This window comes from Podarcis pityusensis (assembly GCF_964106645.2).
Source record: "Podarcis pityusensis genome assembly, chromosome: 8".
NCBI lineage: Eukaryota > Metazoa > Chordata > Lepidosauria > Squamata > Lacertidae > Podarcis > Podarcis pityusensis.
Genome location: NC_138033.1, coordinates 19,068,199 through 19,125,812, shown reverse-complemented (window position 1 = coordinate 19,125,812; position 57,614 = coordinate 19,068,199). Strand labels below are relative to the sequence as shown.

At 44.9% G+C, this 57,614-nt stretch overlaps 3 protein-coding genes across 5 annotated transcripts in view; all 3 read right to left on the bottom strand.

Moving 5' to 3' along the window:
• The window catches only part of LOC308484376 (trypsin-3-like), a 13,268-nt gene extending 2,961 nt beyond the window's left edge, over positions 1-10,307 (bottom strand). Inside the window, exons 1-3 of one of the 2 annotated variants that reach the window (XM_081019282.1) lie at positions 10,142-10,307; positions 6,499-6,585; positions 139-319 (exon numbers count right to left, since the gene is read on the bottom strand). In XM_081019282.1, coding sequence (XP_080875408.1) covers positions 139-319; positions 6,499-6,541 — 224 coding nt within the window. In that variant the 5' untranslated portion in view covers positions 6,542-6,585; positions 10,142-10,307. Of the gene's footprint in view, positions 1-138; positions 320-6,498; positions 6,586-9,599; positions 9,621-10,141 lie in introns of those variants that run through there. The other variant, XM_081019283.1, reaches the window with a different exon arrangement.
• A 13,075-nt stretch (positions 10,308-23,382) lies between these two features.
• LOC308483177 (trypsin-like) lies at positions 23,383-31,329 on the bottom strand (the record flags this gene model as incomplete). The annotated part of the gene is made up of 5 exons (XM_081016763.1): positions 23,383-23,535; positions 23,962-24,098; positions 26,371-26,624; positions 30,160-30,319; positions 31,290-31,329. 5 exons carry the CDS (start codon positions 31,327-31,329, stop codon positions 23,383-23,385), a joined length of 744 nt encoding a protein of 247 aa, XP_080872889.1.
• A 7,396-nt stretch (positions 31,330-38,725) lies between these two features.
• Positions 38,726-50,437, bottom strand: LOC308484380 (trypsin-like). Of its 2 annotated transcripts, none has more exons than XM_081019288.1 (6): positions 50,216-50,437; positions 46,964-47,062; positions 44,173-44,332; positions 42,308-42,561; positions 40,732-40,868; positions 38,726-39,230 (listed from the first exon to the last, which is right to left on the bottom strand). In XM_081019288.1, the coding sequence occupies exons 2-6, from the start codon at positions 47,016-47,018 to the stop codon at positions 39,078-39,080; spliced, it is 759 nt and encodes a 252-aa protein (XP_080875414.1). In that variant the 5' UTR covers positions 47,019-47,062; positions 50,216-50,437; the 3' UTR covers positions 38,726-39,077. The 2 variants fall into 2 exon arrangements, with proteins under 2 accessions (XP_080875414.1, XP_080875415.1); XM_081019289.1 differs by lacking the exon at positions 50,216-50,437 and adding an exon at positions 49,799-50,083.
• Between the last annotated feature and the right edge of the window lie 7,177 nt (positions 50,438-57,614).

Here is a 57,614-nt window from a genome sequence, read left to right as displayed (position 1 = left end):
TGAATGCTGATCACAGATCAATCCAGTTTATGCCTCTTTGTCAGATTGCCAGGCTGTTAAAGTAAGGCTGTTGCTTGTCCCAGAGGAAGCATTCTTTCCCCCTCCGTGTCGCTGCATCTTGCTACAGCCTTCACTTACCCGGGTCTGGGTCTGCAATGGGCTGCTGAGAGCACCCAACATGGATGCACTAAGCTTCCTCCACAATAAATGTTCCAGTTGCCTCTGCGTCCAGTTACAATGGCCGCCTGGTAAGGTCTGGACTGTTGTGGACAAACGTACCCTCCAATTATTCGATCAGCTGTGCCTGGCTGGGCAAAAGCTGCAACAAAACAAAACAAAAACTTTGTGGTTATTTCCGTCATGTTTTTTATACCAATGGTTTGTTTCAGGAACTCGATTTCATGTAAGCTTAATGTGGGCAAGATTTTAAAAATTGTGAAATAATGAGAGATCCTGAGTATGTAATCTTGCCTTAACACAGATTGGTGGACCACAGGATTTCTGCTAAAAGAAGGAACAGAAGAAGCTGCCTCAAAGCAAGTAAGACCATTGGTCCATCTAGCTCAGTATTGTCTACACAGATCGGCAGCATCTCTCTAGGATTTAAGGTGGGGAACATTCCCAGCCCTACCTGGAGATGCTGGGGTTTGAACTTGGGATTTTTTACATACAAAGAAGATGCTCCATCACTGACCTGTGGCCCTTCCACATTCAATGACCATTCAGGACCCACACAAAAAGTTGTTTTCCCAACCTGTGCTTCACAGTTCACTCATCGACATGGTTTGCCAGTGGCACCAATGCTCTTCAGAGTCTTGTGAAGGCTAGGCACATAGAAAAAATGCCTTGTACCAGGGCAGACTATTTGTCCATCTAAGCACAGCATTGCCTACTAGGACAGGCAGTGGATCTCTCAGGTCTCAAGCAGAGTTCTATCACATCACATGACATCTGCCTTTTAGTAAGAGAAGCAAGGGATCAAAGCCAGGACATTCTGCATGCAAGTCTGTGCTCTGCATGCTCTACTACCACTGAGTTATGGCCCCTCCATTATCTCCCTTCAGAAATTTCAGATGCCCCATATGTGTATGTGTGCAAATTCTGACCTATAGCAGATGAGAAGGGAGGCTGAGTGATGGGACTTGGCAACCTTCCCTGCTTCAGTAGTACCTCTAAAGATAAAGGCAGGCTCTTCAGTTGCAACCTGGTAGCTACTAACATGAGTCTGACCAAATTGCGGGAGGCAGTGGAAGACAGGAGTGCCTGGCGTGCTCTGGTCCATGGGGTCACGAAGAGTCGGATACAGCTAAACGACTACAACAACAAAAAGCCAACCTTTTCTCCAAGAAACTCTCCTTTCCCTTATAACAGGGACAGCCAATATGGTGCCCTCCACATGAGCTTGGACTACAGCGCCCATCAGCCATAGACATCAGCCTTGCCAACTGTGACTTATGGGAGTCCTATAAAACCTGGAGGGCATCGTGTTGGCTACCCCTACATTACAGTATCATAGCTTCTTCCTATACAGTGCCGTGGGATCCAAGTATGGAGGAAATAATACACATGGAGCATATCATTCTTACAACAAGAGCAAACAATTCTTGTGGGACATTATTGCAGTCAAACCAACAGCTCATGGTTTACCGGCAAATTTGGGTTTGCGCAATGAAAGCAAAAACATAAGAAGAGCCTGCTGGATCAAGCCAGTGGCCTGTCTAGCCTAACATCCTGTTGTCACATTGGCCAACCAGATGCCGGCAAGCAGAAGAACAGCCTTCTCCCTGTTTGTGATTCCCAGCAACTGACATTCAGAGGCATATTGGCTCCAACAGTGGGGACAGAACACAGCACAGGAACACAGGAAGTTGCCTTATAGCGAGACAGACCATTGACCCATCTATCTCAGTATTGTCTACACTGGCAGGCAGTGGCTCTCCAGGGTTTCAGGAAAGAGCCTCTCCCATCTGGAGGTGCTGGGAGTTGAACCCAGGATCTTCCCCATGCAAAACAGAAGCTCTACCACTGAGCTGCAGCCCTTCAGAACAAACGCCCAGTAAAGCAGGTACGTAATATGGAACCGTTCCAGGATCAGGACTGTCCATTGGTTAAGTAGGGATGTTGGGACAAGATGTCTACTGCTGTTTGACGTTAGGTATCTTTATAATTGCTGTCTGGTAGGCAGCATGTTAACAACCTTGTTTATCGTTCCATCAACTTGTCTGGTAGGTCCTTATTTCTTCCAGGTGAGAAATTGAGAGAGCGTGCCAGCACATTGCTGCCTCAGAACCCAGTTTGCCCAGTGCTCTTTGACTACCTGTAAGTCTCTCCATTTAAAATCCACATAAATGGTTAAAACTTTTTAAAAAAATAAAAATCACACTGGTTGGAATGTGGGAAGTTTCAACCAGAGAGGAAACAACCTCCCAGATACCAAATACTGTACATATTATTTTTACCTGAGGCAAAGGCGGATGACCCTCCACTTTCATGAATATTACTTCATCACTGAGGTAGAAAGAGTCTCTTAAGGTTTCTGCCAGCTGCCATTTTATTTGCCCAATACTAATACTAATACTAATTATTATTATTATTATTGTTATTGTTGTTATTATTATTAACCACCTTTCACCCTAAGGTCCAGGGTAGGTTACAACATTAAAACACAATATTAAAAACAGTTTAAAACAACTTACAATCACAGAAAGGGGGGGGAGGTGTCCTAAAAATATTCACCTAGAGCAGGCATAGGCAAACTCGGCCCTCCAGATGTTCTGGGACTACAAGTCCCATCATCCCTAGCTAACAGAACCAGTGGTCAGGGATGATGGGAGTTGTAGTCCCAAAACATCTGAGGGGCTGAGTTTGCCTATGCCTGACCTAGAGTGTCAAATACCAGGATGGAGAGATTCATCTACAGTATTTGCTAGAAGCTTTAGAGAAGGAGTTACACGACTTAGGGGCTGTCACAGAGAACGCCCTCTGCTGGGCCACCACCACCTTGTGTGTCTTGGGGGCCAAAGGAACTTCCAAGAGGTCCCCACCTTGCCAATCTAAGCACCTGAGAGGGTCTGTATGGAAGAAGGCGGTCTTCCAGATATTTGGGGGGGCTGAATCCTTTAAGGCTTTAAACATAAAATGAGCACTCTGCAGTGGGCTCAGAAACCAGTGAAGCTGTTTTAAAACAGAGGTCAGACCTGGCCTAAAGATGAGGCAGGGGGAAGCACCAGCCTCACATGGTGGAAGCACGAAAGGTGCTGTCCTGCCCACCCCATTGCTTCCACCACTAGCAGAACGCCAACTCTCTCATGAGAGGAGAGGCATTCCAGCACACCCTGTTGCCACTCATCCTCCCAGCCCTGGGGTGGAGAAGGTGAGCAGAAACAGTTTGCAGAACGCCCCTTCTCTGGGAAAGTTTGGCAAGAGAAGGGGCGTTGTGAAGGACAAGCAGGAGCCCGAAGGGGGGGGCAGAGGAGGGGGGCAGGCATGAGGTAATCTAGGGGAAGGGGCCAGTGATTTGTGGGGTTCTGTGCCACCTGTGAAGCAGGGGGGAAAGGAAGAGGCCAGGTAGCCAGAGATGGGAAGAGAGGTAAGGCAGGCGATAGAGTTGCAAGAAGGCACAGAGGTGGGAGTGCCTAGCCATTAGAATCTGCTGAAGCTGCCATGCAGGAGAAGCGGCTGGCTGCTTGCATGCGCCATGTCAGAAGAAGGCGTTTAATGTGCTGGTGGAGATGAGGTCACACTGCTGCTCCAACTGTCTGGGTTGGAGCACAGGTCTGGAGACACAGACGCCCAGCTAGCTATTTAGCAGAAGCAGTGCATGTGATTATTTCGTCCTAGAAGCTGATGTAACCAAGTGCTTTGCCAATAAAGAACTAGACCAGGGGTCAGCAACCTAAGGCCCATGGGCCACAAGTGGCCCACGGGGGTCGTTTAACCAGTCCACGAGCCACCCCCAAACCGAGCCGCTCGCTCGGTGAGTCCCTGTGCGCTGTGCTAAACCGGCGCAGAGCGGCACGGGGACTCACTTCCATGGTGCCAAAAATTGCATCTGCGCAGATGCAGATGCTGGAAATCGCAGCTGCAATCTGGCCCACAGAGGGATTTCCGCTGCAGTGAACCAGCCCAGGCAAAATAAACCTTACCGACCCCTGAACTAAACTTTCAATTGTGCGTCCTCATTAGGGGGGCTGGTGTGCTCAGGACAGGCATTCTGGAGTCCTGCATTGCCAGTGATCTTCCTGCCTCTGGGCTGGAGAAGGCAAGTGAGAGCACCTTGCAGAACATCCCTCCCCTTGCTGAGTTTGGTGAGGTGGGGTGTTCTGATATCAGTGGAGGTAAGGGGTTGGAGCATGGCAGGGGGGCAGGGCAGGAGGCAGCTCTTCCCATCTCACCTCAGGTGGCAAAATGGGACAGTTATTTGAGATCTAAACAGAACCGCAGTCAGTAATCTGGCTGCTGCATTTTGGACCAATTGAAGTTTCCAAGTCATCTTCAAGGACAGCTCCAGGTAACAGTGTATTGCTATACGCCAGTATGGAAGTTACCAGAGCATGGAGGACAGCGAACATGTCATCTCTTGCTCATCAAAGAATGTAGCCAGCAAATCAACTAGAGCTGGGGGGAAGGTACTGCTACCACTAAGGCCACCTGAGCCTACAGACAACAGTTTTGAAGCCAGGGGTACCCGCAAACTGTGAACCTGCTCTTTCCAGGGAAGTGCCACCCCATTCAGGGCAGGTCACCTCCTGTATGTGAAGACTTGAGACACATATCACCTCCATCTTTTTGGGATTCACCTTCAGCTTATTGGTCCACATGCAGCCCATCACCGCCTCCAGCACAGGCCTAGAACATCAAAGACCTCTTCTGGTTCAGTCAGAACAGAGTTGATATATAACATCGTTTGGAGGTGGGGGGAGCCTCTGCAGGTGGCTCCAACCAGAAGGAAAACCACTCAGCGCCTCCCAATACATTATGCTGCCTGAGGCAAAAGATAAGATGGCACCCTTCCTCCACATCTTACCTCCTTCAACTGACAGGACTGGCAATGGAATCTTACTTCAGCACTGGGTTAAGAGAGGCCCTTAAGGTCACTCCTGGCTGCCATCTTATTCCCCCCCCCCCCCAAGATGCTGTGAATGTAGTAACATCATCCTGGGTGGGGAAAGGGCAGTCTTTACTGAGGGTGAGTGAGTGAGTTAGTAAGTAAGTAAGTAAGTAAGTAAGTAAGTAAGTAAGTAAGTAAATTTCAGCACCCAGTGGTGGAGGAAAACAGATAAGGCTCAAATTACCACAGGTAAGCCCCTCAAACCCTCAAGAAATTTCACAGCTCCCCTTCTAAGAAACTGAATATGGGGCAGAGAATTATGGGGGTGCACTCTGCGACCACTCAAACAGCCATGAATGTCAGGGGCTGGCTGGCTGAGGAAGAGTGGTGGAAACCACCCAACCAAGAGCCGCCACCCCAGGGAAGGCACAGAGGAAGAGGAGCCTGGGGACTGGTGGTGGGACACTGGCCACACCTCAGAGGAGGGGATGAGCTGGGAAGTGCTCGAAGCAGGGCACTTGAGGGGAAGCGAAGAGACAGAAACTGGCAGAAACTGCCCCAGCATAGGACACAGCAAGGAGGCTTCCAGTTTGGATGCAGGCACCGGCAGTGATGACAGAGGGGAGGTAGACCCAGCAGTTCTACCTCAGGGCCACTCTGACAGCTTCTCTGCTGACAGCTTGCTGCTCCGCCATTCCTAGAATGAGGTGTTTGTTGCTTGTTGCCGAGCAGTGAGTCAGGAAGACACAGAGGGAGTCCCCTGGAGCTCACTGGAGCAAAAGATCACAGAGGGAGCAGCCTGATGCAGAGGGCTAGAGAGTGAAGAAGGGGCTACACACCAGTTTCGAACAACTGCTTCATTAGGCAGCTTTACCTTTTAGAAGTCTCTGTTTGTTCTTTGTTTTGCAAGTCAGCCAAGCATCTCCCTCTCTCTCTCTCTCTCTCTCTCTCTCTCTCTCTCTCCATGGCCGTTGGCTAATGCGAATAAAGTTTATCTTATCTTATCTTACCTTATCTTATCTTATCTTATCTTATCTTATCTTATCTTATCTTATCTTATCCTATCCTATCCTATCCTCTCTTCTCTTCTCTTCTCTCCTCTGTCTCTCTCTCTCTCTCTCCTGTGAATGACCTGCTCTGCCTGTTGGCTCCCTGACACTGGAGGGATACACATTTCCAAAATCAACAAATAACAACTTAGGAACATAACAAAGAGAGCTTCTATTCCAGCATCCTGTTCTCACAGTGGCCAACCAGAGGTCTATGGGAAACCTGAAAGAAGGATCTGAGCAGAAGACCACTACTCTCCCCATTTGCGATTCCTAGCAACTATTCTCATTGCTCCCAACACTATAGGCACAACAAGGAAAAAAAGGGGGGGGGGGGAGAAAGAAAACAGTGAGCATGGAGCCATTGCTGCCCCCATGTCACTTTGCTTATTTCCTTACCTCCAGAGCTCATCAGGAGCAGCCCAAACGCCAACAGCTTCATCCTTGCACTGGCAGATCAAGGGACCAGTCTTCCCAAGGAACTTGCTGCAGGGTAAAACATTTACGGTGAACAATTGTGATGGATGGATGTCAGATTGAGTCACTGATACCGGTACCACAGCACACACCCAAATGACGATAATGAACAACATTATCATCAGTAATTGTTTATGTAAACAACTCACCAGTAGTTATTATTCATGATACATTATTGTTAGCGCTTATGCTGAAGCAAACATCAAGGTAAATGCTTCCTGTTTGGTTGAGGACACGTGTGACCCCCCCACAGGGTGAGGGCTGAATGGAAAAGAGGATGAGATTTCTTTCCTATCAGCCTAACAACAACACTAATAAAATAAATGAAGGAGGAAAGCAATGATAATAACAGAATAGAAGAATTACTATGTTGGTTTAACTGGTTGTTAGCTGCTTTGGGGACTGAAGAGCAGAATGAAAAGTTATGATATGAATAGCAAACGCAAGACAAAGCTTTTAAAGCATTTTGAAAATCGGATGTGTTGTCCCTTAGGGTGGTGCATTATTACAAACCAATGCTAGTTCCACTCAGACCAGACCTATTGAAATTAATGGACATGACTAACTTAGGTCAATTGATGTCATTGGGTCTACTCTAGGTGGAACTTAGTTGGATGCAACCCCAGGGCAGAGACATTGAAATTAGTGGACCCAAGTTAACCATGTCAATTAATTTCAATGGGTGTACTCTGATGATGGTCAACACTAGACGCAACCGCAGGAATCCAAGTGAGAAAAAAGAGGGGCAGTGTGAAGTGATGAGAGAAAGATTGGGCAACTTGGGGCCCTCCAGGTGTCATTGGACTACACCTCTCATCATCCCTGATGAGATGGCAGTAGGATAGACAGCAGACACATTCTGTCTACAGGCAGATGCAAATTCCAGCGGAGTATCATTGCAATCAGGTTGTAATCAGAGAGTATTTTTCATTCAACATCCCTGGTAATTGGGGGAGTAATTTTATGAGAGACAGAGCACTCTAGATTTACCTTGAAGCAGTCACATGGTGAAGAGGCTGCATGTTTATTTACATTATGCTGTTGAAGTGAATTCCCTCCTGTCCTTTAATCTTACCTGATTAGTGTATTTAGAAGCTCTTTAATCTTATTGTTATTTTATTGATGTTTAATTATATATTGAGTGTGATCTTGCAGCTGGAGTCCAGCAACATCTGGAGGACCAGATGTTGTTGTCCATCTCTGTGTTAAAAGCCCTGGATTGGGGCAAGCCTGGGGACCCTGTGACCCTCTCATTGGTGTTCATCTGGTAGGTTGGGACCTACTGCTGGGTTGCAGCTTAATCTAAGGCAATCTGAGACACAACAGCAGTACTACCACCATACAAATACAAGGGGGAATTATGGAGATGGGGATCCCCCAATGCATGTTTGGACTAAAGGTGGGTCTCAGATCTGAAAAAGTTAGGGAAATCCCTAACTCACCGAGGCTTCGACTACCCTCACATGATTTAGTCGGCCAGTTGAAGCCATTCCCAGCGTGTGGTCGCTGTTGCATCCGGACAGCTTCTAGAAGCCACAGGTGAAAGCTAAGCACAGAGTGGGGACCTAAGGTGGACAAGCTACCGCAGAAGGAGCACGACATGTCCCCCACCAGAGGAACTACCTCTCCCCTAACCCTTCATACACCCCTGCTTATATAACTCCTGCGTATTTATAGGTGCTCTCTGTATCTAACAGAAATTCACTTGTACTAAAAGCAAGCTAAATTCTAACAAAGGCCCACGGTATAATTCTGAAGCATAATTCCAATAATTAGACAACTTCTTATCCAGGTGTCCATCAATACAACTGGCAATGCTGAGCAGAAATGTAATTCTAGTGAACTGAAGGGAAAGCCTGTAGTAAACACTACTGTGGGAATATGGTATTATTTTAAAAGCCACTTGGCGGGAGAGAAAGGGGTGGGGAGAGAGAAAATCTTTCAAAGTGACTGTGTCTTTTACCCTTTGCCTTCTGCAATAGGGGCCAAGGTTGCTTTTACTAATAGATAGATAGATAGATAGATAGATAGATAGATAGATAGATAGATATAGATGATAGATAGATAGATAGATAGATAGATAGATGATAGATGATAGATGATAGATGATAGATAGATAGATAGATAGATAGATAGATAGATAGATAGACAGACTGCCATTTGTGGTAGCCACACAGCTTGGCATTCATCAGGCCAGCCAAAAGTTTCAATCAATGATTACGATCACAGATCAGCCATACACATGACATATTTGAAACCTTGTCACACCACTTTAACATTCATGGCTTCCTCCCCAAAGAATCCAATGGAATCGTGGTTTGTTAAGGGTTCTGTAGCTCTGTGAGGGGTAAACTATAGTTCCAATGATTCTTTGGGGGAAGCCATGATGGTTAAAGTGGTATAAATGTGTTTCAAATATAAGGTCTGGAAGTCACTGCAGCCAACTGTGAAAGTTCAGACTCATCTGAATTTTGTGATGCAAGTCTCCAAATCATGTGTTTGAAAATTCACAGGCAAGATGGGCATAAATGCATATATTTGGATTCCAGAATTTCACATTTTGGGTTACACATTCCAACAGAACAATCCAGCAGGTGCCTACTCAGAAGTAGGTTCCATTCAGTTCATTAGGGCCTATTCTAAGGGATAGCATGTCTAAATCAATGTTCTTATTTTGGAGTAGAATGAACACACACACAGGGAGAGACTACACATATTTTTGTGCCAAGACTTGAGCCCCAACAACAACAAGAGTAGCAGTGAACAAAACAACCAAACTTCACGAAAATTCCCAGTATTCTGATACTCTTAAGAAATTCTGAAATCTCATTGGGATGCTGTAGTCATCTGAGTCATCCTTCAGAAAGGAACTCTGAAAACAATGGTGTTTGGGTAGTATTCTCAAGTATCATGTTCATTTCAACTCTGAACTCTGAACTTCAAATTGGAAACATTCACCAGACTCACACACAATGTCGCTTCAACTCTTTGAATCCAACTACCCTTCGTTAAGATCAACCCACCTGTAAGATCAACCCCCTGTAGCTCCATGTTGCATTTCTATCATCCAACTGTATAATCCACTTAGAAGCCAGCTGTGGCATTAAGCAGTATATAAAATAAATAAATAACTACCAGATTTATTTATTTTTTAAAGCAACGAAACACACAGGGATTTCCCCTTGCAAAATTGCCTTCCAACATCCTGAGAAAACAGTAGCCAAGAATGACTCCCAATCTCTCCTATTGTTTGACTGCCAAGGCTGCAAGAGAAGGAAAACATAGGCATGGATGGCGTGATGGATGCCTTTGCAGCTTAGCTCCTTGACAGCCGTGATGACGGATGGGTGTTTTAATTATTTATTTGAGGCTCTCCATCGAATAGCTCCCCAACGGCAGCCAGCAATATGCCGTTTCATGTTTTAAATAGCACTCCCGACGACACACACAGATAACCGGAAATAGCTGAAACAAGAATTGCCTGCTGATTAATAAGCACAGTTTCTTTACCTCCTGGATAACATTCTAAACATAATCCTAAGAGCGAATCTATATGTAGGCTTACCTGCCGTTCCTGACGGAGAAGCTCTGGGTGGAAGGAGCTTCAACAGTGATGTCTGGTAGGAGAGCAGGTGAATAACTAGTGGAGAAGTTAGCATTTAAATGCCAGGGCAGCAGGGCGGCCTTGATGGATTCCCTTCCTGGTGCATCACAGCTTTGAAGGCTCTCGCTGTGACTCAAAGCCGCGGCTGTCTATCTTCTGATCTCTGAATTTCAGCAAGAAAACCTACGTTAAGAGCTGAACGGGCCAGGCTGCTGATGGGTCCACCCTCCACCTCTTCATATGATTGCTCTTGCAGCCTTGCCAAGGGGCATTTGCAGGCAGGGCTCATCCCAGGATATTTATGGCACTATATGCAATGCATACCCAAGAGAACAGTGGTACCTCCACTGTACCTTTTTCCAGGGAAGGGTGGCGGAGGAAAGGGAAATATGAAAACCATCCTTTGCGCTCCTGAAAAGATTGGCACTCGAGAAACCTGAAAGGCAGGCTCTCCTTCACCTCCAAAGGAAAATCTAGATCTCTTGCATGCCCATCGATGTCAGGTATACAATCCACCCTTGTTAGAAGTTTCTATTACGCATGTCTGTTTTTCATTTTCTGCACAGAGCAATGCTTCAGAAGAGACCTGGGCTTTTATCAATGTTCCAGCTAGACTCTTAGTGCAGTTGGATGAACAGTGATTAGCAGGTGACCATCTATTGGAGCATCATGCCTTCAGGTTAAGACTTACAAGATGATTTCTGCATGTCAAGCTTCTGTTCACAGCAGGCATGGTGGGACCTGCACAGTTTTGCTTATCACCTGTGAGCACTAGCCATGCTGGCTAAGGAAGGGAGAGAACTGTGATTCAGTTCCCATTCAGAGGTATATTGCGTATTGCCACCATAACTTGTTGCAATTCATAAGACTCACCCTCTGTGGTTTTGCCTAATCCGCTTTGAAAGCTATTGTTTTGCCTAATCCGCTTTGAATGCTATCAACACATCTTGCAGAAGCAAATTCCATAATATTGAACCCATAAAATAATGATACATTGTGTGAAGTTCCGTCTATCCTGAGTCTTTTGCCAGCCAGTTTCATTGGATGGTCCCGAGGTCTTCTTTCGTAAGTGTCTAACGAGAAGCCCTTCAAATTGAAGCAGCTGAGTGGTGAAATGGAAGTTGTGATGAGCTGAGTCAACAACCCTGGGCAAAATCAGGAGCTGCTGACACATCCATGCCAGGATGAGAGATGGAGAAGAAAAAGCTGGTGGCTGTCTTTGGTGAGCAGCGTCATTCAAAATACCTTAGAGAAATGTGGTTAGGACAGCCAAGCCAGGACTGATAATCAAAACGTATTGCTCATGTAGGAACAATCCCTGTGATAACCACCTTGAGACAGTTATAGTGCAGCCAGCATATGTTTGTATGTGTGAAGAGGCAGAACCCTCTCTTATGCAATATGGTAAGGGAGGCAGTAGTCTCCAATAATGAGGAATCAACAGTTCTGTGACAGCAAGTGTGTGGTTGAGCACACTGGTCTTTAGATGGTGGGTTAGGACCCACTAATGGGTCATGACTTGTTCTAAGGTGGTTGCTACAATGCACAACTACCAGACGAATATACGGTTTTTTAAAAAATCAAGAAATGAGCCAATGCATGTTTGAGTTCAAGGTTGTTCCCAGGTCAGGAAAGGTTGAAGATTACAAGTCTATCTCATCCCTGTTCCTGGTACATCAATCTAACCCCTCTTGATGACTTACCATTAATTAGAAAATTGTCTTTTATGAAAGTTATTATGACCGTTGTGCAAATCATGAATACCAATTGTTTCATAAATGAGGTCACTTCCAGTGACTATCTAGATCAGTGGTTCTCAACCTTTGTTGGCCATACCTCACCTAAGCATCTCTAAAATCCTGGTGTCCCACCCCCCATGACATATAATTCTTATTATTCAAAAAGTGAACTCCTATTCATGTGGAGGAAGCCTAAAAGGCCATTCACTGTTAAAAACTCATTCTTGAATTGCCCCCTTAAAAATCAAATTGCCCCCCTGTGGGGCGTGTGCCCTACATTGGGAACCACGGATTAGATGAACATACCCAGCACAATACATGCTAGTGTGTGAGGCAAACCATAAAATGGGGGCCTCTCCCTGCCAGAGAAGAAGTGGAGAGTGAGGACCTACATCAGGAACCCAGGGGTGAATAAAGATCTACATCAGGATCTGTGTTCCCAATGGATCCTGCCACCTGAGGTAGTTGCCTCACTCTGCCCCATGGGTGAGCTGGCCTGGAACATACCCAAGCTATGATCAGCATCTGAGACCCTGCTTTCTGGATTAGGGTTAGGGACAGGGCCTTTTTAGTGGTGGTACTGCTTTTGTAGATTTCCCTCCCTGGGGCGCTTTGCCAAGCCCTCACTCCCTATCCTTAGATAGTTTTTGAAAACTCATTTTTATCCAGGCTTTGTGGATTTTTACTGTTCATGATATTAATTTATTTTTATTGTTGATTTATCATCCATATCAGGGTAGGGAACCTGTGGCTTTCAAGGTGTTGGTGGACTGCAACTCTCATCATCCCTGACCATTGGCTAAACTAACGGGAGTTGGAGTCCAGCAACATTTGGGAAGTCATGGGTTCTCAAGCCCTCCTCTAGAATGATATCCTATATATATGTTAGGGGTGAACAAATATATCAATTTCAGTTTCTCTCTATTTCTCCTTTTTCCAATCTTAAATTCAGTTAACCACATTTCCACATCAGTTGGCGATTTCATTTTAGAGCAAATTCCCCCACAAACACATCTCTACAAAGCAAGTTCCCCTAATGTAATGCACATTTGTTTGTTATTTTCACTATTTTTTTTATGTCCCAATATATGAATTTTTGTGCCTTCTATTCGGCTGAAGAACTGCACTGCAAAATTCAGAAAACTGCAAATTTCAAAGGATGGCTGTGATTCGGTTTGCATGTTGTTACAGAAAGTAACAAAGCATTTGTATCAAAATGTGTTTTGGAAGCTGAGATCAGTGAGATTACTGTTCAAATGACTTTGGTTCTATTAAATATGCTTTTGGATAGAAATTTAGATCTTGATCATAAAGAGCTGTTGAACTATTGGCTGCACAAGCAGCGGCAACTCAGAACTGGAAGTCATTGGAGAACATAAACCAGAGGTATCAAAAAGTACAACAATGTGCTCTTTTAGAGAAATTGACACAGAAAATAAAAGCAACCAAGGGGCAAAAGATAAAGAAAATGAGGAGCTTTTGAGTTATCTCTTCACCCCAAAACCCTGCAAACAAAAATTCTGTAAAGAAAATATGAAGAAGAAAGAAAGTATGGAGATTATCAGTATATATAGTCATTGATCAGTCTTAAGCCTGTTGTGGTAATAACTCACCCACTGCACCTATTTTGTTCGTTTCATTTTTAATTTGTATCTTCCATAAAGTTTAATAAAGAATTTTGAAAAGTGTGCATGTGGTAACTTTGCCTTTACATGCAAGCTGAATTTAATTTGTCTTTCCTCCCTAGTAGCTGCACTGATTTACAATTTTACTGGTCCATCCCATCGTGGACCAATATTCAATACAGTATATGCTGTGCCATTTAACATGGCTTGTGTGGTGCCCTTCCGGCCAACCAGAAAACATGTTGCTAGTCATTGCTGTGACTATTTCAGTAATAGCACAAGAGTGCAGATAATAACTATGGTTGCAATCGAGGGGAGGGACTGGGTTATAGGTTACAGAAACACACCCAGGGGCCAGACTGATACTTCGAAATCCCAGCTGACGTGTTCCAGGGAATCTCTGTGAATGGAGAAGCAGCCTTAATTGGGGTGTTTCTTTGGGCTGTTCCTTGGTGCAGATGAAGATGGAATAGTATGAAACTCACCAAATTCCTGGAGAGGATGCACCTCCCCAGGTACATACCTTCACATGTGGTGGGAATGTCCCCAAATCCAACTCTTCTGGACATCAATCATACAAGAAATATGCAAAATAACTAAGCGAGTATTAGAAGTCACCCCAGAACTGGCGCTACTAAACATCTTCCAAGATAATAATGCCCACTCACATCATAAAGAGCTCATAACCCACCTACTCTCAGCAGCCAGAAGCATCATAGCCAGACACTGGAGAGACCTGTCAGGAGTAAGCATGGACCAATGGTATCAAATCGTATGGAAAACAGCCTTATTATAAAAACTAACCAATAAACTGAAACTGAAATAGAAGACGCCTTTATCAAGTACACAGCCCAACAAGATAACAAGAAGAATCCGCCAACAGCATACAAATCAATCTGGCTAACCTAATACAAAAGCACGTGCGCGCACACACACACTCCTCACACACAAAAACAAATCTTACTACAGCCAACCAAAGACAACCAACCAAACCCTAGGCCACCCCCAACCTCTCTCACCACCAAGGAAATACAACAAGCCAATAGTAAGAGAACCCACACAAGTGACGCTGACACAAAACCCCACACATAAAGTAGAAGAATAGAAGCATTGGCACCCGACCCCACCCCATTCACCATTCCCCTCCCCCTCCTTTCTTCCTAACCTAACAATGTATGCAACACTAATGTCTCACAACAAATGAAACTGATCTGTAGAAAACCCAACTTGAAGAAAGGGACAATGCATGTATTTTTGTAAACTAAGAAATCTTTAATAAAAATATATATTTAAAACAACTAGGAGGAGATTGCTATTGCCTTCTGTGCATTGAGTATCAGTGAGGCAAAAAGATTCCTGCATTGCAGGGGGTGGACCCCCAGGATCACTTCCAACTCTACAATTCTATGGTTCTATGTTTAGTAGAACATAGTGCTGGAGGAGACTCTTGAGAGTCCCATGGACTGCAAGAAGATCAAACCTATCCATTCTTAAGGAAATCAGCCCTGAGTGCTCACTGGAAGGACAGATCCTGAAGCTGAGGCTCCAATACTTTGGCCACCGCATGAGAAGAGAAGACTCCCAGGAAAAGACCCTGATGTTGGGAAAAATTGAGGGCACAAGGAGAAGGGGACGACAGAGGACGAGATGGTTGGACAGTGTTCTCGAAGCTACAAACATGAGTTTGACCAAACTGCGGGAGGCAGTGGAAGACAGGAGTGCCTGGTGTGCTCTGGTCCATGGGGTCACGAAGAGTCGGACACAACGAAACAACTAAACAACAACAATGTTTAGTAGACTGAAAACCACAACAGCAGAGAATATGGATAGTATTTTCTGGATTGGTTCCCATTCAGGATGTGGAACGAATAAGCAGACACTATCAATTTCCATTTCCTTTGGAATCCTCTGACATCAATATTGAGAATACAGCAAAAGTTCTTTGTTTTGTCTTTTGCGGATGGGATTATCTTCATCACCCGTCTCCGACCGGATGAGGAGGCTAGAGAAAGAATCAAATGGGAGCAGGAAGTGTGCTGCTGTTGCAAACTTATCTTAAAGATACTTGTTTCATCAGATGATCTGCTAAGTGCATCTAAGAAAGGATTCTAGGAAGATAAAGACGGGGTTGGGGGCATGGAAGACAATCAGCACAACATCAAGGTTGACTAAGGTCAGTCAGGGATAGGGGATCCGTCTGTCTGTTTTGTCCAAGAAGTCTGACAATGCAGGAAAGATGTAGATGTCTCTAACTGTTGCCAGCCTCAAGGCCCTGTTGCCACATGAGCAGGTACAGAGATAATAAGGCAAACACTTGGCCGGGAGGGTGTGGGCAAAGTACATAATTTCTGGGTGTGGTTGTGACAGGTGTTGACGATGGCGACAGATGTCAGGAAAATGGGAAGCATGAATATGGAAAGTAGCAATTGCAAGTATGCAGGCTGGACGGAGTGTCCTGGCAATGGAGCAATTACTGCCAGGGACGCCTGAATGATCACAGGAAACCTCTGAACTGCACCAGAAAGTTGTTCCCAGAATTCCTGGGTGAACGGAATGTGAATTAAGTTCATTATGGTGTAGAACTCTGAACAATTTCCAGTTCCTCTTCCAAGTTCATTTTCTTACAGATTTTTTTTTTTTTACTCTTTAGGCTTACTCCTGGGCCTTTAAACTTAAAGATCATATTAGTTGGGGAAAATAAATTAAGCAATTGACATCCTACTGTGTTTTTGAAAAAGAAGTTTTCTTGGTCTTCTTATTTTATACTTTAGCACATCAGCTTGCAGCATCCCAAGTTATTGATTGATTGATTGATTGATTGATTGCTGAGGAACATTTGGGCAAACCAGAATTGAACCTTGAACTTAATGTTCAACTAGTCCATTTGATAAAGGGGAAAAACGTGATCCTGAATTAAATCCGTTTTGAGGCCCACCAAGTGATTCTGAGAAGCACACAAGATGGATATACTGAGTGGATTGAGCAGTGGCATCAGCCCCTAGTAAGAACATCATGATGTTTTTGCACATAACATACAAGCAGAGAGCGAGAGAGTAAGAAACTGAGCATCCCCACCACTGCTGGAAGATACACTGCTCAGTGCTCACAGGTGATACCAGGGATGTCAAAAGAAGCATGCCGGGCCAAAAGTGATGTCTAGACTTGCAAACTCTATTGGCAATCCACCTACGCTCAGAAATCTATGGAGCTGTAGTCTGGCTCAGTTGCCGCCACCGCCGCCACCGCAATCCCACATCCTTCCTCCGCCATTTGAACCCAGACAAACAGCACACACTGTGAAGGCAGGATGGAGAAGAGATGCAGCTGTGGTGGTGGAAGAAAGCTCATATTCCTGGCATCTTCATCACTACCCAGTGAGGGGAAAGCCAACCTGGGAGTGTTCCTTGGCTGCTCTCATGTCCTTTCTCCCCACGCACCTACTCACAGGTACTTCCAGGAAATGATGCGGTTGCATTGCTCTGACACGGCTAATAATAATAATAATAATAATAATAATAATAATAATAAATAATTTTATTTATACCCCGCCCTCCCCAGCCAAGACCGGGCTCAGGGCGGCTAACACCAGGTATAAAAACAAATTGATTAAATACAACTTAAAAACAAGATTAAAATACAACATTAAAATGCAGCCTCATTTCAGTAGAAACTCAAATCAAATCGCTTATGTGATGATGCCAACTGCTTTGGAGCAGCGATGCATCTGGTTTGTGGTTCTAAGGCAGGGGTAGCCGATGGGGGTGCCCTCCAGACGCTGTTGAACTACAACTCCCACCAGCCTCAAGGAGCAGGGCCAATGGGCAGGAATGATGGGAGCTGTAGTCCAACAATATCTGGAATGGCATCACATTGGCTACCCCTTCTTTTAAGATATGTGGTTTTTTCTGGGAGGCGTGGTCTTCAGCGCTAGTGCTACTCAGAGTAGACCCATTGAAGTCAGTGGGCATAGCTAACTTAGGTTTGTTACTTTTAACTGGTCTACTCTGAGTTGGACTTAGCCGAATACAACCCTCTAGATTGTTAGATATTTACGTATTTCATTTTTGCTATCCGTGGTTTATCTATCTATCTATCTATCATCTATCTATCTATCTCTATATGTATCTATCTTCAGAAAGGGCTGTATGTAGCGGAATTCTCCTGAGAGTAGATCCATTGCAATTAATGGGGCTAACTGTGTCATGCCCATAAATTTCAATGGGCCTATGCTGAGTTGGAAAAGCATTAGCTACAACCCTAAGTCTTTAAAGAAATAAAGGCTGAGGTGTAGAGGAGACAGACAGACAGACAGACATTCCTGGGAGGGGGGGTCTTCCACTTGGAAGTGTGTCCCAAATTGTGTCCCAAATTGACATCTAACCATTCTGTAAATTGTGTACACATCTTACGGTAGGGTGAGGCCATAAGAGAATTGCGTAGTGCTGCCTTCCAGCTGTTCTCTGGGGCCACATTCTGCCCATCCACTGAATTTATTTTATTTTTATTTATTAAATTTATATGCCACCCTTCATCAAGAGATCTCAGGGTGGTTCACAGAATAAAATACAAAATAAAACACAATCTGTCCAGATGTTCATGCATTGGCCATTGCTTGGCCACAAGGTTGCTGTCTCTGATCAATTCAACAGTTCTGTGTACAATAACACATCCCTTACACCAGAGTAGGTAACTGTTGGCCCTTTAGATTTTGCTGGGCTACAGCTCCCATCATGCCTGGCCATTGGGCGTGCTTCCTGGGGCTGATGGGAGTTTTAGTTTGGCAACACCTGAAGAGCCAAATATTCCCCACACCTGCCTTACACGTTCATTTTCCTAATAGAATGGATTCCCCTTGATCCTCATCACGCATAACAATGAAGCCATCTGAGAATTCGGGAGCTGGTGATGTAGTCCTGGGTGTGTGAACATGAGGAGAACGAAATGAAACTATTTGATCAGGTGTCACAGCAAAAAAAAAGGATGTAGGCTTTTAATCTTATTTATTTATGCAAATATTTAAATCCCGCCCTTCGGCTGCGAAAGCACCACTTGGGGCTGCTTGCAACATTTAAAATTGCAGTTTGAACCACAGTGTGAAACAATGAACCAGGTGTAAAAACACCTGCCACATGCAAGAAAAGCCAGCCAAAATAAAATGGCCATTGGGTATCAAGGCCGAAGGGTGAGTTTTGCAACTCTATTCCTCCTGCTTCTTTAAATTGACATCATAACTTGAAATTGTCCCGGAAAAACTGGAACAACCCATTTCCCCCCCACAAGTGCACTGAGGCCATCACATGAGATCTCACCCTGAAAAAAAAACTTTTGGGGGGCTGTTCAGTACTCCAAAACACATGTTTTGGGGTGTCATGAGGGCACAGCCCCCCAAAAGCATGTATTTGGGGCTCCATGTTCTCACACAGGTTATGTGAGAAGACTTGTGTCCTGGTTCTGGGACTCAACATGTTGCGGAGTATGTGATGTTATTCTCTTATTGCAACAGGCCTCTGTGATCTACCAGCTGCGACAGCTGCCTTAGGAAACCACTCTCTCACAGGCCCCCTTCTGTGTCAGTGAGGTGGCTGCGGGTTGCCATTTTATATTTCCCTTAATGTCCCTTAGGGGCATTGTGGGAAATTTAAAATGGCCGCTTAGAGACCTAGCCACCTGGCGTAAAGGACTCAGGGCAGGTGTGAGGTGGCCAAGTGTCTTACGTTACAGTCCTCTGCTTTGAAAGGCTTTCATAGGACAGGACTGGTTTTGAAATAATCCTGTTTTAAGAAGAAGAAGAAACCCGAAAGAAGGGAGAGCAGGAAGGACCTTGGAGTTGCCTGCCAAGAGTTTGGACCTGAGAAACAAACGGAGCAGGCAAACAGGTCACTCACTCATAGTTTTCTCAACCACGGTGAGATGTCTTGCATTTCCATCTAAATTGTAGTAATTCTGTCTACATTTTCATCGCTACATTTACATAAGCATATGCAAAAAAAAAAATTAGCGCGTATGTGCCTTCATTTCTGGTGATGTATTTCCTTTTCTGTGGTGATGCATATGTTGCCAACTGAGCTGTGGTTGCTAAGATAGGGGTGGGGAACCCTTTTCTCCCCAAGGGCCGCATTCCCTTCTGAGCAACCTTCTGAGGGCCACATGCAAGTGGTGGGCAGGACTAGAGGCAAAGCAGGTGGAGCAATGAATGCAAATTTTACCTTTATACAGCAGGCTAGCTTCTGCACTCACACCTACCTCTCCACCCTCCATCCAGACAAGCAAGAGACATGATGAGCCTTCAAGGACACATTTGAGCCAAGCAGAAAGCTTGGGGTGCGAAGTAGGGCCAGCGAGGGATGTTGCCTGGTGGCGGGGAGTTCCGAGGGCCAAAGAGAAAGGCCTGGTGGGCAACATTTGGCTCCTGAGCCTTAGGTCCCCCATCCCTCCAACTAATGGACAAGGCAATCACGTCACCAGAGACACTGAAAATGTGCAGCTACCAGGCCAAGTGTATGGCAACAAGGAGCAGAGGGAATCTTCCAGGCAAGGGCTGTTGTTCTTGGCAAGTCTCGACAGGTGGTTAAATGAATGGAGCTGCAAAATAATTGGCCAGTGATGAGCTGCGACACCATTCCTCACCTGCAGCTCTTCTTGAGGCTGGACCTTTCCTGTTTGGGGCGGGCTAGGAAAGCTGACTATGAAGAGCATTGTCCAATGGGGATAAGCATCCTATTAAGTATCTGTGCCCCTCAGGAATACCCTAGTGTGCATTAGCTGAGTTAATTATAATGCCTGCAACACAGCAAGCAACGCCTCTGCTCTGCTGGTGGGTGTGCAATTCCAGCGCTGCCTCTGCGTCAACAAGACGATAATTATGCCAACCCGGCGACAACTGCTCACTCAGCAAATCCACACTTCCTGTGCTGGAACATCCTCTCATTCTTACTAAAGCACCTTTGAAAGATGGAAGCCAGACGCTGTGCCAAAGCTATCATTAAGATTCCACCTTGGCTTGGCATCCCTTTGCTCCGAGACTCAGGAAGCTGGATCGCGTCCTCAAATATATATATATTTGAGGGTTATATATATATATGTATGTGTATATATATATATATATATATATATATATATATATATTTAGCATACAAAATTTTAAAGACATACCACACAAATTATTACACCCATATCTTTGTTTGGACTTCCTTCAGCACCTCTGATAATCCTCCGTCTTAATTACTCCTCCTGCAATTCTTAACTTAATATTGCCTTTACATTTTCTAACAAATCACCTCTCCCTTTCCATTTTTACAATATTTCTTAAATTATTCCTCACAGAGCTTCTTGCAAACCTACAAACGTAATCTGGTCATCGCAAATACTTTTCAAATACTCCATAAATTTAGTCCAGTCTTCAGTGAACCTCTGGTCCCGCCGGTCTCGGATCCTTCCTGTTAGTTTATCTAATTCTGCGTAGTCCATTACTTTCACCCTCCATTCTTCTAATGTTGGCAATTCTTCTCGCTTCCATTTTTGTTCCAATAATATTCTTGCTGCTGTTACCGCAAATTTAGCTGGTTTAAATGCCTCCTGGTTTGTACTCATGCTTCCAAACCTGCTCCCTCCTCTCACTTGACTGAGTGCAAATGTTACAAGATGTATCCTTTTCCCCTGATATACGTATAGAGGCGAGAAGCAGCTTCCGAACAAAAACCCACACACCATGCAATCTGCATCAGGCAAGTTTTTTTCCAGTTACATTCTGTGCCTCTAGGATGGGTGGCTAGGTCAGTTTTGGTTACTCACAGTTTCTCACTTAGGTTCAATTCTTCTCATTGTCATATCCATTTGCGTTTTTTAAAAAAAGTTCTCAGGGAAATCCATCAGCCTTTTGGTACTTTTCTCTCCTAATATACACATCTTAAGGCAATTTTGCCCAGTGTATGCATTTTTGCAAAGTTTTTTTCCCCCCTTAACACAATGCATGCTGTACGTTAATTGCACTAATATAGGCATTTTTATGCACACTTTACCTTACAGTAGGCATTCTTGCGCACATAACTTGGCTTGCAAAATTCAGAGAATTGCAAATTTCAGGGGATGGCTGTGTTTGGGTTCACGTATTGTTTCGAAAAGTGTGAATGAAGCATGTTCGCCTATAAGTGCGAATGGAATAAAATTCCCTCCTGTCCCTGTATGCCATTTAAAGTTGCCACTCTTCTTTTTGCCTAACCTCGTCTCCTGTGTTTCCAACAACAGCCTGACAGGTGTCTGTATGGCAGATGATGCTTTCCCCTTGTAAATGAAGTCATTCAAAAAGTCATGTCCTAAATTATTCAGGGTTGTGCTGCTGTGAAAGGCACAAGAGGAAGGCAACTAAAACAACACGACATCCCTAGTGTTATTCAAAAGCTGGCTTTCTAAACAGTGTCCTGGGAACTTTGCTGTTTCTTTGCCAGAGATTCCACAATGAAGTCAGCGATGACAGACAAGCGTCTGCAACATTAACAATCTTTCCTTCACAGTAGGGCAAGGGTGGAGAAGTGTATGTTTTTTCCAGCCCAGGGCTGGATTCCCTCAAGGGTCATGGGTCAGGGGCTGCATATTGGCAGTGGGTGAGATCAGAGCCAGCAATAGGTGGCACTACTGCCACTCACCACCCAAGGCTCCTCCAGAAGAGCTGTTTATTGAATATTCATTCTGATTTGCTTGCACAAAGCTTACACCCAGCCAGGGCTGGATTTACGTTTGATGAGGCCCTAAGCTACTGAAGGTAATGGGGCCCATTATAGGTCCAGGTGTCCTTTGTCAACAACAAATGGTCGCTGTTTTTTGTGTTGAATATATGCTGTATGGTAATTTATGGACCTAATATTTATTTAAAGCATTTGCACATGTTGCCATGAAACCAGTCCATGCAGAATGTAGGCACCCTATATACAGAAACGAGCAAACCAGTGATATTTTAGGGAGCAGGCTAGCAGGCAGGGCCCATTACTTACATCATAGGAGCCTACACAATACAAAACACTGTTGCTGTATGTAGGTTTTATTTTATTTGTTTTTTGATCTTATATTTTGGAAATGAACATCCAGGTTTTTTCCCTTTAAATTTTTTTTGGGGGGGGCCAAGAAAGTGGGGCCCAAATCTATAGATTGTTTAGCTTATACATAAATCCGGCACTGCACACAGCTTAGATTATTTTATGCTTTTATTCAGCATTTCTTTGTGGGGGAGATTATACAAGAATGGGCATTCATCCTGATTTGTTTTCAAGATGATTATACACCTTCCTGTTCATCATTCATTCAACACACACCTTTCTGTACAATTTCTGTGTACTTTCCCAACTGAGAACAGACAGTTGTTTTTAAAAATTGATTTTTTTTACACAATAGACACAGAGCACGTCAATTCACTTTAACTGCAAAACTGCAAAGCCTGCAAAGCTTCTCCATCACATCATGAATATTTTCACCTGGAACACAGCAAACCTCCCAGGACATCCTGTTACCTCCACACACTGCCCCATCCTCCTCTCTGCTGAATTCCACAATGGCAATGCTGAGAATAAGAAGGAAGAAGAGGACAGGCAATGCCACCTCCTGGACTGGAAGTAAATAAAAGGGCAAGCAGATGGTAGCTGGCTGAGGGCAACCTGAGGTCAGTGATGTGGTGTCCCTCTCACCCTAATGAACCAGCCTCCACCAATTTATAGCAGGGGTGCCACTGGCACAACCAACTTCTGGAAGGACACAAAAGGCAAAGAGACAATACTCAAGACATATTTCAAGAGCCTTTATTTTGCAACCTGAGGACGGGAGGGATACTAGGTTGTATTCCTCAGAGATGTTAAGCCAAAGCCATTGTCTCCCGCAGCCAATTAACGTAGTTGCAGACCTTGACAAAGACGCTGGGGCTTTCTACCTCAGAGCATTTTTCAAAGCCCCAGGATGTGATGCCTTGCAGTGTGTTACGACAGATGAGGGGTGAGCCAGGGTCTCCCTGCGGAGGCAATGAAGAAATGCTGTTATGAAGTAAAAAAAATCCATCAATTCAAGGTGCCAGTACTGGGATATAAAGCCTGGGACCTGCAGCGACTAAAGGATGGCCTCACCTCTCTTTTCAGGGGTGGAGGCCAGCTCTTAATCTCCTCACCCATGTTCCTGGGAAATCCTGGGAACTGTAGTTTGTTAAGATTGCTGGAAACGGTTGGTTTTTGAGGGGAAACTACAGTTTCCAGGATTCTTTGGCGGAAGCTATGTGTTTTAAAAGTATTTTTGTGTAAACAGCCCTAGGCTCCATGCTTCCTGTCGTCAGCCATGTGCAAGTAAGTATCAAAGACTCTAGGAATAAATCAGGAGACACAAACATTAGGATGGCAGTGGTGTTTTATGGTTGGGAGAGGGTGGTAGGAATGGCCATGCTCACCTGGCAGGAATCTGATCCACCCATCTTGACAGTAGCACATAGCATGTGCCCCAAGTGGATAGCAGGATAGGCAGCCAAACATTCCTGGTCAGTCAAGGTGGTGATATTTCCGCAGTAGAGGATGTCTGGTGGGTACTCTAGTGGGGATGAGCAGGGGTAAGTGAGAGAGGAATGGATGAAGTAGATATTTAACATGCTGCAAGAAAATCTCACTCTCTAATTATTTGCTGGATTCCCCACCACTGCCAACACACTTTCGCTTTTCTCATGGGGCTGATTCACACAGAGTTTGTGGCGGGTTCCTAGGTGTAAGAAGGCATCATTTTCCACCCCAAACCCATGCCTAGTCGCATGCAGTGCTGTTTCCATTCCACTGCAATGCAGCTTTCAACAACAACAAAAATGTTATTCATCTCAGTATTCACTGCAGCAGAATTTCATGGAATAAACTACACAGGTGCGAATCCAACTAAGTTTCACTCAGAGTAGACCCCTTGAAATCAATGGTCCTTCATTATATCCCTTAAATTCAGTGGATCTCCTCTGAGCAGGACTAGCATTGGAGACAATCCATAATTAATCCTGTATTTATCACGGTATTCCACACCATTCATTTCAATGCAAAGGAAACACAATGCAAATGTGAGGGGGAAGTAATCAATTGTGTGTCATTTGTGGACTGAAAACAACTACAGCAGCAAATACCGATTGTATTTGCTGGATTGAGTTTTGGGCTGTATGTGGGATGACTCAGCAAACATTGGCTATTTCCATTTCCATTTCCATTTGAATCCTCTGACATCTGTAGACCTCAAGCTAAATGCCTTCAGTCACTGTCACTACTGCCCATTTTCATGACCTTCTGCTCTGGGGCCAATGTCAGATTCCTGCACCCTCTTTCTCAGCCAGCTAGGGAGTGTTAGGACATTAATCCTTACAGAAAACCTAACCTATAACTGCTGTTTATAGATGCTTAATGGATTTTGGCAAAGTAGAAGTTGAGGAACTTAGAGAAGTGAGGAACAGGGAATTATAAGACATTATACAGCCTAAACAATGGGAAATCGCTATAGGATCTGTACGAAATATTTCCTTGGACCTGAAATTTGAGATTGATGCGGCAAGTATGAATATTTCAAGTATAAGAGGGCACTGTTTAATGTAGGAGGTGTAAAGCTGGGAATGTCTATTTGATGCATATGGAGTGGGTTTGTACAGTGATATATTTTCCTTTTGGTCTGAAGTTGTTAGTCACATCAATTTAGTATTGGCAAAATCCTTGAAATTTGCGGGTGTTCATGTACTTTCAAACTGTATCCCTGTAGTATGGGGATTAATAGTAGTAAAACAAGTGGGGTTTTTGTGAGCCCTTATGATGACTAATAAACTTATATTTGAAACCTGGAATAATACATACCCACTGTCTATTGCACAACGGTCTGAGCACCCTCACTGTCCTGGCTGCATGTGACCATATTGCATACAGGCATCAGCAGTGCTATTTTTCTAGAAACTTTTCTAGAGGAACTCACCATGAACGCCTCACTCTTTTTCTTATAATCGCAATGACACACACCTGCGAGGTGCCAGAACTCACTTGAGAGGTTCCGGAACCCACCCGAGAGGTGCCAAAACCGAGTTTCGGCAAGTTCCCTCTGAAAAAAAGCCCTGGGCATCAGTGATGTGTGGCTACCTATCAGGACATCTGGAGGGCTTATATTAAATTATATGTTTAATTTAAGATACCTATACTGATGCTCACTGTGTCCACAATGTGAACTGATCATGGTCTAGTATTATTTGTATATTAATCATCGTCGTCGTCGTCGTCGTCATCATCATCTCTTTCTTCTTTAATTTTATTTGACTTTTTCTCTTTTTCTGTTCCTTCTTAAGTTTTCAAATAAAAAATGAATAAGAAGGATGTTAATTCTGCCACATAGTGCATCAGGAAAATGGTGATCAGTGGAACTTGGAAGATAAGAAAGTGCAGTGATAGAGGCTTCTCCCACTTCATCAGCAATGGGGATTCAACCCCACCACAATTTTAGTACACATTTTTTCCTAATGAGCACATTTTGTATGCAATTTTGCCAAATGTACACATTTTTACAAAATAAACTCCCATTATGCAATGCATTTTTGTGTGCTATTTCCCCTAATATCTGCATTTTCATGCAGACTTTCTCCTAATATACACATTTTTGCACCCATTTACTTGGCTGAAGAACCGTATTGCAAAATTCAGAGAATTGCGAAAGACGGCCACGTTTTGGTTTGTGTGCTGTTTCAGAAAATCTGAATCAGGTAGGTCCGCCCTTAAAAGCAAATTGAGTCAGAGTTCTCCCCCATCCCTGTTCACATCCTAGGTTCCTTCCAGCTCCCCACCCCCACCCCCACCCCCACTACCTTTCTGCAGAATGGGGGTGCCCCATCCAGCGACGACACAGTAGCTGCCAGGATCAACACAGCTGCTGGGCAAGGCAAGTGGCTGGACGCTGTCAGTCAACCTGATGGGGGTCAGGAGTTTGACCAACATGATGTCGTTATCCTTGTTGAAGCTGTTGTAAAAGGGGTGGCGGATTGCCTTGATTCCGATCTTCAGCTGTTCTGTCCCTTCAAAGCTCAGCAGGCTGTTTTCTCCAAGAGCCACATAGAAGAAACTGTGGTACAAGGAGCAGGTGTAAAGGACAAAGAGGCACCCAAAGGCATTGGAGCAGGTATGTGGCCCTCCAGGTCTCTCTCTCTGGCCCTTGGGAGTCTCCCTAGACCACACCCTCTCTCCAGCCACGCCCATCTTCCCAGGCCACTCCCCCTCACCAGCCCTGCTTTGTACCCTCTTGAGTGCTTTGGCATGGCTAGAATGTGTCCTGAATGCTGATAATGCTTTTGGCTTGCCTGGATGAAGCACAGTTTGTCTTCAGTGTCAGTATATATAAAAACTCAATTTCTCTAACCACTTTTGCCTCTTGTCTCACCAGGTCCAGCAAATACCCCTGCACTGCTTGAGGCGAAACAGGAAGTCCTGCCCTGCTGCTGCCACTGCTGCCGCCACCACCAAAGTACCATGCCTGCTCCTGCTTCCACCTTCACTGTACATTCTGCCACCTCCACCATTAGCAGAGAAGCATCACAGGCACCGGTGCCAATTTCGGGCGAGATTCCAGGGATTCCATGGAGAGATCTCGGACAAAATCACACGAGAGATCTTGCACAACCCACAATATATTGGGCGATTTCGGCCAAGATCTCACCAGAGATTGCCACGATCTCTTCTAAAATCAGTGCTGATTCCAGCACTTCTCCACTGCTGATGGAGGTGGTGGCAGCCTCACCCCACTGAATGACTGTGCTGCTCCTGGCTCTCACCCACCACTGACATGTGGCCCTCGGATGATTGCCCAGAAAGGAATGTGGTGCTCAGGCTTAAAATTACTCCCCATCCTTGTTTTAGAGCACAAGGCTGCCCTCGCTACATTTGGTTCAGATATATCTATTCCTTTCCCCAGGATTAAAGTCTGCCTCTAAACACGCCACGAATTGGTCTGATCCCCTTCTAAGGTCATCGAAGTGGCCACTCTGGATTTCGCCTTTGGCAGCCTTCTCCAAGCTGGTGCCCTCCATATGTTGTTGGGCTACAACTTCCATCAACCCCAGATAGGGATGTCAGAGGATTCTGATGAAAACGGAAATGGGAGGGGAAATTGCCAATATTCATTTTTGCTGTTGCTTTGAACCTACAAACAATTATTTAATTGATTACAAACACCCCACTTCCCATTTGCATTGCACCTCATTGGTGCATAATACAATGGCAATGCAATTTACGTAATAAATTACACAAGTTACGTAGTTTTGCTACCGTGGACAGCAAGCTGAATAACAGACAAACTGCCTTAAACAGAAACAGGACTAATATAGGGAAGAATGAACAATTATGCCTTTTTACATCCATAGCCCCAATCAGCATGGCCAATGGTCAGGGGTTGGTGGGAGTTGTACTCCAGGAACATCTGGAGAGCACAACTTTGGGGGAAAGCTGACATGGGAAGAATGTGGCTGTTTGCCATTGGAAAATTGTGTAAGAGCTAAGTTGAGCCAGAGGACAGTGAGCTGGAATCTCCCAAGTTGTTTGTGATTAATGACAAGTCAAGGCAAACAACTTCTTGGCACGCCAATAAAAAATTTCCCCAAAGGGCTTCATGGCACTTCAAAGGGCATTCTGAAGCAGGGTGGCCAAATTTGCTCCCCATCCTGCTCCTGCACACCTTTGAACAGCAGCCTGACATAAAGGCATTGAGCAGGAGAAGCCTTTTTGTAGCATAGTGATGCACAAGGGGAGGGCCAGAGCTCAATGGAAGAGCATTGGCTTCGCATGCAGATGGTACCAGGTTCAATCCACAGCATCTCCAGGTAGGGATGGGAGAAATTTGCTGCTGGAACCCTGGAGAGCTGCTGCCAGTCGGTGTAGACAATAGTGAACTAGGTGGGCCAACGGTGTGACTCTTTACTGGGCATCCCAAGACTGGCTCAATGCCTGGGGTATTCAGGGGAAAACAAGGTTCTATCAAGAGCAGCCACCAGTGCAAACCCACTGAAGACACCTCACCTCTGAAAGGCACACATGGGGATCCCCAAGAGTGTCATTTACTCTCCAGGGTGAGCTCTTCTCAAAAAAGCTCAACAACTTTGGCTGGGTAAAAAGCCCTGGATCTAACCTTTGTAGACTTGGCTGCATTCCAGCCACACAAAAGCTAGATGCACTCCTCTCCCCATCCTGCATCCAGACAAGCAAGAGGCAACATCACAGTTCAGGGACACATTCCAGCCAGGCAAAGGCATGCAAGGAGGGTGTGGAGCAGGGCTGGTGAGGGGTGTGTCCTTGGCAGAGGGGGTGTGGCCTAGGGAGATGCCCAAGAGCTGGGCAGAGAGGTCTGAAGAGCTGCATTTGGCACCCATAACTGAGGTCTTCTCCCCCTCAATATCTACCCTTCCCTCTCTCAGTTAGGGCAGTTCTGAATCTCTGAATAGCAGAATTTCTCGGGGTCTCCTTAATTCTCAAGACCAGGACCTGCCAAGCTCCCCTTCTTTACTGACGGCCCCATCTGCACTATACATTTGAAGCTCAGTGATACAGCTTGAAACAGCCATTGCTTCCCCCAAAAGAATCCTGGGAAGCCTCGTTCCTTGATGGTGCTGAGAGCTGGTAAAGGTAAAGGGACCCCTGACCATTAGGGCCAGTTGTGGCCGACTCTGGGGTTGCGGCGCTCATCTTGCTTTATTGGCCGAGGGAGCCGGCATACAGCTTCCGGGTCATGTGGCCAGCATGACTAAGCTGCTTCTGGCGAACCAGAGCAGAGCACGGAAACGCCGTTTACCTTCCCGCCGGAGCGGTACCTATTTATCTACTTGCACTTTGATGTGCTTTCGAACTGCTAGGTGGGCAGGAGCAGGGACCGGGCAATGGGAGCTCACCTTGTTGCAGGGATTCGAACCGCCGACTTTCTGATCGGCAAGTCCTAGGCTCTGTGGTTTAACCCACAGTGCCACCCGCGTAGGAGGCCCCTATTCCCCCGAGAGAGCTGCAATTCTCAGAGTGGGTGAACAGTTCCCCAGTTTCTTTGGAGGGAGCTATGACCAGGGCTGTCCACCCCATGATGCTTAGTGAGGCAGCTGCCTCAGGCAGCAGGCTCGGGACAGTTGAGAAGGATGGCAGATCCGGGCCCACAAGGACGATGGTGCTCACTGCCTCCTGTGCTTGTCACCTGCTGCCACTGACTCTTCCTCATTCTCCACCACTAGTGACGACTCATCCATCCCTGCCTCTTCTTCCACCACTGCCCATCCCGCAACTGGCCTCCTTTTCGGCCCTCTTTTTTCTCCCTTGCCACCTTCAGCATACTGGGGCTTCCTTGGGCCACCTCAGGTGGCAGAGGCAGTGGCGGCAGAGTGGAGGAGTCATTGTCATTAGTGGCAGTGGCAGGGGAACATGGCGGCGGTGGTGGTGGTGGTGGAGGAGGCTGTTTTCTGTTTTGCTTCAGGCAGCGAAACATCCTGGTTCAGCCCTGGCTATGATGGTGCAAAGTGGTAAGATGCAGCTTTGACTGTATAGCACAGACAGAGCCATAGTTCCACAATAACAGGCCTCCAGCTTGTCCTTTGCAACAAATGCAGCCCCTGCCTCCCAGTCACACATACCGATTTGTGAAGCACTGAGCAGCGGTGACCAGCCACTGGCTGTTAATCAGAGTCCCTGTGCAGTGGAACTTCCAGCCATCAAACAGTGCTGCTGTCCAGGGCTGAGAGTTTTTGTTGCAGTGGAAACCCCTGAGCAATCCTGGTCCATTCTGTGCAGCCACTATAATAATAAAAAAAAATGGACAGGGATATCACAGCAAAGGGTTGGGAATGGAGGAAAGCAAATAATGTTCTTCTAGCTCTGCTGCAGCAAGGCATGGTCACATCTACACACCCACCCACCCTCCCAGCTGAGCGGAGAATATGGATGAGGGCAAACACAACACTGCTCCACCAACCTCAGCCAGCCCTGCCTGCCTGTCTTCTTATTTGCGCCAGATCCAGGGGCTAGCACTGCCTGGCTTGCCTCCCTCGCCCCATGTGTTTCAGTGTTGCCCTGTATAACTCAGCCAGGGGAGGATGGAGTCAAAACTAGAATTAGTTGGCTCTGTTTGTCATTGGCTCTGGCACCACCCGCTGTTGGTCTTCCTGCCTTCTGTCCCACCAGTCCCAAAGGGCACCAGCCACCAGCGATACTGATAAAAAATGGTACTCATTTGTCCAGGTCGGCACCAGTGGCTTGGCATTGTTGGGCACTTGCTAAGAGCAACTCGCCAGGAAGAGAGCAGGCATTGCCCATCTTTAGAGGCCCCTAGGCCCTGTTGCTTAAGAACACAGGAAGCTGCCTTATGCTTGGGAATGAATCTGGGACCTTCTGCATGCAAAGGAGACGTTCTGGTGTTGAGCTATGGCTCATTCCCATTGGTCCGTCTAGCTCAGTACCATCTCTACACTAACTGACAGCCATTCTCCAAGATTTCCAACCAGGTTCTCTCCCAACACTACCTGAAGATGCCGGGGATTGAACTTTGGACCTTTTGATTTCAAACCCAATGCTCTACCATTAAGGTACAGCCAGTCTCCTCTTTGCTCCCCCTTCCAGTTCACCTGCCCTCTCTGAATGCACAAGCCGAGAAGCATGTATTGCCTATCTTGAATTCCTTTTGGAAGTAAGGCTGTATATAGTTTTCAAAAACAAATAAACAAGCATATCTGCTCTTCAAGTCTGACTCCCATATGCATGATCTCACCTGCTGCGACCAGAAGTACAGCCATTGCTAGAAGCTCCATGCCTATCATCAGAACAGGCAGCAAGAGTAGGCTGTTGGGTCAACAGACGCTGGAAATTTTCTGAAGGATTGAAGGAGAACTGTCATTGCCAGCTTGGGAACAAGGCCGTACAAAAGGGGTGGCCAATGTAGTGCCCTCTAGATGCCCTCCTCCTCCTGACCTCTGGTCATCCATTTTTGCTGCTACACATCAGGTCAGGGAGGGTTGAGGTCAGCATGGTTCAAAGGCACCAGTGGGAATGCCAAATTAGCCCAACTGGTGTATTTTCGCTGTGATGAACTCACCAGTGCCTTGCATTAAGCGACAAAACATAATATACATAAGCAAACAAAATAAATAAATAAATAGTCCAGTAACACCGTAGAGACCAACTAAGTTTGTTCTGAGTATAAGTTTTTGTGTGTATGCACACTTCTTCAGATACACTGAAACAGAAGTCACCAGACCCTTATATATAGTGGGAGGGTGGGGTAGGGTTTTTCTCAAAAGGGTAGTGGGAGATGGGTGATTGACTCAATGGGTATAGTAAACCTGTTGACGACTGTTAACAACTGCAATTAGTCCTACAGGAAAAAGCAAGGGATAGTATGCAGATGACCAAAAATAGCTTTAGCATGTGTACTGAGACAAGAATCCAATATCTCTATTCAGACCAGGTCTCTCCATAGTTTTCAGTTTAGTAATAAGTTGTAATCGCTGGAGGAGACTCTTGAGAGTCCCATGGACTGCAAGAAGATCAAACCTATCCATTCTTAAGGAAATCAGCCCTGAGTGCTCACTGGAAGGACAGATCGTGAAGCTGAGGCTCCAATACTTTGGCCACCTCATGAGAAGAGAAGACTCCCTGGAAAAGACCCTGATGCTGGGAAAGATGGAGGGCACAAGGAGAAGGGGACGACAGAGGACGAGATGGTTGGACAGTGTTCTCGAAGCTACAAACATGAGTCTGACCAAACTGCAGGAAGTAGTGGAAGATAGGAGTGCCTGGCGTGCTCTGGTCCATGGGGTCACAAAGAGTCGGACACGACTAAACGACTAAACAACAATAAGTTGTAATTCAGCAACTTCTCTTTCAAGTCTATTTCTGAAATTCTTTTGTAATAAGACAGCTGCTTTGAGATCCTGTATTGAATGTCTTGAATGTCATAAGCAGTCCTTCATATATTGTTATCCATTCAATGGTACACACACACAACGAATAGCACTCCTCCTGTTTCCAATGTTCAGGCTGTGGGTGCCATTTTTTAATGTACCCTGGTTGTGGGGAATCTTTGACCCTCCAGATGTTGCTGAACTATAACTCCCATCAGCCCCAACGAGCATGACCAGTGCCCACCCACCCACACCCACCATGCACAGAAGAAGAGATTAGTAGGTTGGGAGGGGGACACCTCCAGTTTTTGCAGAAGTACAACAAAAAAACTTTAGGAGGAAGAAATCTAAGAGGGTAGACACTAAAGAAATCCTAGTGAGGACTGAGCATGCTCAGTGGGCACAGGCTGCTGACTAACAGTTGGGGAGGGGGAACGGAATGGAGTGGCCGGAAAAGGAGAATGGAAGGAGAGAAACATAGCTGAATAATAAGGTCCACCCATCCCCTCGCTCTCTCGTCACCCCACTCCTGCCTAAGAACAAAGAGGTTTGAAGGCTTTCCTCAAGCAAATGCACAACATTTGTTATGGGCCCCCACGAACTTCAAAAGGTAGTATTCAACTAGGTTTTGCTCGGAATAGTTCCATTACTGAAATTAAGGGACCTAGCTTCATTCATTTCAATGGGTCTACACTTAACAAAACTTAGCTGAATACCACACCCATAATCATGATCACCCAGCCATGATCCAGCATGCCACTCAAAATGCCCACCACCACCCTGAAACAGCAGCTCAAAGAAGATGTAAACCCGTCAAGTCACCTGAGGTCCCAATTTGGGATTTTGCTTTGAGGGAGGCTGTGATGGTCAGAAGCAGAATCCACAGGTAACAGATGATGGGGAGACAGGTTCTCTTGGGCTGATCTCATGCAATGGGTTAGAGAAGCAACCATTCAGAGCAGAGCTTCACTTTCCTCCCCGCCCCTTTCACTGCCCAATGCCCATTGCACTGTTTGGAAACCCAACTTGTCCCTCCTTCCATAACTACACACTCCTTAGATTTTTAACTAGCTGTGCAGGTCAAGGGCATCAAGTAGCTGGTGGAACCTCTGCGATACCTCCCCCTCCATCATTAAAACTCTTGTGCTCGTTTTGAAAATTCTGCACAGTGACTCATTTTTATTTGGGGTGTCGCTGCTGCTTGGCCAAACTCACAAAGTGGGATTACGCCACTGATCTCATGCTGCAAACATGCACCGGTTGAGGAAACGCAGCAGCTGATTTGCTTCTTCCTCACGTCGAGCACAACCAATAATTGCCAAGCGTGTTGGGAAGAACCAGGGACTAGGGATGGAGCGGCAGGCATCATCCCACAACGAAAATTAAGGTTGGAAGCTTCCATTCCTGGTCTCCTCAAATTGCACGACAGTTAAATGCAGAAGAGCAAGTCTGGCTATTTTATCGTCCGATCAGGTGGCAACTCTGAGCAATGGCATTCCAAGTGATGGAGAACAACGAAGCAGATTGAAGATGGGATTCACACGGACATGTCCAGTAGGGCTGCACCAAGTGTTGTGTGCATGAATCAGGGGTAGGAGACCTCAGGTTCAATGGGGGTCAAACGTGGCCCTCCCAAGCTGCACCCCCCCTAGAACACACCTTCCACTGACTTTGCTCATTTACCAAAGCAGAATGCAACCTGGAACTGCGATAATCACTCATGCTTGCCTGGATGAAGGGTAGAGAGGGATGTGCATGTGTAGAAAGGAACATACTGAACTTTGGTAAAATTTAAATCCATTGCTCCATGCACACTTTTGCCTCTGACCCTGCCTGCTACTGGAATGTGGCCCCTGGGAGGTTCCCTAGAGGGAAATGGTGGACCTCAGGCTGAAAAATGTCCCCTACCCCTTGTATAAATAATCAGTGCCAGGGTTGTGGAGGGCAAACAGGTCTGTGAGCAGTGGCAACAGAAATGCTCTGCCTCAGCCCCAGGCAGCTGGGATTTGCCCTTCTGAATTTCCCCGTGCTATTCAGGAGACCTTGAGGGTAACTAAATTGGCAACTCTCAGACTCAGCCGCTTATTTAAAGGAGTGCAGGTGTAAACAGAGGGCTCTGCTTGGCTCCTGCTGCGCTGCCCAAGCCTGCTGGTGCCAGGATTCAAATAATTACTATGTTCGTGGCATTTTACAGAGGCAAAGAAAGACGAGGTCCCTGCCTTGAGGATCTAAACCACATTATTTATTTAAATAAATCTAAACCACATTATTTATTTAAATAAATTCCAACAGTGGGCGTGAGGCTACAGAGGGTGAGGAAGGAAGGGAGTGGCAAAAGGATGGAGGATTGTTTGCATCAATGTGCTTAATAATGGTTTAATTTCTCTTTGCGTTCTAATACAGTCTGCTTATTTGTTTTAAAAAGGCTGGCAAGCAGGTATGGGCAATGCAATCAGGTATGTGCAACTTGGCCCTCAGAGATTACCAAACATGTAGGATGGGGTCAGTCACATGGCATCATGTGACATCACATAGCCCTGACATTCCATCATAAATTTGCGCAGTGCACACTCTAAGGTTCCCAGTGGTTCCTTTGCCTCTGTGGCTTCACTAGACACACCGTTGACATCAGATGGCACCAGGTGAGTGACAGGTGGGTGTGGCGGGGTAAATGGTCTTGTGGTCCTCATTTGTCCTGTGGACCAGAGGTACCCCACGCCCATTATAGGGAAAGATCAGAAGATCTTGTTACATTTTAATATCTTGAGTACTATCAATGGCCAGGTGATGAATAGCCAGGGATTTAATGAACATTTAATGTTAATTTAATGAACTGATGTTAATGTTGGAAAGGAGCACACACTCTCCTGCAGAGAGTTGCGAGCTGAGAGTTGACTGAAGAGGAAGCTCTTTGAGATCCCAGGAATCTGATCCAGCTTAGGGACTCAACTATACTGCTGCAAATAAAATGTTTTAAGCGTGTTGTAAGGTGCAGTATACAAATGTGACACTAGATGGTGAAAGAGAGCTATGGCAAATTCAATATATTTTTCAAAACGTTTTTTTTTATAAAGCATTTTCACAGCGTTTTTTTATATATGTGTAGATTCCACCTAGGGTTTAACCACAGAGCCTAGGACTTGCCGATCAGAAGGTCGGCGGTTCGAATCCCCACGACAGGGTGAGCTCCTGTTGCTCGGTCCCTGCTCCTGCCAACCTAGCAGTTCAAAAGCACGTCAAAGTGCAAGTAGATAAATAGGTACCGCTCCGGCGGGAAGGTAAACGGTGTTTCCGTGTGCTGCTCTGGTTCACCAGAAGCAGCTTAGTCATGCTGGCCACATGACCCAGAAGCTGTACATCAGCTCCCTCTGCCAATAAAGCAAGATGAGCGCTGCAATCCCAGAGTTGGTCACGACTGGACCTAATGGTCAGGGGTCCCTTTACCTTTACCTAGATTCCACCTAGGAGTGTTTGCTGCCTGCTGGAGGAGTCTCTGCTTGCATTGTTCTCTGCATGCATTGTTATAAATAAAACAATACTGCCTCAGGACCAGCAGCCACACATTTCCAAGCTCATCTTTTGTAGGCGTGCTAGTTGGGGCTAATGGGAACTGGAGCACACCAGGTCTGCGAAGGCTGATCTTAATGTGATAAATAATTGTGGGAATCATCCACTTTGGATTCGCCCTGGAGCTTGTGTAAACTCATGGTTTGGGTGCTAAAGTTCAAATTCCTTGGTGTTGGGACACTGTGTGACAGTTTCTTTATGCATGGAACAATTGTCCCAGTCACTCCCTTCTCCTTCTTGTGAGGAGAGGAGTGGTTGGTCACCCACGGCTATGGGTGATCTCACACTTCCAGGTTGTCATTCAGGGTGTTCCAACCCGGGGCATTGTTTCAGGGGATCATTAATGCATGTTTTATGATTTACTGTGCTGTAGAAGAAGCACAATGACAAGATATTGTTGCACTCCTCCCCAACCTCTGAGCGGTGCATGATTCCAGGGCCCATGGGGCCAGGGAGGAAACGGTTCTGAGCACAAAAGTGTTGGTGTTGATCTTTAAAGCCCTAAATGGCCTTGGCCCTGGATACCTGAAGGAGTGTCTCCACTCCCATCATTCAACCCGGACACTGAGGTCCAGCTCCGAGGGCCTTCTGGCGGTTCCCTCACTGCAGGAAGTGATGTTTCAGAGAACCAGGCAGAGGGCCTTCTTGGTAGTGGCGCCCACCCTGTGGAATGCCCTCCCATCACATGTCAAGCAGATAACCATTTATACGACTTTCCATAGACATCTGAAGGCAGCCTGTATCAGGAAGCTTTTAACGTCTGGTGTATCCTGTGTTTTTTATATTCTGTTGGAAGCTGCCCAGAGTGGCGGGGGCAATCCAATCAGATGGGTGGGATACAAGTAATTAAAAATAATAATAATAATAATAACAATAATAATAGGTTCCAAAACACAGGAGCCTCCATAAGTACAGACTTCCCCTGCTGCACACGGTTGCCCTTGAAAATGTGGAGAGTGCTGAGGACAGGGGGTGATTGTTCATGCTCCCCCTTTCTTGTCTGCTTATTTAAGTTAGGGGTGGGACACCTCAGACCTGGGAGCCACATACTAGCTCTGCTTCCCACCCTGAGTGTTCTTGCCTGACTGGAATATGTCCTTGAACTCTGATAATGCCTCTTGCTTGTCTGGATGGTTGATAGAGAGTGGTTTTTGAGCATGTAGAAACTAGAGTACTATACAAAGGCAACATTTACATTCATTAATCTACTTGCTTTTGCTTCTGGCGCTGCTCACCACAATAATGTGGTCCTTAGAATGTTGCCCAGAAGAGAATACAGCCTTCAGGCCCAAAATGGTTCTCCTTTCCTGAAGTAATTCCTATTATGAAGTCATGAATAGGGCTTGTGAGTTTGTGTATATGTGCACTTGTAACAAACAGATAAATCTAGCTATAGACCAGCTGCCATTTTTTCCCCACCAAGAGGTTCTGGGAACTGTAGTTCTGTAAAGGAGCTGGGGATCTCAAATAGAGGTTGGAGTTTTGGCATAGATTGATCAAAAGAGCCAGTGTGGTGCAGTGGTTAAGAGCAGTGGACTCATAATCTGGTGAACCAGGTTCGCGTCTCCGCTCCTCCACATGCAGCTGCTGGGTGACCTTGGGCTAGTCACACTTCTCTGAAGTCTCTCAACCCCACTCACCTCACAGAGTGTTTGTTGTGGGCGAGGAAGGGAAAGGAGAATGTTAGCTGCTTTGAGACTCCTTCGGGTAGTGATAAAGCGGGATATCAAATCCAAATCCAAAAGTCTTCCTGTTGTTAAAAATGAGATGCACTGGATTTCAGGCAATAAGAGTCACATCAGTGAGAGCTGCTATTGTGAGAGACTTAGAGTCAAACTAGACCCAAAGCCTAGCAATTGTGTGAATGGGTTTTTTAAAGTAAATTGCTGGTGGGGGTAAAGGTTCAAACCTGGTATGAATGAATCTGCCAGTTATGTGTGTCTGCATTTCTTATCTTTCCCATCTTAAATTCAGTTTTTCACATTTCTGCAGCAATTTGTGATTTATTTTAAAAACGCATGAAAATTTGTCAGCATTTTAGTGTGAAATTCTCCTAATAAACACAATTTCACGGACAGTTTTGACTTGAATTAGGACTGTCATATGTCTGGAATTTCCCAGACATAACTGGGATCTGCCCATTGAAAATAGCATCTGGGTAGAATTGATGTAGGTGTTGATTTTTTTTTGGCAATTTTCCCTTTAAAAATAGGTTAAAAACTTCAATCCCCCCCCCCCCAAGATTTTGCAAAAATAGTTCAACAGCTTTGGCAAAAAAAAAAAAAAGGTGCCTGGATTGAAATATGGCAACCCTACTAGAATACACATTTTTTTCAAACAATTTCCCCTTACACGATGCATTTCTATGTGTTATTTTCACTAATATATGCATTTACACATATGTACACTTTACACTAGTATATGTGTTTTTATACTGGAGAAATGCATTGCAAAATTTTGTATTTTGAAAGATGGCTGTATTTCAGTTGAGATCTTGTTTTGGAAAGTGCAGATTAAATAAGTTTGCTTTTAAATGTGCCAGGAATCAAATTTCTCCTCCATCCCTACCCCCAATCTGCATGCTAGGGTCCCAGTTCAGACTGGGGGCCCCACACCTGCAATTTACGTTTCAAAAGGCATTTGTTGTTAATTGCACAAAAAGTGGTGGTGTGTCTAATTTGGTCCTTTAGCAAAAAGCATTCATCAGCTTGAGGTGGTTTCAGAGGGCAGCAGAAGATTTAGTGGTCAAGACCAGGTTTTATTATAGTACATTTTTACACAGCGCCACAGAAGTGTCACAAACACCGCAAACCAACTTAGGGGAGTCTAGTGAAGTCCACAACAAAACATCAAGCGTGTTCCCCCCTCACTTCAGAGTTTGTTCAGGACTGGAGGAGAAGCCGTAGCTTAATGGTAGAGCACTTGGTGGTGGGTTCAGTCTTTGGGATCTCCAGGAAAGGGTGGGATTGACCTCTGCCTTACAACAATGGAGAGCTGCTTCTGGTCAGTGTAAACAGTACTGAACTCGATGGAGCAGTGCTCTAATTTGGTATAAGGCAGCTTCCTTTGCTCCAACTGCCACAGGATCATCAGTTATTGCGGATAGTTTCTCGGATCCAGTCCACATATCTGCATACATTCACATAGACGCCAGGCCTCCTAGGTTGTGCACAAATCTGGGGCCCCCAGGATACAAGCCCTTGCAGCTTCCCGTTGCAGACAAGGGGGCCGCCTGAATCACCCTGCAGAAAAAAAATAAAACAAAGCACAATCACTTCTCCAGATCCTTCACTGACAGTTCACTTGTGAGGTAAATAAAGCTCAGGGAGAATGATTTGCACAAGGCCTGTGGCAGATCTTCAAAGTTTCTTATAACTAATTAGTGGTGTGTGTTTATTGTTGGGACAGGGCCTGTCCTACTATTAGGCAGATTTGGACAGCCGCCTCAGATGGCAAATGCTGGAGGGTGGTATTGAGGTGTAGCAGACAAAGAAGCTCCATGTACTATATGGCTTGCCATCCTCATGGGTAGTGGAGGACTATGGGTTGTATACAACTAAGTTTGAGTAGATCAATCAAAATCAGGCATAGGCAAACTCGGCCCTCCAGATGTTTTGAGACTACAATTCCCATCATCCCTGACCACTGGTCCCATCTCATGATGGGATGGGAGTTGTAGTGTTTGCCTATGCCTGATCAAAACGAATAGCTCTAACTTAGACATGTTTGTTCATTTCAATGGGTCTACTCAGAGTAGGACTAGTCTTACCTACAACCCTATCAGCAGTATTGAAGTAAGATTCAGCTGCCACTTTGTTCAGTTTCTGTATGTGAATTGGTGAGGGCACCATTCTGTCTTTCGTCTCAGGCAGCTTGTTAGAAATATCAAGGGTGAATCTAGAACAGAAGATGTTTTGAAGACTGCGCTGGGCGTGAGGAATTTCCATCCCATAGGCTGAATGTGACTCTCTGTCTGGCCCTTGGGACACTCACTGGGACATACGCACACACCCCTCTAGGCTATGCCCCTTCTCACTAAGGCAAGACCCTCACTGGTCCTAATGCTCATTGAGGAGGAGTGATGTCACTTTTGGGAGGCCAGCTTCATGGCTCAACCCTACCAAACAGCTATAGTGAAACAGGAAACCCAAATCACACCACAGGTTTAATTAACCACCAAGATGACACTGATAAAAGCCCAGATAAATGAGAGAAATCGCAGAAGCAGCAAGCAATTATCTTTCAGTGGCTAATTCCGGTGGTTAATTCAGTTTGTCGTATGGTTCTGTTTCTTGTTTTACTGCTTTTGGTGGTTAATTTTATCACTTGATTCAATTTGCTCTGTGGTTTCATTTCTTGTTTCACTGCATCTCTGCCTCATTTGGCTTGTAGAGTTGATTTCCTGCTGTATGAGAAGCGTAATTTTATAGCTTCATCACTAGGTGGCACTGGACTTAGTTCTATCTGCTGTTCTGTTCTTCTTCAAGTGGAACAATAAAGTTCTTGTTTAGCTTCCTGACTAGTACAGGTCTTCAATTGGTAGGATGTGACCCGACACTGAATCTTAACCTAAGACAGATCACAACAGCAGAGCTATCACAATAAGATCTAAAAACCTCAAATGCTTGATTGGGCTAAAGGTGGATTGTCTTAAAAGGTTAAAGAGTGCTAATCTTTTATCCACTGGCATTCACCTAGTCCTCAGGAATATTCTCAGGCTTAGTGGAAATCAATTCAACTCACCTGGCAAGCATCTGTGCCTCCTTCCATAGCGCCAGCGCAAACCATGTTCTCATTGATATAATTAGGGTAAATGGACCGACAGACGTCTTGACCAACAATGGTGACGTTTGCACAATGCAAAACACTGGGGAAGCTTGCTGTAAAACAACAACAACACAGTGTTTGGAGAGAGCGTCAAACATTACAGAATGGGTGGGGACAGAGCAGTATCCCCCGCTCCTTCTCATAGGAGCATCTCCACCCCCATCGTTCTACCTGGACACTGAAGTCCAGCACCGAGGTCCTTCTGGCGGTTCCCTCACTGCGAGAAGCGAAGTTACAGGGAACCAGGCAGAGGGCCTTCTCGGTAGTGGCGCCCTCCCTGTGGAATGCCCTCCCACCAGATGTCAAAGAGAACAACAACTACCAGACTTTTAGAAGACATCTGAAGTCAGCCCTGTTTAGGGAAGCTTTTAATGTTTGATGTATTACAGTATTTTAATATTTTTTTGGAAGCTGCCCAGAGTGGCTGGGGAAGCCCAGCCAGATGGACGGGGTATAAATAATAAATTATTATTATTATTATTATTATTATTATTATACTAGGACTTGGGGTCATTTGGTCCGATGACTGGAAGGAGATGCAGGACCTGACATCTTATGCATTTCTGAACACCTTTTTTCTCAAAGTATGCATTTCTAAATGCACTTTATCCTAACATACATACATGCTTTTTTTAAAAAAAAAAAAAAAGATGAAACTGCAGCACAAAAGTCAGAGAAGTATGAAATCTGCATTCCAGTCTGCAGGCTTTACTGGAGATTGCAGTTCAGATTAATTCATATCAGAATCCACAAATTCCTCAAGCATGCAGACCGTCATCACAGCCATCTCATTCACCCAGTGATGTCTGTCCTGTTCCTCAGAAGAGGACGTCCATAAGAGAAATGGTGGGTTTGGGGTAGGGATAGGGATAGGGATAGGGATAGGGATAGGGATAGGGATAGGGATAGGGATAGGGACAGGGATAGGGACTAACAAATGAAATGAGTAAAGGATTGTAGCCTTTGGTACAAGTGGGGAAGTACCAATCTATTAATTTTGGTTTCTCTCAGTTTCTCATTTTTTTCAATCTTAAATTCAGTTCTCCACATTCCACATAGGCTTTCGATCTTTTTTAAAAACTCCTCATGAAAACTCATCAACATTTTAGCACAAATTTCTGCCAATGTACACAACTTTCACAAATATACACATTTTACCAAAGACTCTTCTTTTATTATCTCTGCAGCTGCAATCACCTGGGTGATGCAGATGCCATTAGGCAGTTGAATGTGCATGCGTACTCCGTTAGTTTCCCTCCCTGCAACCCTCCTTCTGCGTGGCTCTGGACACAGGCAACCCACACTATGCCACTGGTTGGAAGTATTTAGGGGTGAAGATTGTTTGGAAAATGGGTATTATTACTTTGTTTTTAACTGTTTTGTAATTTGCCATCCTGTGCTCCTTTGGGAGGAAGGGCGGGATTAAAATGTCATGAAATAAAATAAGAAATAATTGTTAGGTTGAAAGGACGCGCTTTAAAAGGCAACATACCTTGGGGGCTTGTCGTGGTACCCCATCCTGAAACGAGGCATTGGGTCCCAGGCACGGGGCAGCTGGTGGGCAAATCAATGACGTTGACTTTTTTGTTTAAGCAAACCGGGGTCAGCAACTTGACAAGCATGATATCGTTGTTCTTGGTCCGAGAGTTGTAGCCCGGATGCACAATGACTTTTGAGGCTAGTTTCAGCTGCTCAGACCAGTCCAGTTGTTTGAGGTGATGTTCCCCGAGACGGACAGGAAAAGGACTAGGAGCAAATAAATATAAATGGCAAGTTAGGCTGGTAGGAGTGCTGCCAACAGTGCTTTGCTTTGTTTTTCTTACTGGACTTGATCCTGCACTTTTAACAGCATCGCAGAAGTCCAGCAGATGCAACGTTTTCCAACATCCATGACAGACTGTTGCTAAAAGAATAGGAGCAGCACCTTTAGAAAAGTTGGCAACTCTACCTGGCAGTGAAAAAAGAGATGATGGTGGTGGTGAATTAAATTTATAGACTGCCCTATATCCAGAGGTCTCAGGACGGTTCACAGAGATGGTCAAGTACATCTACTTTTTTCACAGGAGGGATGGGGAAGCTGTGACCCTCCAGATACTGCTAGACTCCAACTCCCATCAGTCCTGAGCATTGGCCATCCTTCCTGAAGCTGATAGGAGTTGGAGTTGAACAGATTCTGGATAGCCACAGAATCCCCCATCCATGCTTTGTATGAATTGCAGTGAGACAGTGCAGGCGAAGCTCACAGAACATTCAAAAGCACTGCACAAATGCCCATTATTATTAGCTCTTTTGGATGCAGCTGCTGGACGCCACTTATGCAGGATTGAGAACAGAAGCAAGACTCCATTGCCAAGTAAGATCACTCACGATGACTATACGTCAGATTTACATTAATGCTGTGTGGAAATGCCTTCCATGTTGAAGTTTCGTAATGCGTGCCTTCAGCTTGGTCGACGCATGCTTGCATATGATTTGCAGGGGCCTTGCTAGGTACTTAGAGGCTTGTGTCACAAGATTGCAACACATTTGCATATCCTAATTTGTCTGTATCAATGCCTCTGGAATATGAAGACTGTGGGTGGCTGGAAACGCAACAGTACAGTATAATCAAAGTAAAACAATGTTTGGGGAAAAAAATTCATTAAAAAAAAAAGCAGGGGTGAGGCCCCACTGTAACAATGCCCCTGAGATTAGATGTGATAAGTTCCCTGGGGAAAGGGATTGATTATTAAGACTACTCTGGAAAATGAAATTCTGTGAGGGGAATTTAGGGCTCTCCTAACAACTCTCAGGTGGGACGCGGGTGGCGCTGTGGGTTAAACCACAGAGCCTAGGACTTGCCAATCAGAAGGTCAGTGGTTCGAATCCCCGCGATGGGGTGAGCTCCCGTTGCTCGGTCCCTGCTCCTGCCAACCTAGCAGTTTGAAAGCACGTCAAATTGCAAGTAGATAAATAGGTACCACTCCGGCGGGAGGGTAAACGGAATTTCCATGCGCTGCTCTGGTTTGCCAGAAGCGGCTTAGTCATGCTGGCCACATGACCCGGAAGCTGTTCACTGGCTCTCTCGGCCAATAAAGCGAGATGAGTGCCAGAACTCCAGAGTCGTTCGTGACTGGACCTAATGGTCAGGGGTCCCTTTACCTTTTAACAACTCTCAGTGCCTTTAACAAACCACAGCTCCCATAATTATTTGGGGGGGAACCATGACTGTTTGAAGAGGTAGCATAGTGCTTTAAATGTTTGGTGAGTGTAATAATACGGTGCCTCTCATGTTCACAAATGCGCAAATATTGATATTCATATGTGTGCGCATGCACACGCAAACCCCCAGCCCTCTCCCCGCCCATGTACACTTACACTCCCAATTTACAATGGGCAGCGGTGAGCACCCATCTGTTGGTGATCAGGGTCCCTCCACAGTGCAGTCTGAAGCCTGAAAAAAGTGCGGCCTGCCAGGGCTGGGAATTGATCGGACAAGGCCCCCCGCCAATTATCCGGTTTTCATCTGCTGTGGCAGCTGGAAGAACATAAAACCACAAATCATTACCATCTTGCCACATAAACGAAGCTCAATATGTTACTTCGACCTCCAAGTGTCCCTATTTTCCACGGACATCCCCAATTTAGAGAAGCCATCCTGGTTTCTGATTTGATCCCAGAATGTCCCACTTTTCCTTAAGATGCCCCTATTTTCGTTGGAGAAATTTTGGAGGGTATGTTACTATTAGTATATAAAGCACTTAACAGCTGGGGATCTGTTGACTTGTAGGATTGTTTTACCCCATATATACCTTCTTGGTCACTTTGAAATGTAGAACTTGCACTATTACAAGTGCCGTTGCGACATATAATACGCATTCTGCACTTGTAGGAAACGGATCTTTGGAACTCCCTGCCTGTTGATATCAGGCAGGCACCTTCGCTGTGCTCCTCCCAGTGCCTGACTAAAACATTTTTCTTTAGGCAAGCTTATCCAGACATGTCGAAGTTACATGTGTTTTGTTTCTTTTTAAGTACCGTTGATTTTAATCATCTTCTGAATGTTTTCAAATACCTGTTTTTATCAATCATTTCAATGTTTTGTTTTATATTTTTGTAAACCACTCAGAGGTTTCCTTACAACCAAGCAGCAATCTGAATGTTGTTAAATAAATTAGACAAATCAAACAACTTTGTGTGATCACAGGACTGTTCACCCAGTGCACAGAATGCAGCCACAAGCTGTCTCTGCACACGTACAAGCATTTGTGTGAAAGAGTGTACACTAGCTGATTTGTACAGCTCAGCTATTATGCACACAGACACACAGACGGTACACTTGCTGAACATGTTGAATATGACACGTGAATAACTGCAAATGTACATCTCCGCTTTTTGGGTATGCAAAAAGGATCGGCATATTTCAAGAAGTGAAAATCCGGACAGAATTGGGGGGGGGGGCAGTGGGGATGAAAGTTGCTGAGCCTTTTTTAAGGAAAATCATCAAAAGCAATACTGCCAACATGGGTTGCCAAACATCCAGATTTTCCCAGACATTCCAGTGATTTCTGCCCGGACATTGCTTCCGATGGCTGACTGCTGGCTGTGTCTGGGAAATTCATGTATACATGCACAAAGACGGTACACTAGTCAAATGTAATTTGTGAACACCCCCTAAGTTGCACTTTGGTGAGGAATGGGTGCATGACCAAGGCATACTTCACAAGTTATGTTTTTAGGAGATAAAAAGGTAAAGGTACCCCTGCCCGTACAGGCCAGTCTTGACAGACTCTAGGGTTGTGTGCTCATCTCACTCTAGAGGCCGGGAGCCAGCGCTGTCCGCAGACACTTCCGGGTCTTGTGGCCAGCGTGACGAAGCTGCTCTGGCGAACCGGCACCAGAGCAGCACACGGAAACACCGTTTACCTTCCCGCTATAAAGCGGTACCTATTTATCTACTTGAACTTAAGGGTGCTTTCGAACTGCTAGGTGGGCAGGAGCTGGGACCAAACGACGGGAGCTCACCCCGCCGCGGGGATTCGAACCGCCGACCATGTGATCGGCAAGTCCTAGGCGCTGAGGTTTTACCCACAGCGCCACCCGTGTCCCTCTCTTTTAGGAGATACCAGTTGCCATACTAGAAAAAGAAACGTATATACAGTGGTACCTCGGGTTAAGAACTTAATTCATTCTGGAGGTCTGTTCTTAACCTGAAACTGTTCTTAACCTGAAGCACCATTTAGCTAATGGGGCCTCCTGCTGCCACTGTGCCACTGGAGCACGATTTCTGTTCTCATCCTGAAGCAAAGTTCTTAACCTGAGGTAATATTTCTGGGTTAGCGGAGTCTGTAACCTGAAGCATATGTAACCTGAAGCGTATGTAACCCGAGGTACCACTGTACTGAGGTTTGATGGAGGAGGCAAAGTTCAATCTGAGGCGGAGGGAATTTTGTTCATATGTTCCACTTCCACTTCCATTTATTAGCTAAATATTTAAGCTATTTGCATCCTGCTTTTCTGACTAACCTCACAAGGTGGATTACATAAAAATATTGAGACAAAACGCATGAATTAAAACAAATAAGACAAGCAACTGGGTGTAGCCTTTATGAAAGCCATAATGGTTCTTGGGTAGCCTTGTGATGGCAATCGAAGGAAGAAGAGACCACATCCACAGCAATACTGGGAAACCATGTTGCTGTTAAAGAAAAATCTGCCAGTTTTCGTTTCCCTTGGTTTCTCATTTTTAGCCCAGTCTTAAGATCAGTTCTTCACATTACCACATCAAAAAGATTAAACGTAAAACCTTCAGGGAGAAAATAGTCCACTCCCTGTTGGACTTGTTCTTAACATCACCCTCCTGTAGTCTAAAATGGTACAGTCCACCCTCCTACCTCAGGATTCCAGCGCCACATTCTGCTGGAAAAGAATGTCTAAATCAGTGCTACTTTCCTGGCCCTCAGTGCTGCTGTCACTATTCCCTGCCCTCGTGGATCTATTGATCTAACCTCAGTGGCTGGCCAAAAAACAACAAACAGCTTTTAAATGTTTCCATATATTTTTCAACCACTAGATGCATCCTATCCCGTACACTCTCAAACATACTTACCACACCTAAAAATACAACAACAACATCACACACTTATTTTGCCTGCCCTACAGATCTTACCGGGAGACACCAGGAACAAAATGGCAGCCAGCAATTCCAGTAAATGAGACGACATGGTGGTTGGGGGTGGGGTGCAATTCTTTCCAGGAATAAGCTGTCCTGTAAGAGAGGAGACAATAATGCAATCATTCCATTGTTCTAGGAGTTCCAGAGACAAGGAGAAAGCAGGACGGTTGAAGATAGCAAAGAGCCTCCAAGAAACTTGCTCCTTTTCTTTTCACCAGAACTCCACAAGTGTGAGATGTGAATCAAAATAACTGAGAGCCATTCTGCCCTTTACACAGAATGAGGTGTTGTTGTTGTTGCTGTTGTTGCTGTTGTTGTTGTTGTGAAGGAATGGGTTTCCCAAGACCAAAACTGACTGTGCAGGCAGTTTGAAACTGCACCAAAACCTCTATCCCCCCCCCCCCCATTTTCCAATAAGACTACAGTTGTTGTTGTTGTTAATTACTGGCCCTTCACCCTAAGTTCCCAGCATGGGTTACAACAATTGGAAATGCAACATGAAAACAGTTTTTAAGACATACAATTCTGAAAAGCGCAACCACAAAAAATAGGGTGGGTCATAAAAATTTACATCTCAGGTGCCCAAGGTTAGAGGAAAGAGGTACACCTTTAGTATTTACTGAAAGCTGCAGAGTGAAGAAACCAGGCGCACCTCTGTGGGGAGGGAATTCCACAACATAGGGGCTGCCACAGAGAAGGCCACCTCCCGGACCACCCCACCCCACAAGCTTCTGAGAGCAGTGGAGCAACCCAGAGGGCTCTGTCTGCCCTGGTTTCCTTAGGGCATTAAGCACTAATGTGAGCAACTTAAATTGGGCCTAAAAACAAACTGGCCAACCAAGGCAGGTGTTTTAAAATAAAACGGGAGTTTAGTGTGATCTAAATGGAACCCCAGCCAGTTACCTGGCTGCTATATTTTGGACCAGTAGACTGACATGGAAGGATGTCAGACTCTGCCATTTTATACCACAGGTAGGAGGTCCTGTTTTCAATTGTTCCTGCAAATAAATGCTCCTTATATTCCCTGCATGGTAAACTAGGACATCACAGAGAAAGGTTAAGTGCAGCCACTTCTCCCTGGTGTGCTAGATTACCATAGGTAGAAAAATTCTTACGTGGAGGAGCATTCAAAAGTATCTCTCTCACATGCAGAGATACCCCTGCTCTCTGAGACGGTACCATTCAGATTTTACCACTTCATTCTGAACAGTGTGTAGGACAGTGGAATTAGTAATTAGCTTGAAGTCCATCTCAAGCCACTTTGGTAGTTATATCTGATCTTTTCCAAGATTGCTTCCAGACATGAGTGATTTGCCAGTCCCCAACCATGGCTGTTCTGCTATAAGAGGGTTGTGGATTAGCAACTCAGCTTCCACACTTCTGGAATCCAAATAACAACCTGTTGTAACCAAGAGGGCAGTTCGCCTCTCCCCAGCTTTAGTTGTCAGGGTGGATTTTCATTAGGATCACACTGCGGAGAGCGAAAGGGTTAAATACTCTCTTCCCCATCACTGCATTCCTGATCATGAGCCCCAGTCTCTGTAAGCACACAAGGTGCTTCCAGGCTTAATGTTGTAAATGGGTCATTCAGATTTTCGAAACAGGTTGCTGGCAAGAGGTGTTTTTTAAAAAGGGGGGGTGGGTGGGTTCCCCAATCCAAAAGGCATTCTGGTGTCAAAGATGGCATGTGGACCCTACAAAAAAAACCCACAACAACTTGCATGCATAAGGAACACTTATCCTACAATATAAACCTGTCTGGAAGCAAGCACACACACACTTCAATTTAGGGACTGAATATAGATATATATAAATGGCAATGTGATCTGGAAACGATTTGCCACTCGGAACCAGCGCATCAAGCAGGGCTGGTTCTTGGTGGCCACAGCCTCTCCTCCTCCTCCTCCTTCTCCTCCTCCTCCTCACCCACTACGACAGGGGTCGGCAAGGTTTACCTCACCTGGGCCGGTTCACTCCCAAGGAGATCGCTCCATGGGCCGGATCACGTATGTGCAGACATGATTTCTGGCATCTGCGTCTGCGCAGATGCGATTTCTGGTGCAACGGAAGTGAGTCCCTGCTCCACAGTGCGCCGGTTTAGCACAGTGCACGGGGACTGACCAAGCAGGCAGCTCAGTTCGGGGGTGGCTTGTGGGCCATTTAAACAAACTCTGTGGGCCACTTGTGGCCCATGGGCTGCAGGTTGCTGACCCCTGCACTATGAGCTGCTCAAGGGAGGAAGTCACCAGCGGCGGCCATGGAGAGGCCATGGAGAGGCAACAGGATGCTCCCTCTCAGCCGCCACTCAGGGCAAGTATCAGCTCACCCTCCTCCCCGAGGTTCGTGGCAGCAACATTGTCAGAGAAATTAGGGACATTCCAGGATCAAATCCAGTGGAAGACAGGAGTGCCTGGCGTGCTCTGGTCCATGGGGTCACGAAGAGTCGGACACGACTAAACGATTAAACAACAACAACAAGGATCAAATCAGAACCCGGGGTGGCTTTTGTAATTCTTGAACTGTCCCTGGAAAATTGGGACACTTGGAGGTTATGTCATCTCTGCCTGAGCAAATTCTGCTGCTGTCAGATTTTCTGTGGTCTGGGGTTAAAAAGAAAAGAAAAGAAACTGAACAGGTAAAACATGAGAGGAGGATGTTCTGATTACTGCACCATGCAGATGCCCTCTAGAAAGCGAGCAAATAAAGATGCCAGGATCTAGATCTAATCAATCAATAGTTCTTGCAGGGCAACAAGCAGAACAAAGAAACAATATAAATCACTCCGGAGTGACTCAGTCTGTGCCATTCTTATCATGCAACATAACAAACCTTCTCAAATCCTGCACAGAAAGCTGTTGAGTAGACAGCCTAGAGATATATCTATGGTTTGCAGACTCCAACAAGAAAGCAGAAAGACGTATCAATTTGAGTCAACAGCAGGCAGCTCCTCGCTGAGAGGTTATGCTGGGGAGACGCTCCTTGACTGCAGGCTGCATCCAGAGGAATTTGTACAGCCTGCCCAGATCTGTTCAGATTCACCAAGTTGCAGATATTTCAGATAAGGAAACAAATAAATCAGGGTGTTGGCTATCAAGACGGAGATCTCCTGTCAGCTAACTCCCACTGCCTCCACAGGAGAACCTGAATAGATGTCCCAGAGAAAATGCACTACCCAGAAAATAATACACCTAAGGTGGTTTTCAGACCTTGAAAACAGAAAGCCATAGAAGCATAGAGATGTCTTACCCCCAAAGGCTGCCGGAATCCAAGACACTGTCTCTCAGGCCCTTCTTGGCTTTTATTTCAACTAGTCCTGCCCTGGATTTACCGGGCTTTGGCTTTTCAGGAAGTGTTTGTTAACACCCCCGCCTTGCTCTTTCATAGCCGAGTGACTAGGACCAAATCCATTGTTCAGATTAATGCAGACTTCCCGATGATATAACAGGTGATTGTTAGAGGAGGAGGAAGAAGAAGATGCCCTCAGAAATCGCCTGTGTTGAGGGCTGAATCACACAGCCTCTCTCTGCTCACCACCGGACACCTGTTCTCCCTTGAGCAAGTTGTCTGAATCACTTGCCCTGTAGCATCAGCCAAAGATGGGCTTGCCCCACACTACCTGAAGCAGAGCCGGCCCTCCCATTAGACGAGGTGAGGTGGTTGCCCTCGAGCAGTATATTATGTCGGCGCTGTTATTTATGTGTGCATTCATTCATTCATTCATTTTACACATTTATTCACAACATCTATTTTCTGGGCTACTGTCCATGTCCTCTCTGACCCTCAAAGCAGTGTATAGCCAGCCTCCATAAAACAATAAACAAATTCAGTTTTAAATTTTTTTTAATGATATTTATTGAAAATTTTAAAATTACAAAAGAGAATAAAAAAGAAAAAAAGAAAGAAAAGACAAAGAAAAGACAAACCACAGTCAAACAATACAAATTAATAAAAATCAAAATCAAAAAATAACACGACACAATTAAAAAACAAAAATATACCACAAACATTTAAAAACAAATCCAATATTCTCATATCTTTAACTGTCATTACCTTCTTTCTTTGACCTCCTCCTCCTCCCTTTTTTTGTATCCTGATTATTAACTGTCACAGCAAATCCTTTCCATATTTCATAATATTCTGTCATTACTTTACCTTAATCTATTTTAATCTTATCTTACTATGAAAACCTTAAAACTTAAAACTTAAATCTTATTTTTACCAATTTCTCATAACCATAATATTCTTACATAATTCTTTAAACATTTTTGCTAAAGCCAAATAATTTCGTTCCAACATTTTTCTAACATTCATCAATTTTATAAAACAATCATAATAAAAGAAATAACAATCCAATCTTCATCCAGCGTCTCTTCCTCCTGGACCCGGGTTTTGTCAGTCCTTTCTATCCCATCAATCTAGCGCATTAACCTGGTAACCTTATGTCCGAGGCCCTTAAGTCTCTTCCATGTCCCTTCCGCAGCTCTTCTTCGTATTTATAGCTATATTTTCCTTTATATCCTACTTCTTTCACTCTTGGGAACTCCAGCTTGACAATGCTTTTGACCCTTCTCGACAAATTAGCCCCTTTTCCATAGTCCCCACTAAGTTCCATGTGGTATTTAAGAACATGTTTCAAAAACCCTCCAAAATTGAGAGCCCCCACAACCCCAAACATCTCACGGCCCATTGCCAGACTCGAAAAGTCCAAACCTCCCTGCATAGGGGGGTCTATCCAACCCCCCATTTCCAAACCAAACCAAACTTTATCTTTCCAAATCTGGCTTTTTCCAAGTTCATTTGTCAAATCCAAGAATTCATGTTCCTGCTGGGCCGCAGCTCCCTCCATCCCTGGCGCCCAAGATTCAGCAACATTCTCTTCCCTCATCTGTTCCGTCAGGGCACACTCCTGATCTAATTCCTGGGTGGGCTCTATATAATATCCCACTGCCTGTCCAAAATTTCTAATCGCATCAGTCATAAAATCCGTCTTCTCATGTAGCTGTTCCAGTAGGGCACTTGTTTTACAGAAAGCACTCAACAGAGCTTCTGAATACATTGTCCTGCAAGGTCAGAAGTCTATTCCCACGATCGTAATCTATAACAGCTGCGAGCTTCCCGATTCAAAATTGGTTACAGTTTCACGGGCTCCCTCTAGGGGAAAAACTTCTGCTTGTTCTTTTCTTTTAAAAACAAATCTAACAACAAAGTTTCCTTTTTCAGATATTTTGTCAATATTTGTTCCTTTAAAATGCGAAGGGGAACAATGGAATCACTATGTATATCTTCCTTTAGCTATCTGTCAAAAACGTTTGTCTCTGGTCAATGAGCTTCAAAGAACGTCAGTCCTGACACCCCGCTCCAGGATCAAGACGGTGGAAAGTTACTTTAGTTTACACTCACTTCTGCAGGTTTAAACAGTCCAGAAAAAATCCCCCCTCTTCTCCTGCTTCCGAAGGGGGTTCCACAATTTTAAATGATGAAAGTTAATCCTTTAGAAGCGATTTTCAGAACTTTAGTTTGCTGTGTCTTTGCTTTAATCTATCTACAAAGAAACGGAAGGCTGACTTCCTGTTTAGACCTTCCCGTTTCAGTGCCAAATTAAATTAAACTTTTAAGTCCAGTTTTCCTTTCTGCTCACAAATCCTTATTTAGAGTCCAATTGTCCGAAACTTAAGTACTCACGGGTGGTTGTTTTAAAAGCCAAATTGTCCCAGGAAAAAGGCAGCGCTCTCCGGCAACGGCTGTGCGGCTTCACTCCACGGAAGAAGCAGTTGACTCTCAGCACCGCGCCACTTCCCCCTCTTCGCTCCGGAGCCCATTAGTGGGTTCCTTTGCGGGTTGGGGGGGCGCTAAAGGTGCCCGCCAAGTCCCATGGTCACAGGCTTCATCCGCCTGTGATTTTTGAATGGGTCCCCGCTTCGCCGTAGCGGAAAAGACCCGATTCCCGTGGAGCTGGTCCCTCCAGTTCAGAGGGAGTCCGCCATTGCCAATGGCGCCACCCCGGAAGTAAACAAATTCAGTTTTAAAACACACCATTCCCAAATCTTGAAAGCAGAGACAACCAACATGGTGGTCTCCAAATTATAATCCTGTTGTTGAACTCCAGTTCCCATCCGTGCCAGCCAGCATGGCCAATGGTCTGGGGTGCTTAGTGGGTCTGTGACTTCATAATAAATGATTGATGGGTCTGGGATGATGGGAGTTGGAGTCCAGCAACATTTGGAAGCCACCACATGGGCTGCCTTAAAGAATGATTTTAAGATAATCAATAGCCATAATTCAAACATCAAAAACCTTCAAGACATAAGCCTCCTTCACCTGTGAATTTCATGATGGGACTTCGGGGCTGCACCTCTAACCCTGACCTTGAGGCCACATGGCTCCCCAACTCCCACCCCCAATATCTGATTATTATAGCTGGACATCTGGAGGGGAAACCTAATGGATGAAGATCTCTACATGCGTTGGCTTTCTGGTCCTGATTGTGCTGGGTTCTGGTTTGCATGAAAAACCTATGCACGATGAAGTCTACAAGCATAGGTCAATCCTCAGTATGTCCATGCCTACCTCATGGATGCCCAAGGTGGAGCCAAGGAGACGTATCCTCTCAGGAGCTGTGATGTGTCTTCATGAGATTCCTGCACTCGTAGCACTTCAAAGGACTGCACAGATCCATCAGTTTGTGGGATGCTATCATGAAAATAGATACAAACTTCCTGTGGATCATCCAAGATTTGATCTCCCTCTGCAAGATCAGAGCTTTCTTTGAGTTAAAAGGAGATAAAAAGCTTCCCATGGCCCCTGGGATGTCCTCCCAGGGTCTATAGAATTGTAGGGCCAGTCTTACCCCCCAAAAGTAGCAACTAACATATCAACTCACACAGAAAGTCAATAAAACGCTACGTGGAAGACAGAAGTTTTAAAGTCCATTTATGGAACGGATGCATACAACATGAACATTGTCAGTAGTACATGTGAAAAGGATCTAGAGGTCTCAGTAGAGCACAAGCTTAACACAAGTCAACAGTGTGACGCAGCAGCAAATAGGGGTCCTGCTATTCTAGACTTCATCAGCAAAAGTATAGTGTCATGATCAAGGAAAGCCTTAGTACCAATCTAATCTGCCTTGGTCAAACCACACCTAGAGTACTGTGTCTATTTCTGGGCACCACAATTTATGCCAGATATTGGCAAGCTGGAACGTATGCGGAGGAGGGTGACCAAGAAGATCAAGGGTTTGGAAAGCAAGCCTTATGAGGAACAGTTGAGGGAGTTGGGTGTGTTTAGGCTGGAAAAGAGGAGACTGAGAGGAAATAAGATAGCCATCTTCAAATATCTAAAGGGTTTTCACATGGAGGATGGAGCCAACTTGTTTTCTCCTGCTCCAAAGACTAGGACCCAAACCAATGGCTCCAAGTTACAAGAAAGGAGACTCCAAATAAACATCCAGATGGTAAGAGCTGTTTGACAGTGGAACCGGACACTGAGGTCCCGTGCTGAGGGCCTTCTGGCAGTTCCCTCCCTGCAAGAAGCCAAGTTACAGGGAACCAGGCAGAGGGCCTTCTCGATAGTGGCACCCGCCCTGTGGAATGCCCTCCCACCAAATGTCAAAGAGAAAAACAACTACCAGACTTTTAGAAGACATCTGAAGACAGCCCTCTTTAGGGAAGTTTTTAATGTTTAATAGACTATTGTATTTTAATATTCTGTTGGAAGCTGCCCAGAGTGGCTGGGGAAACCCAGCCAGATGGGCGGGGTATAAATAATAAATTATTATTATTATCATTATTATTATAACTGAAGTTGGTGGACTACCCTTCATTGGGGGGTTTTAAGCAGAGGTTGGATGGCCATCTGTCATGGATGCTTTAGCTGAGATTCTGGAGATTCCTGCATTGCAGGGAGTTGGATGAGATGACCCTGATGATTCTATGATTGAAGCACATATAAACCAGCTTCCTATGTTCCTGTGTTCTTGTGTCTTTCTGAGGTGTGTTTGGTGTACCCAGCTGGCTTTGCTCTATATTTATTTCTATACAGAAGCTTACTATGTTGGGCATGCTGTGAGTTTGGGGGCAAGGTTTTGAATCTTCTGGAAAGGCCATGTGAAGCTCCTTCGTTTTCCAGAAGTAGAGCCCTGCTGGACCAGACCAAAGGCCCATCTGATCCATCAGTCTGTTCTCACAGGGGCCAAGCAGAACGCTATTGGAAAGGCTCAGAAGCAGGACTCGTATCCAGGATGGCAAGGAACAACCATAAACTGGGTCATTGCATGAAACAGCCCCTGTTTAATGGCATTCACTTTCAGGTGACTTGACTAACAGAACACCAAAACAGCGCCACTAGTTATGATTCATGGAGGACGTATGCATGGAACCAGCAAAATGGGTGGTAATTTGTTACCATCAAATTACCCAGCAGTGCTTTGGGTTTCTCTATTTCTTTGACTTAATTACAATATATTTACTTCCCAGGGCCCTGACATGTAAGGGTTGCTCAACAAATTCAGTTCCAGTGCCTCCTGTGAAAGGGAACCCCCAAAGCTGGGAGACAGTGGCGAAACAACTCTCCCTGTGTCCGATGAAATAAATAAATTGGCATTTGGTCAAATTTGAAGCTTTCACTGCTGGGCCGTATTGCTGCGGTTAAAATGAATGTATTGCCTAGAATGTTGTTTTTGTTTCAAACATTGCAAATTGTGGACAAAATGGACTGTTTCAAGAGGTGGCAGAGAGATATTTCTAGATTTGTCTGGCAGGGCAAGAAGCCCAGAATAAAATTTAAAATACTAACAGATGCAAAGGAAAGAGGTGGATTTGCCCTGCCAGACCTCAAACTTTATTATGAATCAGCAGCTTTTTGCTGGTTGAAAGAATGGCTGCTTCTTGAAAACACTGACATTTTGGATTTGGAAGGTTTCAACAATGTATTTGGATGGCATGCATATCTGTGGTACGATAAGGTCAAAGCACATAAAGCATTTAAAAACCATATTGTCAGGAAAGCATTGTTTAATGTTTGGATAAGATATAAGGATTTATTGGAAAATAAAACCCCAAGGTGGCTGTCACCGATGGAAGCGAAAGCCTTGAAAAAGCTCAATATGGAGGTCAAATGGCCGAAATATTGGGAAATTTTGGAACAAGATGGAGAAAGATTGAAATTGCAGAGTTTTGAAAAACTAAAAAACAAAGTTCATTATTATGAACAATGGCTTCATTATTATCAGATAATGGAGGCATACAATTTGGACAAGAAAATCGGCTTCCAGGTGGAAAAATCAAAATTAGAAACAGAATTGTTAGAACCCATAACTAAAATTTTGTCAAAGATGTATAACTTGCTGTTGAAATGGAATACTCAGGATGAAACGGTGAAATCTGCTATGATTAAATGGGCACAAGATGTTGGACATAATATTATGTTTGCTGACTGGGAACAGTTGTGGACCACAGGTATGAAATTTACGGCATGTAATGCCTTAAGAGAAAATATTATGAAAATGATATACAGGTGGTACATAACCCCAGTCAAGCTTGCAAAAATCTATCATGTGCCTGATAATAAATGTTGGAAATGTAAAGAAACTGAAGGTACATTTTTTCACCTTTGGTGGACGTGCCCAAAGATTAAGGCTTTCTGGGAGATGATATATAATGAACTAAAAAAGGTATTTAAATATACCTTCTTGAAGAAACCAGAGGCCTTTCTCCTGGGCTTAGTCGGCCAATCGGTGTTAAGAAAGGACAGAACTTTCTTTATGTATGCTACAACAGCAGCAAGAATACTCATTGCAAAGCATTGGAAGACACAAGATCTACCCACACTGGAGGAATGGCAGATGAAAATGATGGACTACATGGAATTGGCGGAAATGACTGGCAGAATCCGAGACCAGGGAGAAGAGTCGGTGGAAGAAGATTGGAAGAAATTTAAAGACTATTTACAGAAATATTGCAAAATTAATGAATGTTAGAATGATGTTGGACTGAAGTTAAGTGGTTTCTAGCTGTACAGGTACAAAAGAATATGGAAAAATTGGTTTTTAATATGTAAAAATTTAAAGTTATAATATATCAAGATTAAAGATTAGGATTAAAAAGGAGGGAAAGGAATTGTTGGATTAACAAATTTAATTGGAATACAAAAGAGGGAGGTATGAGGAGGTCTGGGAAACAAGTAAACGTAAAAGAAGTGAGGAAAAGATGGAATTGTTTTTAACTGTTTTTTCTTTTTTTCTACTTTGTATTTTTCCTTTTCATTGTTAATTTTTTTTTTTTTACTAATGTGATTTTTTTTCCCTTTGAAACTTTAATAAATATTATTAAAAAAAAAAAAAAGAAAGAAAGAAATTGGCCAGATCACATTATTACAGCCACTTTTAAAAGATGTCTTCTGTTGGCTGTCTAAGGGCTGATCTTCAACTTGACACCTATCCTTACAGGAACCTGGGGTTGATGTGGGTGTGAGAGCCTGTGGCAAAGCTCTGCATACTTCATCGGAACTTCTTATGACTTGTAATTGGAAAGATTTGGAATGGCTGCAACAGGTTATTTATTCTAACACCTGTCCTAAGGCTGCTTGTGCACTAGGTATTTAGTGTGGAGCTGGCATGCCTCTTTTGATCACATTTTGCAGGGGTCCA

What these genes read in the sequence shown, in the direction of transcription:
- LOC308484380 (XM_081019288.1), bottom strand. Translation starts at nt 47,018, where the DNA reads ATGTCGTCTCATTTACTGGAATTGCTGGCTGCCATTTTGTTCCTGGTG. An exon ending in GCCCATTGTAAATTGGGAGT is followed by an intron (nt 42,562 to 44,172) that starts GTAAGTGTACAT and finishes ATTTGCTCCTAG; the next exon opens with TCCTTTTCCTGTCCGTCTCG. An exon ending in GAGGCACAGATGCTTGCCAG is followed by an intron (nt 39,231 to 40,731) that starts GTGAGTTGAATT and finishes TTTTTTCTGCAG; the next exon opens with GGTGATTCAGGCGGCCCCCT.